Raw genomic sequence first — 72089 nt, forward strand, 5'->3', positions numbered from 1 at the left:
TAGACAACTGACTAAGTGAAACTATTAGGTGGCCTATTCTCCTTTCCCTGGATCATCAGGCATATTATAAATTACTAGCAGACAAGATGGACTAGTGGAATGATCTGGTGAGGCCAGAAGTGAGGTATTGTACACTGGTATGTTCCCATATGGTAGCTCCTATGATCCATACTGTTCAGATGTGAACTCCTGTGAACTCGCTATGCATATTCCTCCATGGTTCCCTCCTTTCTTCTCTCTCAAGTGGGTCACAGTCTCATACAATGGGGTGCCTGTCCTAATGTCCCTTTACTAAAAGAGCTATATTAGGTAACATAACCTATATAAGAATTAGGTATTATTATTAATTATTATTATTATAATAACTCAGTTTATCTCATCTTGCTTGCAATAACTGTGGCCCCCTAATAATGTATCTTGTTCACTACCAGCAATGACACCATGCATTTCTCTGTACAGATTTTGTGGGATGTTTATTATGAATGAGCTTTCAGGAGCTTATTTAATTTGTAACTACTATGGTTATTGATTATTAAAATCCTTTTGTTTTTGCAATGTTATTTGTTCATATAGTAAGTGAAATCACTTCCCATCCCATGTTAAACCATGATACACAATGTGATCCCAGGGAAACTGCTGAGAAAGACTTTGAACATGGTCACATATAGAGATAGATAGACACACACACATAGAAGAGAGAGAGAGAGAGAGAGAGAGAATACACACACACACACACACATACAGCTGCAAGAAGTATAACTAAAATTTATATAACTAAAATTTACAAACAAACAAACAAAAAAACCTGTTATACACTACAACTGCTTCATGAATTTATAACATATGGCGGCAAAGCACTATAAAAACTGTAAACTATAAAGAGGGTTACACAGTTCTGTTCATTTATCAAGTTACAATGAGTAATTTGTGCACCAGGCAGGAAAAAGAAAACCCACACAGTTGGAGAGTGCATATGTATTTCTGAGGTTCACAGTAGAGAGCCTTTTATAGAGCGTACACATGATTTGAATTCCAAATTGAAAGCACTGAGCGGCAATATGCAGGGTAATATTATTATAATGGTGCCTCCAGAGCTTTGAAAACAGTGATTGGAGCCTAGGTCAGTTCAGGATGAGAGGATTTCAAATGGGTCACAGGTTCAGTACAGTGATGCTTAAGTTTGGAAGCTGATGTGAACTAGCTTGAACCTTGAGTCTGCAAATAAAAAATCTCTCTCAACAGACTCTTCAGTACTGTGACTCACTGTGAAGGAAGGCTAGGGCCGTTGTTAAGGCACAGTCCTGAGAGATAGCAGACCTGGAATCTATTTCCAGCTCTGCAAGTGACTTGCTGCTTGACCTAGGGCAAGTCACTTCATCCCTCTGCGTCCCCAGTCTCCCCAGCTGTACAGTGAGGATAATAATGCTGAGTCACTGCACAGGTGGGTGAGGAGACTCCATTTATGAATGGTGCGATGGGGTATGCAAATTCCACACTGGACAACATGGGGTTGAAGAGCTCATGTGGGCTCAGCCGGCACCTATGAGGAAATGTCAGGATTGGAGGTAGGATTTTAGGAGGTAGACCCCAGCTCAGCTGATGGCAGACCAGGGAAGAGAGCAGACCTTCAGCACTCAGCTCCTGAAGAGAGGGTTGGCTGAAGGCAGGAGCTCGCCAGCCAACCCCTGTCTGACAGCCCCTCCCGGAGAAAAGAAAGTGCCAGATGCTGAGGCCATTCCCCACAATTACTGGTGAAATCAGTTTATTTGCACTCATCCCCCTTTTTTTGTTTGTTGACTACCCCAGAAGGGGAGAGACTCACAAGAAGAAGCAGACCCAGAGCAACCATCCACAGGAGGTACCCAAAAGGGAAAGAGCTGCTATGCCATGCCTGGCCACAAGGCTGTGATGGCAGTGAGTTAACCTCTTCACTATGGCTTGTGGTGAGTTTTATACTCTAACCCCTGTATTAAGTACAGATGATATAAGAATCAGTTGTGAATCAAAGGACTGTATTTTTGTTGAGGAATCCTGGCCAGTTTAGCATCTGTCATGGTTCATTTTGAAATCACCAGGAACCTTGGGATGGAAATACAGCCCCATAATTCACAACAGCCTGTTTCTGATTTGTCATTTTTTTTAAATTTATTTATTTATTGGAATGCACATTTCTGAAGCATATAACACAGGCCATGTGCTATATCTGGGAAACAGATTATTTTTCCCAGTGGGGAAAGCGAGTGCATAATCTTTATCCCCACCACCGTGTCCCAGTGCAGATGGTTCAGATCTTTAAGGTTTCAGCAAATGCCCTGTGGAACACTCTTGAGCTGGCATTCCTTTAGCACCAGCAGACGCAGCTTGAAACCTGTGTACAAGGCACTGCTTTACAGCATCCCTTATTCACCAGCACCTTGGAGACTCCAGTTCATTGAAAGTAATAAAACCAGATCATCAAAAAGAATTCTTTTGAACAGGCTTTGGGCTCTGCTGTGCTACTCGGTAACAGATATTCATCTTCCTAGAAGCTGCTGTTTGATACGGCACAGCAGCATGAAAGCACCAGTTGCCTCCCCGGTGCATTCACCTCTCAAGTGCTGAATCGCACTCCTTGAATAGCAAAATATCTACCATTTTATACTTGGTTTAGGGTGAAGCAGGCTTCATTTTTCAGGGCAGAAGCACATTGCACATGGGTCAGGGGAATCTCTACCCCCACCCCACTCCAGTGATGCAGCATTGCACGATTGTCCATGCGCAGAAATGGAGGAGGGATTCTGCTGAAACATCCAACCTTGGAAACAGCTAGAGCCAGGATCCCAAAGGTGATTGAACATTGGTCCTTTCCAGTAAGGTGACGCTCATGTTTGTTTTGGCTAAGGCTTTCTGGAATATGGGTGGAGAATTTTGTGACTAGGTGATCTAGTGTGGGGCTTGGGAAAAAGGATTTTGAAAATAAACTGGCTATGGAGCCCCACTGTGTTGCCATACATGTGCAGAACATAGAAGGCATGGGGATCCAAGAATCAGGCCTGCAGTTCCAATTTGGATCCATTTCTCTTTCTAATAGAGAGAGGGATTGTTTGAGTTGGAGGGGGGAGAACAAGAAGTCAGGGTTTAGTTCTGTTAATTTGTAAAATCCAAACCTGAACTGCTTTGGCTTGAGGCCCACTTTTATCTGAATCCCCAGCATCAGGGCCATCAGCATCAATAGTTTCAGTTTGGGACAGTTGCTATACACATGGCAACCTGAGAATTTTGCTCTCACTTACCTCCTACCTAAGTCATGCCACTTCCCTTGTGATCTGCAATAATATAACACATGGTGCCACTTTTTTCACTGTCTGAGAGACAAATTTCCAAAGGTGGCAGCTAAAGAACAAGTGGACAAAGGAGAATGCACGATCTTACAGAAGAGAGAAAGGAAGTGAGGAAAAAGTGCCCTGCCTTCAGGAAGCTAAGGAACTGGTTGCAGACTCACCTTTCACCAGTCAGGATACGAGCTAGATGAGGCAAGAGTTTATACGAGATCTGATGTTGAAGTGACCCTTCTAACACTATTTACCTGCTCACTGTCTGGTTTACTTACTGTTTCATGCCTGTTTACTCTGCAGAGCCCGTACAGTCACAGAGGAGGAAGCTGGATTCTTTTCCAGATCATGTAACAACAGCATCATCAGCTATGTTTTGATTCCACAATATTCACTAACAAGTGGTGCTATTAGAAACAAGACAGAACATGGCTGAAGTTTCAGATCAGTTGAGAGACAATCAATATGGACTCCCCTGAGGTCATTTTTACAGAGTCACTCGACTGGCTCTGACTAGAAAAGTAGATGGAGCAATAGGTACCTAAACACCACAGCTGTTCGTTGATCATATCTGTTAATATTGAAAGTTATCAGTAGGGACATTTGAGGAGGACTGTTTTTTGGAAGGACAGAGTGAAAAAATGGTTCAAAGTTGTCTAATAAATAGATCTGAAGATCATCAATGCCTAGAAGGCATCTCCTAGTGTATGTGTGTGTATGAGTATATAGGGGTGTGTATGTCTATGAACATGTATGTGTGCACACACATCTGTCCACATGTGTCTGTGGCATGAATTTTTCTGTGTATGTATGAGTATGTGTCTATGTCCATTTGTTTTGCATCTGCATATGAGTGTCTGTCTGTATTCATGTGTTTTGCATCTGAATATTCAAATGTATGTGTGCAGGTGTGAATGCATCATGTCCCTAGACCTGTGTGTCAGTACACAAGCATGTCTGTATTTGTGATTTTACACACCCCAAAAATTAAAAAGGGCATTGAGGAGGACTGGTATCTATGCAAAGAGCCAAAGGTAGAGGGGTACTCTGCAGAACAGCTCATAAGCTATGGCAGTGTTAGTTGAGAAAGCAACATCTCTTTATAAAGCCTCATATAAGCTCTACATCAAAAACAGTACAAAACAATTCAAAACCTCCAGGCTTCTGTGGGATTATACCGTGGGTGAAGTACTTTATCCAGCCTTAAAAGCTGTCTTTGACTATCTGCCTGGGGCCATTTAGACAGCCCAGACTACCAACTACATAACACAAAAGTTGAGCTTTCAGCCATTGCCAGGAAGGCAAAATGTGGAGGTCCAAGTTCTCCCCTAAGAGAGGGCACTACTGATGGGATTATATTAAACTTCTCATTTGCTATAAGAATGGTTCATCAGAGATTTAGCTCTAATACAGGCGGCTGTTAGGACAGATCTGCTATTTGGTAGCAGAAGAAGAAAGAAAACCAAGAATTTCAGGACTCTTGTGACCAAGTCAGTATAAGGGTATAGGGAGCTGACGTCACACATCAAATGCCTGGACACAGGAGGGACTATTCTTTAACAATAAAACCAGGAACTCTTAGCTTACTTCCAAAAAAGTATTTGAAGGGAAATGCAGGTAGATTTTTCTATTTTAGCCATTTCAGACATACCATTCTCAGCCTCTAGTTATTGTTTCTGGTTAGCCAGTCAAGCTTCTGATGGGATCTCCTGTTGGACATTATCTCTGAGACACAGTGGGGCTGAAAGAATATGGGTAGCGTGTTACCTAGCAATATAGCCAAAACATCAGTCATCTTCCTGAAGTGGAGAGCCAAGAAGTGAGACATCCATATGCAAAAACTCATCCAAAGCACTATGTAGTCATCAACTCACAATGATCTGTTTACGCCTTCCATCCCAGAACAGTGATAGACCCAGCCAGTCCTGCATGGCCTGTATGTTTGATCTTACACCTAGGCACTCTTGCCTGTCCATCCCCATCCCTGATCTCTTTCATTCTCCTTAGGGAACCTATATAGATAGATCAGGTCTCCCAGGAGGGGGAGGCAGTCCTCAGTTAGCCTATCAGCAGCTTAGCCAAGTAACATGACCCAGAGGTGAATCCAAAGCTTCCAGCACATCTCATTCAGTCTTTCCCTAGTCAAGCAGCTGGGTGCATGAGTGGTAGAACATGTCTTCCATGGACCTTTGCATCAGAAAGCCTTCAGTCAACATTAGATATGTTCAGAGGGGGAGCTGCTGAGGTTTTTTTAAGTGAGGCATGGTTTCAATCCAAGTCCTATTTTATGTAAATTCCTAAAGTTGGATGGGGGGAGTTGGGCTGCCTCTTGCTGGCATCCCGTGGGAAAGGTGCGGGGCTGCACAGCACAATATAGAGGAGGGGGCTTCACCACAACTTTTTGCTTCAGCTTTTTCTTTGTGGACTATAATGATAAGAGGTGGCTTATTTGCCATTAGCTTGGGGCAGCATGAAGGCGGATGGATTAGACAGCAACTTTCTGCAAATGGCTGCAGTGAAGGTAGTTCAGCAACATCTCCCTTTCCTTAAGTATTTATATGGGTCATTACTGAATTAGCTGGGCACCTCACCCTACAACACACCTGTGAGACAGGGCAGTGCTATGGTCCCCCATGGTACAGATGGGGAACTCAGGCACAGAGAAACTAGGGGACTTCCCAAGTTCACACAGGGAGGCTCAGGCAGAGCAGGGAATTGAAGGCACATCTTAGTACCAGGCTAGCATCCTAACCATTCCACCACTGCAGTCATATAAAGGTTTCCCTCTGCATCTACATCTGTGGCCTTCACACCACCATTCCTTGAAGTCCAACTATTTTTATCATTATGGGAGATGCACAAAAACTGGAGTCCAGCTACTGCCTTCTACTGGGTGGCAGATTAACTGTCACCGTGTAATGTACTAGCTGGTGTGTATGTGTCATCGTTGTCTTGACTGGGTGCAGTCGAAACTTGTCAAAGTGTTTGTGACCACGTTGCCCCCTAGTGACTGGGGACTTGCAAAGATATGATAAGCCTTAACACTGCTACTGACAGGCAATGGAGATTCTCCAGTAGCCTATGTGTTGTTATTGCTGGAGCTGAGCTTCCTGTGTTTGCTTCACCATGCATATATATATGTGCAATTGGCCACTAGAAAAAACAATGTGAGTTCTGTAGCACTTTAAAGACTAACAAATTTAATATCAGTAGGCATAAGCTTTTGTGAGCCTCAGCTCACTTCCTCAGATGCAGAACTCACGTTGTTTTTGCTGTATACAGACTAACACGGCTACCCCGCTGGAACTCTTCTACATGGCCACTAAAGTGTCTCTGTGCTTGTGACCTGGGATTCATTGTAACTACTAAGACAGCTAATACATTTGTGTTAACAGAAGCAGGGGCAGCTTTACTGTCAGTCAAAGCAAAAGACATCAGTTTGGAGCTCAAACCTGGGGGGAAGAATTGGGGAAAAAAAATTCATTAATTTCCTCTGTGCAACACTTAGGCACTTAGAAGAGAGGAAGATGATCAGGAACAGTCAACATGGATTCACCAAGGGAAAGTTATGCCTGACCAATCTGATTGCTTTCTATGAAGAAGTGACTGGCTTTCTGTATGTGGGGAAAGTGGTGGATGTGATATACCTTGACTTTAGCAAAGCTTTTGATACAGTCTCTCACATTATTCTTATCAGCAAGTTAAAGAAGTATGGGTTGGATGAATGGACTATAAAATGGATAGAGAACTGGCTAGAGCATAGGGCTCAACAAGTAGTGATCAATGGCTCCATGTCTAGCTGGCAGCCGGTCACAAGCAGAGTGCCCCAGGGGTCGGTCCTGGGGCCGGTTTTGTTCAACATCTTCATTAATGATCTGGAGGATGGCGTAGCTTGCACCCTCAGCAAGTTTGCAGATCACACTAAGCTAGGGTGAGTGGTAGATACCCTGGAAGGTAGGGATAGGATACAGAAGGACCTTAACAAACTGGAGGATTGGGCCAAAAGAAATCTGATGAGGTTCAACAAGGACAAGTGTAGAGTCTTGCACTTAGGACGGAAGAATCGCATGCACAGTTACAGACTGAGGACCGATGAGCTAGGCAGCAGTTCTGCAGAAAAGGACCTGGGGGTAACAGTGGATAAGAAGCTGGATATGAGTCAGCAGTGTGCCCTGGTTGCTAAGAAGGCTAATAGCATATTGGGCTGCATTAATAGGAGCATTGCCAGCAGATCGCGGGAAGTGATTATTCCCCTCTATTCAGCATTGGTGAGGCCGCATTTGGAGTATTGTGTCCAGTTTTGGGCCCCCTACTACAAAAAGGATGTGGAGAAGTTGGAGAGAGTCCAGCGGAGGGCAACAAAAATGATTAGGGACCTGGAGCACAAGACTTATGAGGAGAGGCTGAAGGAACTAGGCTTGTTTAGTCTGCAGAAGAGGAGAATGAGGGGGGATTTGATAGCAGCCTTTAACTACCTGAAAGGAGGTTCCAGGGAGGATGGAGCTAGGCTGTTCTCAGTGGTGGCAGATGACAGAACAAGGAGCAACGGTCTCAAGTTGCAGTGGGGGAGGTCTAGGTTGGACATTAGGAAAAAGTTTTTCATTAGGAGGGTGGTGAAGCACTGTAATGGGTCACCTAGGGAGGTGGTGGAATCTCCATCTTTGGAGGTTTTAAAGCTGCGGCTTGACAAAGCCCTTGCTGGGATTATTTAGCTGAGGTTAGTCCTGCTGTGAGCAGGGGATTGGACTAGATGACCTGAGGTCCCTTCCAACTCTATGATTCTATGATTCTAACAAGCCCATGCATTCCACTCAAATTTTTTCAAATGACTTTTTACCTGCTATTAGTTTACCGTGAACATATTCAGCACCATTCTCCCTCCCCTGAAACCAGTTCCCTCAAGAGCAAAATTACATTTAAGCGACTAAAGTCGGACCTCTCTGAATCAAAGAGAATCTTTAGAAATGGATTTTTGTAAAGGTCATTTTGAACTATATGTGAGCACACACAGAGACCTAGGTCACTCAGCTAAATAATGCCACCAATGAGCTCTGTGACTGTTACTAGGATAAACTCATCATTTACTTGGAAAAGGATTTTTGTGTGTGTGTGTGTGTGGCGGGGGGAGAAGGGAGTGAATCGCTCTTTATCTTTCCTTCTTTTTGGTGGCTTCAGTGTTGTTTGTTTTTGTGGCTGCCTCTGCATGTCCTGCTTCCAGCTGGGACCAGAAGAAGACGTGCTGAAATTATGTTGAACATGGCATGGGACGCAGTCCTTCTAGGACATTCAACTCTCGACCAAAGCTCAAAAGATCTAGAATTCTCTGTTCTTGTCCGATCAAGCTCAGTTTAACAGACTCTACAAGTTAATACAAGGCCTAATCCAGCAGAGCACTTAAACACATGCTCAGCTTTAAGCCACAGAGCAGGCCCCCTGACTTCAATGAGACTAGGCATGGGATTAAAGTTAAACACATGCTTAAGTGCTTTGTTGCACTTGCAGCTACGGTTCAGAGAAGGTTTGCAGATGCATGGTGCTTATCTCACCAGACCTCCTAACCATTTGAAATTCTCCCATTGCTGCTCTGAGGCCTTCAATAACTATTTTAATGGAGTTCTCCTATTGGCAAAGGATAGCAAGGGGAGATGGCTTTGTGATCTAAGCCTCAGGTCTAAATTAATAGACTTTCTGAAACCACAGGTCTGTCTCCCAGCAGCAGCAAATCCATTCTTCTAAGGAAAGTAAACTGGGGTAGCTTACTGTCAGGTGATAGATACTAGAGTGACTGCTGCATTATAAATACCTTAGATAGGTTATTTGCGTGGAGGGCTTCTGATGCGACCTTAAAGCACAGCCATGCTTGTTGAACAAAGACATTAAAAAAAGCACATAACACATTTTGCATGAGTAGGGATTTGCTACCGTGTCCTCAACCATCATTTTACTTCCTACCCTATTACTGGCACAGTGTGCCAATAGGTTGCTTTCCCACCACAGAGCCAGCTGCATTTCAGTGGTATACATATCCAATATGGGATCCTTCAGGTTTAAAAATGCTATATACAGTAGTTGATAAAACATTACATTATTATAGGTAGCCAGCCTGCTTTAAACCATCTGTGTTCCACGATCCCCCTTTAATGAGGCTGCTTTTGAGAACCATACAAAACAGAAAAAGATACTGATGCTAGCACTTTCCTATTACTATAAAAATTAAAGCAGTCAGATCATTACAGCATAAAGAAGACGGCTTTTTAAACTCTGAAACCCTTATGTTTCGTGGAAGTGCTTTTAATTTTCCGTTATTTTGTTCTCCGGGCACTGGAATGAGCACAGCTTCCGTCCATGCAGCATAATTCAGTCAACGTTCCCCTGAAACGTAACAACACACTGCCCCCTACTGCATTTTTCTCTGACACATTAAAAAGGAAAAGGGAAAAAAAAAATAGTCCCCGGCTTTGCAGCCCATCCTTTGGCTCAACTGAGATAAGCAGATGGTTTGTTAGCTCTCATCTATGACTCAGTAACATCCAAGGTAAAACACTTTTGCAGGAGAGGAGACAAAATAACAAAACGGATTCCGTATACGGGAGAGTAAAAGCAATTGCAAAAACAAGTAGTGAGTGCCCAAATGCCAAGAGTTCCCGTGCCTCCACGCTGCTGTCTCTCAGCTCCTATCACAGTTTCAAAACCAATTATGTAACTTAAAAAGCTAGTTACTATAGTGCCTCTTTGTGTTTTTTTCTCCCCAGTTTAAGGCTACGAAACATTGCATGGGAGCCATCTGCACAAAAACCAGCATGAGACAAAACTTGCAGTGTGTCCTAAACTTTGCCTGCCTGAGGGCCACACTGGCTACCCAGCGGGCCCCCAAGCCATGCCTAATCTGCATAAAAAGGAGTAGATGGCAACCATCCTCACTTTATGATAGAGTATGGCCTGGAGAGAATTCAAGTCACAACATTCAGTGCTTCCTCTTGATTGAGGTGCTAGAGCATGGCATGCTGGGACTAGTAGTCCCTTTGGACCATTGTTAAAGAGAAGGGTGGAAAAAAGGTCCCATTGGAGAATGCTGTGGGCTCCATTAGATGCATAAACAGCACTTTGGCTATCCGTGCCCTGGGCTGCTTGCATTTGATTCTGCTTGATTAAAATCAATAAGTGCATTTGCTTAGATTTAGATGTTTAGATTTAGTCTCACTGAAGAGCACTTAGATTCATCTTGACAGATGAATAAAATAACCCAGAGAGGTTATGAGAAACGTTCATGGAGATGGGAGGTGCTTCTGAACATGCAGGCCCCAAGAAGTACAGCTGGCATCCAGGAGGCAGCACCCCCTTTGCTTTGTAGCTACATCAGGATACTTAATTCAAGTCACACCCAAGCAAAATAAGGCTCAGATCATGAGGTGGATTGGAAACACCTCAACATGAAGAGATGTTTGGATTTGGATTTTTTGTTTTAGCCCATTGAGGAGTGGGGGACCAGGAGCAAACTTCTGATCAGAGCCAGAGTCAGATCCCAAACTCTAAAATTTGGAGGGTTCCGTATTGCCAACCGCAAACATTAAAAAATCATGAGTAACCCCCCCCCCCCCCACACACACAATCATGAGATGGGCCTGAAAATCATGAGATTTAAAATAATAAAAACTGTTGGGTTCTCTTTATTTGCCATCTGGGTGTTGACCCCTTAGGATCCAGGTGCTCAAGTTTTACTCTGCAACCAGGATGGCTTGAAACTTCCTTTTCTAAAAAATGAAATTGAGATTCTCAAATAATCTCCTTATTCCAGAAGCTGAGGCTTGAAGAAAAAAAATATCATGCGCATCATGATAAAACTGCAAGAGCTCGCAACACTGTGACAGTATCTGGGGTTTGTTGATAATTAACAGGGCAGTCAAACCAGTTCAGATTAAATGAGATTCTACCTGAACCTTCACTCAAATTTGAACTGTGAAACCTTTCACACACACACTATTTCCTTTTTTGTGCTGCCTCTGCATTCCTCAGTTCTGGCCGGGCGTGGAAGTGCCAAATAACAACATGAAACGGCTGTTCTTGTGAATTGCCACCCTTTGAAGCAGGAGGTACTGGTAACCTCATGAGCAGGCTTGTTCTGATTGGAGATCCAACCCCACTTGGCAGACTTGAGAGATTTTGGGTGGATTCAGAAAAGCATCCAGAATTTGGGGTGCTTATCCAAACCTCTGATCCTTTGAGTTCTATCCATTGCTACTGATCAGTTCATTTAACTCAGCTGAGGAAAGCCACCAAACGGATGCCTGTGAGTCACACTGCTGGATCTTTGACCTATTTAGCAGCCAACATTGTGTGTCTGAGTAGGGTGCAGCAGGGGAAGGATGCATCTCACTCTCTTTACCAAGGGTTCTGCAAGTCCACCTCTTGGTCCACAGAACTCCAAAAGAACCACGCTGCAGGGGGTAGAGAAGCTGGGTAGGAATTTAAATCCACGAGACAATCTCTCTTTGTTACAGTTGTCCACAGGATGAAAAGTTGGGAGAACCCCTGCTCTGTACAGAATAGCATTTAATTGCCTAAAGGAAAAGCCATGTAAATACACTTTAAGAGACAAGCTGCTAATAAATCTGTGACAAATGACAATGTATAAATCTGTGCTTTTGAATTTATTATCCAGCCCTCCCCGCTGTGTATTCTTATGCTGCTGCAGGATAAAATAAATTGGTCTAGTGAAAGGAACGGCAGGAAACATGTGAATATTTCTACCCTGAAATATTGACCTTCGGTGCTCCTGACCTTCTATCCCTCAACTTGAGTGACACATTCACTGAGGACAGATGAAGGAAGTTACCAAAAGTAAGGAATGCAACTGGGACTAGAACCCAGGGCCATGACTGCTGCAATGCTAGTGTGTCTGAGCTATCTCACCATGACTGACTGGAATAAAAAAAAACTCTCCTGGGAAATGTGCAGAAGCTGACTTCTTAAAGGAACTGGGATTGCTTAGAACGATAGCCAAATTCCCGTATTTCTAAAAGATGAAAGCCCTTTCTATTCTTTCTCTTTTCTTTTCTTTTTTAAGAAGTTCTTGTAAGAAACTTAGCATAGGAAGGTGACTTTGAGGTGTGGGAGATGGACACAGTGTCGGTTTTTTTATAACACAGATAAGTTAGCAACCTATCCTGAGAAGTGCTGAGTGCCTACCGCTTCTGTTGACTTCAGCCAAGTTGTAGGTTTACATCATCTATCAAGATTATGCCTTAAGGGCCAGATCCTCAAAGTTATTTAGGCACCTAACTCCCAGGCACCTAAATACCTTTGAAGATCTGGGCCCCAAACCCTTATTCTGCAAAAGAATCCATGCGGGTGGGTTCCTAGACTCAGGTGGAATGCCCTTGACTTCAGTGGAAATTCCTATGGGCATAAGAGCCCATACATTTTGCATTATGCCTTGATTTCTGTCCATGCCTTTGCTTTGCAGGACTGGGTGCTTAGACTGTAACAATCTGAGGGAGGAGTCCTGCCAAGGTGTAAATTATTATGCTAAAATTATAAAATATATACAGAGCTGTAAATGTACATGCTGCTGTAATGGGGTACACAAACCCCACACTGGCACGAAAGGGGTTGGTTTAGGCGCTGCTTTGGGCGAGGGTGGTCCCACCCTTCCGCATCTGTATCTCATGTCAGGACTGGAGGAAGAATTAAAAGGAGGGAAAATCCACTCAGAAGTGGGGCAAGGGCAAGGTCCTGGAGCGAGGGCTGGCAGAGAAGCAAGCCCCTGCCCTTGCAGGAAGGTGAACACAAATCCCTTGTGGCTCAGGGGGAAAAAGAAGATTGAGACTTATCTGGAGACCCAGTGAACTCTGGGGTGGACTGTGATACTGCCAAGGCCCCTCTAGAGTAAGAGGAACCAATATCCGCATGAAAGCCACCCACAGGTTTTCTTTCTTTTCCTTTATGCTTTTATGTCACCCCATTTGGGGACTGGGGTCTGTTTTGTTTCTTTCACTTGGGGCCCTGGGAGGGGAAGAAACTGCCAGAAGGCCTTGGACAGAGGGTTGAGCACTCGTGGGAGTGGGGCAAGCAGATGTGCATGCTTGTGATCCCCACGTGGCTCCTGAAGGGGGCGCTCTGCCAAGCACAGATTCATGACAGTTGTCCTACACACATAGAAAAAGATGCATTCTCTGAGCCAAAGAGCTAACAATAAAAACATGGAGCATCTGTAAAGCACCATGCACATCTCTGGCAGTGTATGATTTCATTATTAAAGGGACACTAGTCGTATAATTTAGACCTACAATGTGAACTGCCTTCAGACTGTAATATTTGGGGAGGCATTCCACTTTAAGTGCCAAATTTCGAAACAGGCAGCGACACTGTGTCTGCAGAAAACTGCAGGCACCTCTACCCCTCATTTGCATGCACAGGATCCATTCTGGATGTACTAAACAAATGTAAGTTTTGTGTGTGTGATGCATGTACTTGTATGGCTAACAGATGCAGCTGAGTAGCCTCCATTTGAAAATGATCCCTAAATCTTTTTATCTCTTTTGTCACATAACTTAAAAAAAAACCCAAACCCAGTTTCTCACTATTCATCTGTGACCTTGCAAAAATAATGCTTGGTAGCTCTTGACCTTCCCCTACTGGTTGTTCAGCAACAGTTAACTCACAAGCCCTCTCTCCACACGTGTGATGCTGTTCATGTTCTAGTGGATGAAAAGTTGAACTCTTTCAATTGTATATATGATTATGCTGTCCTCTATCTGGCAAAGGCTCACAGAGTTTATAAACCCTACTACTACCACAGCTAGAAAGATTATTGTTAATATCTATTATTTATAGAGCACCACAGATGTGTGTGGAGGAGAAAGTGAATGCTGATTAGCTCCTGCCTTAGCGTAAATCATCTTCTAAGTTTAAATAAACTCTACAAGGCACTCAGATACCATGGGGGAACCTACGCAGAACAGAACAGAATTTAAATTAAATATAATCCAGAGCAAGAGATGGCAATGAACAATGGGTGAGAGAGAGAGTAGAAAGAACAGTGACTGCACAGGAAAAACTCAGGAGAGATGCTTAGTTAAATCCATCTCTCGTAATTTCTCCTTTTAAAATAAATATATATTAATAGTGAAGATGGATGCAGATCCTCCTTTAGTTTCAGTGGGAAGGGCCTATAATTTTGGAGCACAAACTCCTGAATTCTATCTCGGCTTATGACCCTAAAGTCTACGCATTACATTGTGATGCTGCCAGTGGAACAAGGAAGCATCTTTAAAAAATAAAGCCATGGTTATTTTCAAATAACCCTGTTCCAGTTTTGGGGAATTCGAGAAATAACGTCAGGTTGCTGGTTGTGGTTTGGCTGCTGGGTGTGGTTTAACTACACGCTATGCTCTTGTATTTCCAAGAAGCTCCCAAAGTGGAGCTTCAGAGATTGGGACCCACTCAGATACCCGCCCAGTCAGCATATGTGTGTTGTTCAGGTCATCCACCTGCAACACAGTGCAGAACCTAACACTGAGCTGCCTGTCTGGCCCTTCACTCACACAGGCAAGTCCTGCTCATCTTATCCATGCAAGTAGTTCCACTGTTGTCACATGACTTAGAGACCAAGATATGGCTGAGAGTTGACAATTCTTTTACCAGCAGAATGTTTTGAATTGACTTTTTAGTGCAAAGAGCTGTTTAATTTTGGTGGAAGGACAACCTATGGAGTCCCATTTGCAAAATCTAACCCTGACTTGAAGGTTATTATTTATTATTATTTGTACGATGGTAGTGCTTTGGAGGACCTGATCAGGATCAAGGCTTAGCATGGTAGGATCTGCACAATGTGTATGCCATAGCCCCCTCTAGTGATTGAAGTTTATGCATTTGCTACTATGTCTATCTGAAGGAATTAGTCCTTTTGCTCAAGTGCTAGAGACTCATGCTTTTAGTGCTGAAGGTTCTGGGCTCAAAACCCTGGTGTTGGCCCAGGTGGGACCAGCTACACAAACACAGAGTAAAAGATGATGGCTATATTTCCCCAAAAACCTTTTTGGTCTGCAAATATTTTCCCCTCATACCTCTGAACTAATGCACTGCCTCTCCCCACTCCCATTCAACTTTTCCTCTTTCCCTTGACTGGTAGATTGAGCCACTACCTTCTGGTAAATCTAACGCCGATGTATTGTTCAGTAAATCCATCAAAAGATAATGCTCTTCCCCCAGAGCTTTCCATAATGCTCCTCATATTCCTTGGGCTGTTGAGTAAGTGTCATGTGTCTGGGTTTCCTGGGTGGGGCATAGATGCAAGATTGAACCCAGCCCTCATGATGCATGTATTCACAGCAAGTGCTGGCAGTTTTAGGCAACAAATCAATATTATGCCTTGATGTTTAAGTTACTGCCCTTCTGGCAATCCCACCCAGTTCATTAGTGGAGCTAAGGTGCAAAGTATTGCACTTTGCTTCATGTACATTGAACCACAACATGGAGCCAAAGATTGTCAGCTGATAGTGCAATTCAAGGCATGCAACTCTGAAGTATAAGTCAGAGTTCATGTCATGGACCAAATCATATAGCTGTGCATATGTTATGCTGGGTAATATAGTGCATAGCATGTATGCATCATGTACAATGCACATACAGTAAGCATTTATTTCTTAGCTCATCATACCATGGCTGTCTCTATGCTGTACTTCTGTAATACGAATCACTAATAAAGCCCTGTACAAAAAAATTAACTAATTTATCACAACACTCCAAGTAAATATTATCCCCATTTCACTGATAGCAAAACAGAAATAGAGTTAAAGAAATGTTCACAAGACCACATGAGAAGTCGGTGGCAGTCAGGATCAGAACTTGAGAGCTCTTGGCTCCCAACTCCAAGATGAAGTCCACGAGACAGAGCTCTCTATGCACAATACCTATGTGTGTCCATCTTGGAAATACAAAATAGCCATTATAAAAAATACTGGTTAAGTAGTCAGTTTCCCATCCCAATCACCATCAATAAGCTTCAGTTAAATTGAGCATAATAAATATATTTTATACTGCATCTGAAAGATGGTCAAATTTCAATTTTAGGAAACAGAAGATGGGGACAAGTTCCAGAGATCAGGATACTTGAGCCAAGTATGCCTTGTCCAATTCTGCAGACAGACAGCTGATCATAACAGCCACTCTAGGACATGGGAGAGAGATGGTCTATGAGACTTCTGGGTTGCAGGCCATTTCAGGCTATAAAGATAACTAATGTTGCTTGACTTGGGACACCATCAACCTCTTGAATTAGCTTTAAGAGCAGCCCCAAGTAAAGAATATTATATCTAATCCAATCTATCTAGTATCAATAGCATGCTCACCATGTTATTAAATCAGTCTACCCTTTAGGTAGCAGTTACAGATGACTGTGATAAGCATATATTATTCTGTCTGTAAATTATGTGTTTTTATTACAGTTGGGCTTGAGCTGCAACGTTCAGGTCCAGCTTCAAACTTCCCAAAATTCAGGGGTGTTTGGATCCAGCCTTGTCTCAAATTTTCATGTAGAACTTGACATGCTTTACTGGGAAGCACATACATCACATTTATACGTTGTTGTAATGGTGATAGAGTGAAAAATTATAGGTTCCAACACTGGGGCCAGTTGGCAATTACTTCCTGCTAATTAACTGCCTTTAAAACATTAGTGGCCATATTCAGTCCTGGCTGCATATAACTTCCCATGCTTCCATCCCTAGGTAACGGTGCAAATAGAGTATACTACACTGGCATATACTCATATTATCGGGGCTCAAAACATTCCGCGAGGTGGACAAGAAGCTCAAAGAAGTGAATGTACCCATGTTTGCCTCCACATAGGACCCTAGAAGCTTTTAAAGCCAGCCCTGAATACAATCTGCACTTGGACTCCTGCAAACATATTCAGTAAGTGGTTTTAGTGCTGTTGATGGGAGTTGGATTGACAGCCTGGGAGACTCAAGTCTACTTATCCATAGAACAGGTACAGAGCTGGAAGCAGTAGGGAAATTTCTTCCACGTTGCTCTGCTGATGTGCCTCCACACCATTCAAGGGTCCCTCTCTAGTGGTAAGAGTGGGGAGTTCAGACTCTCCGACCTATTCAGTCTCTGAAGTATCTGGTAATCACCATTAATTTCCAGAGGAGGCCAACATGCATTCCCTCCGATCCCTGCCACCTCCTGTCCTCAGCCTAACTCTATCCTACACACAGATCCCTGGGCCTGCAGAGAGAAAGGGATGGGGAGAGTGTCTGTGGAGAGGGCAGACCCTTTGCCTCTCCAGAGTGAAATCTAGGTCCCATCCGGCATATATCCTTTTAAAGTACCTGTATACCAAAGCCAGCTAAGCCTGTCCCTGTTGGGGAGTTCTGCTTCTTACCTGAAGAGCTTTTTCCCCCATCTCATCAGTGTCTGGAGGTTCAGCCCTATGCCAAAGCCTCTCACTGTATGAAAGCCTCTCAAATCCCATCCCAGTCCCTGGCTTGCAGTACACAGTTATTATACGAATCACACGCTGTCGCAGCCAATGATAATTTACTGAATGGTGCCAAAATCTGTGAACTTGCCTAAAGGCTTTTGACATCATTTGCCATGAACATTAGTCAATAAATTCTGGGAGGGAGGCAATTTGCATGTCACCCGAATGACTGGATATCAAATTAGGCTTCTGACAGGCTCCAGAATGGTGCTCTCCTTTCATCATTAATCTTGACAAAGGGGGGGCCAGACCCTGGCCAGGGACCTGGGCTGTCTAGTGGCATATGATTGATTGATGTGGTAATCTAAGGTTGGCCAGTTATCATCCATTTTGAAAAAGGCGCCAACTTTTCATTTCCTCCTTAAACTCCAAAGCGGCAATGTGATTTGGGGGCTGATTGCACATGACAGCAAATGTAGTTAGTTTTCCTGTGAAATTTTAATGCTAAAAATCCTATGTGCCCTATTCCCCTCCTACAGGACCAGCAACTTCCACAGGAGTCAGGGTTATTGGCACACTTGTGTGGCAGGAGAATAGGGCCCCAGTTTAGCACTTTGCTGTTGCTCTGTCTTACTCTCTTTCATATTAGAGAGATAAGGTGGGTGAGTAATATCTTTTATTGAACCAATTTCTGTCAGTGAGAGACAAGTTTTCAAGTTTACACAGAGCACTTCTTCAGGTCTGGGAAACTTAGAGTGCCAATAGAAGATATTACCTCATCCACCTTGTCTCTCTAATATCCTAATATTCAGCCTTTGGGGAAATTCTGTGTTCTGTCCCAGCCCTGCTACACCACTCTGCTGGCATGAAGGTAGTAGCAATTATTATTTGTGTTACCGTAGTGCCTGGGATCGCTACTCATGGAGCAGGACTCCATTGTGCTAAGTGCTGTACAAACCCAGAACAAAATATCTCCTCCAGGAATACCCTTGGCAGTCAGGAGCTATGAGCCCTGAGTTGCCTCAGTTGAACCTTAAGCCAATTAATGAGCCCAGCTGGGCTGCGGTAGAATCACCTGATTGGCCAGCCTGCCTGACTGGCAGCAAGGTGCCTACGTGTCTGCATTTAAACTCAGCAGCAGGAGGTTGCTGGCTACTCAGCCCTTATACCTGCAGCCTGTGATTACTCCGTACCAGCCTTGTTCCAGTCTGCTCTAGCCCTGTGCCCTTGTTTGGTTCCTGACTCTAGCTCTAATCCTTTGCTTGTCTTCTCACTCAGACTGACTTGCTGTTCCTGGCTCCATCTGCTAGGCCAGGTAATCTGGTAACAATCTCTCCCAGTAAAATCTGGTTACATTAGTGTCGGGGGAGGGAAGAGCACTTATTCACAGAAAGGAACTAAACATGCAATTCTGGATAGTGGTGAACAAAGGTATGGTGGATAGTTTTAGCTACTGAAACTTGTATCAAAAACCCCACAGGTTGCAGGGATTGTGTCTGTTTGTGTTCATGGCTAACTTGAAATGGTGGCTCTGTGAGAGTCAGAAAAACCTAAACCAAGGGATATGTGTTTCTCTGTAGTGTGGCTAGAAACATTCTTAACCTAGGATTCTTCTATTATGAAAACTAAAATAAAAGCAAATCCCATTTTGCCATTCCAGGAGCCTTGAAATCATACATATGGTCAAAGAGGGATAAAGTCACTCTTGTCAGATGTCTCCCATTAGGTCCATTTCCAACACTGGTAGGGTTACTGCTCTTGTGATGATTTTTTTTAACATTCTTAAATAAGTGTTAAGGATGGTATTGTGCTTAAAGCATGGGACTGACAACTGAGCTGTATTATCAGCTATGCTACAACTTTCCTGGGAGGCCTTGGGCAAGTCTCTTCACCCCTCTCTGTGCCTCAGTTTCCCCATCTGAAAAATGGGGTAATATCTATCGCACAGGGATGTTGCAAGGCTTGATACATTAATAGCTGTGAAGTGTTATCAATATTTATATAAAGCTGTCAACATTCACAATGGTGGGCAGTTGGTGATTGCGCTGAGCAAATAAAAGTCACTGCCCCAAAGAGCTTATAGCTTAAAAGCACACATGGGTGCAATAAAGAAAAATGCAGAAGGCCCAATTCTGCTTCCAGTTAAGACAGCAGCTAACCTACTCATGGGAGCAGAATCAGACTGACAGTGGAATTTCTATGATACCTGAGCTTTATACCTTTGGTGCTTCAAGGAACAGGAGCAATTCTGAAGGCGATTGCTTGGCAGACACTGCGTGGGGACTGTTCTAAGTGTAAGGGATAGAATGAAGGATGCTCAGAGGCACATGTGGGCAAAGAGAAGAGTCAGGAGACAATCGTGCATAGAAAATAAGGATCAGAACAGATACTGGAAATAGGAGCCCTCTAGGGCTTAGCGGAGCCTTCTTTCTAGGATCCAAGAAAAATAACTGAGTATTGGAAACCTCTCCAGATATAAACAAGATTCAAGTGAGATGCCAATGCAGTTTTGGACTGAGCATGCAGAGGCATCAGATCAGGCTGGAGGGAGGAAACAGCTGTTCCCTTTTCATCTTCGCCAAATGATGAGTAATGAAGGACACAAGAAAAGACTGCAGATAGGGGTGTAAGCAGCTGGGAAGTGCTATTTAAGGAGTGCTGTTTAAGGTGGAGGAATGAAGACAGTGGTGAAGCTTGCTCCTTCCCATCTTCCAACTTTGACTTCAAGTTAAATTGTCATTCTCTTTAAACATGAAGGGGAACCAAGAGAGACACCACTAAAGAAATCCCAATCATAGGGATCTTCCCACCAAAACACACATACAGGTCAACTGCCCACTTTCTGAGCTCTTTGCCTGGGAAGGGAAGATGTGCCATTGTGGCTTATCAGAAAACTATCCACCAAAGGGAAGGAAATAGCCAAACCCTGCATTGGGTCAGGGTGCTTCCTGCTGTTCTAGGGTCATCAGCTTTTATTCATAGCAACACAGGAATTGTTATGGTTCTTGAACAGACCCATAGTCAAGCTAGTTGAGTCTGAGATCCTGTACCCAACCATGGCCAAAACTAGACACTTCAGGGTAAGATGTAACCACCCTGCCTCTTTGTGCACCTAATTATGCAATACCCTCCATGGAAGGGGAGGGGAATTTCTTTCTGAGCCCTCCTGGAAATCAACTCATGCCATCAAAAATGAATATTGATAGCACTTGTAATTACATCCTAGCTCATGTTTGCGCAAATTGCTATTTTTATTCAGAGCAATGTCTAATCCTTGTTTGAAACTTAGTGGAACCTCCCTGCTCTGGTTACAAAGCAATACTGATAAAATAAAGAATGTTAGGTAAAAAAAAGCAACATGGTCCACCACAGAACTATCACTGTCAAAATTAGGCAAAGAATCCAACTTCCTGAAGCTGTAGCTATGAAGAATGAAAAGGTCTTTTAATCAGCCATCATCTTAATGTATCAATAACATAGGATAAAGTATATAATATTTGTGACAGTGATTCTCAAACTTTTCCATACCGGAAGTCCATGCTACAACTGAAACGAGTTTCAGAACACTCCCCCCATAAATTTTAGGATCTTTCCCCATCAAGTCATAACACATAGAAGGGTGTTTGCAACACCCTTCGGGGAGAGCGGGGAGGACAATCATTTGCAGGTTGAGACCCCATAATTAACAACAGAGAAGTCTATCTCCATTCACTAATTAATCTTCATCATAACCTGAAAGTTATGTCTGCAAGTCTTTTACTCCCATTTTCCAGATGATAGATTAAAGGCAATGGTGATATGCAAAATATTTTTTTCAAGTTAGGTTTATGCACTATTTTGCGTTGTTATGATGTATAAAGAAAACCTGAAGGGGGTGGGGGAATATATTCTATATATTATGGGTGGCGGGGGAATATATTTTCCTGTCTGTTTTTTACTTTAGAGAGAGACAAGTTGGGTGAGGTAATCTCTGTTATTGGACCAACTTCTGTTGGTGAGAGAGACAAGATTTCTCTCTCTCACCAACAGAAGTTGGTCCAATAAAAGAGATTACCTCATCCAATTTATCTTTCTAATATCCTAGGCCCAACAAGGCTACAACAGTTCTTTATTTTATTAAGAATATTAAGTCTGATCTCTCCTGCATTTGCTGGAGAACTTCTTGGGAGTCTCAGACGTGTATTGAAAGCTTTCACACCTTAATTGCAGAGACATGTGGGGGCATATAATCTTTAACAAGGATGTCTTTTTTCCCTAAGTGTTCATGAGGCATTAGAGTCAAATGAGTGCTAACAAATACTACAAACGTTTAGCCAGTCGTAGCAAATATATCCCTCTCTCAATTGTTCAGTTTTCACTTGCTTGATTCTTGTCAGTAGTTTTCATTAGTTTTCCAGTTTACCACAAAGTCTTCCAGGGTAGGTAAGATCTGAATTCCTTATACAGTAAACAAGCAGGAAAAAACAAAAACAAAAAACCTTTCCCAATAACCTTGCTGGCCTTTTTTACACATCTTAAGTAAGCCCATTTTTTCCTTTCTTAGGTCATGTTTAAGCAACTTGACCAGTACAGAGAGTAACAGAGTCCCTGGCTCCAAGCCCCCTGCTCATTTTATTAGACCATGATGATTCCCCTATCTATTATATAACAATTTTTAAAAAATGATTTCACAAGTTTTGCTTGACCACAGGGGGTGTTTTACAGGAACTGACTGCTCTAAAATGGGTTGTTTATATAAAAACTTTTGGCTGTAAAGAGGTCAAAGAGACATCTTGTACACAAGCCGCTTTTTTCAATCCATGTGCAGGATTCGTCCATCTACCCTGACTTCACTCTCCCTCAGCCCCAATCTTTTTCATGAATCACAGCAATCCCAAAGACCTGGCTGTTAGAATCTGTCCTATAGATGGCAGCTTCTCCCAATTTTTCTCACGCTATTGGATTCATCAGTGAGACATCTTTACAGCCTTGTTTATAGGATCTGCTAGACATCATCTGCAGCTAAATCGCTAGGGGGGACGTTGCAGTTTGACCACCTGTAGCAGCAATTAGACAATTTTGCAGTTTATTGTTAAAAGAAAAGGAAAAAGGTGCAAATAGTGCGAGTGGTAATTGGGCAGACACTTCCTTGAGTGGGGAGTAGGCAGCTACCAACGGTGCCTAAAAAGCATAGGCTCAGCCACCTGAACATAACCCCCTTATTGGTCTCTTTTTTATTTATTCCCTTTTCTTAGTCAAAACCCCGTTATCCCTATTTTACAGATGGGAAGCTGGAGGAGCAGAGGGCTGAAGTGATGAGGTTGCAGAAGGGGAGGTAGTGTCGCAGCCAGGAACCCTCCCAGCCAGAGCTGGGACTAGAACTCGCAACCACAAGCGCTAAGGAAGATACAATAGGTCCAGAGGACTGCACTACCCAAACACTACAGAGCCTGCTTCTGCGTGCGCATGCTCTCCCTTCTTGGGCTGTCCCAAGCTTTCCTAGCGGGGGCGGGGGCTGGCCTTAGGCAGTGTGAAGAACCGGTTCCCCCTTCCGTTTGTTCCCTGATATTGGACTCTCCCTCCTAGGCTCAGTCTATTGGCCAGTCTATGGAACGCATAGGCTAACGCACGCCCCCACCTCACCCCGAATAGACTCTTCCAGCCTCCTTCTTCCTGCCCCCCGCCCTTTCTAAAAGGAAAGGGGTGGGGCTAGAAAGGGGGCAAACTCCCCACCTGGCTGAGCAGCGCAGCGACCGAACGCGAGGAACCGGCGGTTACGCGCGCGTGGCTGCTGGTGTCCGTAGAGCTCGTGGCGCTGCCTGCCTCGTCTCGCCCCGCGTGTTCCGGCCATGCCGCCCCCGGGCCAGGTCCGGCAACCAGACTGGGACGGGCTGCGGCTCCGCGCCCGGACTCTGATTGGCTCCCATCGGGTCGCGATCTTCAGCAAGAGCTACTGTCCCTACTGCACCAAGGTGAGAGCGGCCGCGGGAAGGGGGCGGCCGGGCGGATGCCCCGGGTGGGCCTTGCCGCCCTGCCCTTCCCGTTCCCGCGCACACGCGCCGCCTGAGGGGGGGAGGCCTCCCGCCGGCTGCGCTCGGGCGCTCCCGCTGAAGACACTCGCCATTTGCCGGCTCAGCCTCAGGCCTGGCCGCCCCTTCGTCACCAGTTCCGGCTGTCAGAGGACGAGCGGGTTTCCCTGCAAGCCCCAGCGCGATCTGAGCCTGGCTCTAGCCCCCCCGTAGCAGGCTGGTGTGTGAGGACTTGCCCTGAGATCCCCGCGCCTTCCCTGAGGGGTGCCGGGCGGGAGCCTGGCTCGGGGCGCGTGGAGGCCAACGTTAGTTCTCTCTCGGGGCAGGGATTCGCCAGAGGCTGCCTTTAAAACAGATCTCGCCCTCTCCGCCAGAGCCCTACCTTGGCTCGGACTAGCTCCAGGAGCCTGGGCCCGGCCCCGCCTACTGGTGGCAACACCGCACTGGCAAGAGTTTGCCGTCTTGCCTTCACAGAAATGCTGCCCGATGCTCTAGTTCTTGAATTCGAATTAAGCCAGCCTTAGAGCCCCTGGTTTTTATTGCGTTACTCACGTTTTCTAGCAGAGGGCATCGCTCTCTAGCAGCCGCTCTGGATGAAGCGAAACTGCCTCCTCTGGACCAAACTTGATCGTCCTGGGACTTTTGGGTTGTTGGAAAGCTTGATTTATCATTGACTTGCCTTTATGGTATTGAATGGGAATTCTGTGTTACCTCAATACCTTAATCAGTGTTGTAATAATGTCAAAATGGCTCCTCAAGGCCTTCCTGATTCAAATGGTCCCCCTTTGTGCCCCTCTAATAGCCCTGACATCTGGTGGTTCATAGTCAGCCACAAGACAGTCCGCCTCTGTGCTCCATTCAGGGGGAAACTTTTACCCTTAGTTCATAAATATAATGGAGCACACAGTAGGCAGCTATAACCATGGGAACATTTTCCTCCTTTAGGTCTAACCTCCCATAAAGGCATCGCCAGCTATCTTTTAATCTGCCAAACGTGCATTCAGCGGTCATTTGGCACCTGCTCACACTGTTATTGAAGTGCTCCTTGCTGCTATCCAGGTTGCCTGTGTAAGGCTTCATGAGCCATGGCAATAAGGGATAAGCTGGGTCTCCCAGGATCATTGTAGGCATTTCACCATCCCCTATTGGAATCTTTTGGTCTGGAAAGAAAGTCCCTGTTTGTAGCTTTCTGTACAGGCCAAGGTTCCTGAAGAGGCGTGCATCATGCACCTTCCCTGACCAACCCACGTTAATGTCAGTGAAATGCCCATGGTGATCCACAAGCATCTGTAGTGCCATAGAGAAGTACCTCTTTCTATTGATGTATTCAGTCGCAAGATGGTCCAGGGCCAAAATTGGGATATGTCTGCCATCTATCACCCTGTCACACTTAAGGAAACCCAGCGCTGCAAAGCCATCCGCTGTTTTGTGCACATTTCCAAGAGTCTCAGTCCTTCGTAGCAGAATGCAATTAATGGCCCTGCACGCTTGTGATAACGCAGCTCCAATGGTGGACTTCCTGACTACAAACTGATTAGCGACTGACTGGTAGCAGTCTGGAGTTGCCACTTCCACACAGCAATCGCCACACGCTTCTCCACCAAGGGGGAAGCTCTGTCTGGTGTCCTTGTGCTGCAAGGCAGGGACGAGTGCTTCACAGAATTCCATGAAGGTGGCTTTGTGCATTTGAAAGTTCTGCAGCCACTGCTTGTCATCCCAGACCTGCATAACTGTCATCCCACCACTCAGTGCTTGTTTCACATGCCCAAAAGCGACGATGCACTGTGTGCAGATGCTCCATAAATGCAAACAGTAATCCAGCATTGTTTGTTTGCATGGTACACGAAATGCCATGAAATGCAGTCGGAAACCAATACAATGATTGGGATGGAAATCACTGCATCATGGGATGTTGAGCCCGAACCCATGATGCACTGCGATCCTCTCCACCTTTCCACAACTCCTAGCAGCGCAAGGTGGTGAGTTGCATAATGGGGTTAGCTGCCCACAATGCACTGCTTTTTCTGTGAATGCTAGAGCACCAACTGTGGATGCACTTTGGCACCACAATAAGTGCTCTGTGGATAGGCACAAATGTTGTAATTTCAGTGCTTTTTGATCATCGCTGTAACTTGCATTGACAACACATTCTAGTGTAGACAAAACCTTAGGCTACACGTATACATGGTCTAGATGAAAATTCTTGACGTTTGGGTGGCTTTGTGTACAGGCCAAAGAAGAAATTTGCTGAATACACAGTAGTAGTTTATACCAAAGATGATACTCCTTCAACTTCTTAGGCACATTTTCCATAAACTGGACTTTCTGTGAATTAGTGGTACATAGTCATGTTAAATAGTGTCTAGTTCAAGTACTGTGCATTTCAGTAGTGCTATTCATCTGAGGAACTTTGTTTTATAAAGCATTAATCCTCATTTCTGTGAGGAATGCAACTATTGTCTGTCTCCTACAAAAATAGTAAACAGAGGCACTGAACAGAACCAAGAGCCTTAAATCCTAGTCCTGTGCTGTAACTACTTGACAAACTGCTCCCTGAAAGACAGAGTGCTAATGGAAATGCCTAGAAGCATGATAAAAAAGCACAACTCCTGTACAATAAGTTAGAGAGGCATCTTACAACTATTTTTGTTGTATTTAATTTTATTCATATGCTTGGGAATTTACTACTGAATTTGACTGTCAGACAAATTGATCTGTATACGTAAAAGGCTTTGAATTGACTTCCTCAGTTGTTTTAAGAGAACCAAAGACAATGCCGCTTAAATAGAACAGATGACTTTGTTTTCTAAAGTCAGCCACTGGCATGACTAACAAGTTATGTAGACTTTTAGTTTACATCACAGCTTCCCTGAATGCATTCTGCTTTAAGCAAAGCTGTAGATAGTGCATGAGTTGTCAAAATTTGACTTTCTTGTAGTTACTGACAGATGAGAATAACTTGCATGTATTTTAAATTCTTGCCACCGTGGAGAATTTGATGCTAGATCAGATGGAAACACACAAATACTAGCAGTATGAAGACTGACACGTAGAAGCAACTTGATGCACAGAATAACCACAACTTCACATGACTGCTGATTATACTAGTCTTATGATATGCCCTCAGCTAGTATATTATGCATCCATACAAATGCATAATGACCTGTCAGGTCAGCTCAATTTAGATTGTTACAGAATGCTAATTGACTTATGAAACAGCAGACACAAGACACGGCTTATTAACTTCACTTTGTGGGGTTTAAAGTAGCTAAACAGGTTGGAATAATGAGAGCAAGTGCTGCCAAGAAGAGTTCTAGAAAGTGCATCGTCACACCAGAGTGCCTTTGTTCCAAGTTACTTTCTTTATGAAACTTAGTGTTAGGTAACTCACTGGTAGTGTTTGTCCCTTAGCTGTTGGTTCCTTTTGTAAGAAGTTTAAGGAATTTCTTGTCTGTGTACAAATGCACCAATTGAATTAAAATGTGAGGCATATTCATATGCTACATATCAATATATAGACTGCAGATGCCTTCTTTCCGTACAGTTAGGATGTCTAAATCTTTCCATGTTTAGTTAGCACTTCTAGGAAAAGTATCCTGTGGCTGGAAATAAAGATGGCAAGGTTAGGAAGTCTTAAAAATAAAATCTAAAATGTTAAAGGACAAATTTATCTTCTCCAGTGTAACTATTCTAAAACTCTTCATTTGTTCTTGCCTTTGTCCTTGCTATACTTTAGCAGTAGAATACTTGTTTCCTTGTGCTGCTGCCGCACTTGAACTGTTTGTTTTATTTATTTAATGAAAAAGGTGTCTGTCTACAGTAAGCTGCTTTAATACAAATTAAAGAACTGCTTAGCTCCTGTTTCTTAACTCACAGGCATCCCTCAGAAGAGTAACATCTTCTATCCCGGTGGTTCTCTCAACAATTTTTTTGGTGGCCTCAGAGTGCGGCCACCAACTCTTGCTGGTGGCCGCATTGACAATTTTTTCCTAATATATTCAGTTAACATTAGGAAAATCAAATAAACATGCACATATACATGTCTAAATAATAAGTTCTGGGTTTTGGTGCATCAATTGTGTGGATCAGAATATTAGGAAAAGTTGAGGAGCTCTTTGAATGGAAAGACTGCCTTGCGTGCCCCACTCACCTTTCAGGGGTGCAGGAAGAACTGCAGCTCCTGCCAGGTGGCTCCAGGGAATTACTTGTTCTTCCCTGCAGAGCAGTCAGTCTGGCTACATGTGCAGCAACTGCCCTGAGCCACCTGACAGGAGGCAGGGAGGAGGCTGCTTTGAGCGGGGGTGGGGGAAGAACTGCAGCTTAGGGAGGGGGCTGCTGCGGACGTTGGGGGTCACTTGCACGGTTGCAGGGATGGGGGGATGAGTGGGTGAATGCAAGGACCCTGGAGGCTATCAAGCGGCTGGCAGGGAGAGAGGGAGGAAACAGAAAGGTAGGGAGGGAAGAGGGTGGAAATCAGGACCCAGAGGCATTGGCATGGCCAGCAGGTGGTGGGGTGGGTGAGTGGATGAATTCAAGGAAGCAGGTGGTCAGGCGGACCCGGGAGGCAAGCAGGGAGGAAAGGGTGGGTGGGTGCCGGAAAGGCAGGGAGGGAAGGAGATGGGAGTCGGGACCCCAGGCACTGGCACGGACCCTGAGGCAGACACGGGGGCAGAGGGGGTCACTTACCCCTCCCTCCCCAGCTGCTTGTGGCTGCACAGAAACCGCCTGGTGACCGCATTTGAGAACAGTTGCTCTATCCCATAAATTAGTCCCATCAATCTCTACTTTTCCAAAAGTACACATAAAGCAGTCTGTTGGGGTGCCCAAAAACTCATGTTCCTTTGGAACCAAGGTAACAAAATTGAGATTCCCTCATAGAAAAATTTGCCATCACCACTCTTCCTTAAATCAAGGGGAACTGCTCCTTGATTGCCTCTCCTTTCTTCCATACTGTCACTTTTTTTTTTGCAGTCTCTCAAGTAGGCAGTTCCCTAGCTGTGTAGGTTTTTATAGGTCAAAAACAGGAACCTTCAGTTCTTTGTGCCCCCCTTCTCCCCCCCATTTAGAATTCTATTTTTTTCATCCAGGTGGAACCTGTATCGTATTCACACCTAGGTTATCATCCGTGGGACAAGTCCCAACGGGTTATCAGCTCAGTTACCTGACTACTCTAATGCAATGTTGAGGCGACGGAGCTGGAGAGAGGTGAGACGGCTGATCAGACCCTCTTGCAGGCATGATTCTGGTGTACCCCTTGGGGAGACTCGGTGGTCTTCACAACAAGGCTCTCTAATTTTTGCTTTGTCTGACAACCCTTTTATCTCCACTCCAGCCTATACGTCCGCCAAACCAGTTATGGGCATTTTCGATGTCACTTTATCGGTCCCTTCTTGGGGAGTCCCCAGACCAGAAAGTCATCCTTGACCGGGTGTAACTTGCCAAATAAAAGTTGCAACGACTGCAAACTTCCAAATTTGTGCCAGGAAACTGCTGTGCTCGCAAGTTCCCCTTATTCCAAATTCAACTGGTCACTTTTCAGTCAGGGTTTTTTGCTGCCCCTGAGTTTCTCTCCCCAGGTGGCTTACAACTCCTACCTCCTTATCTATTACACAAGATTAACAACTTCCCCTTATCTATTACAAAAATAACTAGGAACAATTACAAAAACAGATGGTTACAAAACCTTGAAGCACAATTAACAATCAATTAATTTTTCCATTCATCACATAATAAAATTTTCCATTGCAGAATAAGTCCAACAGATACTTTTTTACCTATAAATTAATTACTTGTTTCTTTCTCAACATGGACTTGGGGCACACACACGATACAATGATTTTAACCTGTTACAACAATCATATCTGGAGATGATAAAGGTATGGATCATAGTAGCAAGATCCTCATCTAAAAACTGGTTGCTGCCTCATCTAAAAGACAGGGTTGCTGCCCTCCTAACCAGATGCAAAAAGTGTCCCTCATCACTGAGTCTCTGTTGTTGTCATCCCGTAATAGCTGGACATCCAACAGTACACCCCAGATTGCAAATTCTAGTATAAATGACTCAATGAGTCCCTCAAGGGATGCAGGAATAATCTTTGCAATCCCCAACCCATCAGCATCACATGAATTTTATCTGGATTTGAGCTTCAGTCAGATAACTGTCAACCGTGTTCCAGTCTGTCCCAAAAACTGGATCAAGCATTCATTAGCACAGGTGGGATTAGGTGAGAGCAGGTTGTCGTCAGCCTACTGAAAGAACTGTAGTCCATGCCTCCTCACAAACCGTCCTAACAATCCCATGTGCAAGTTGGAACTCTATAAAACCCTGACAACAATGCCTTCAGGAAAGAAGAGTAACCGCTCCGTAACACCTTCTAGGAATGCACAGTAATGCAAAGAAAGGACTGAGCCACCCAAGAACAGCATTATCCAGTCCTGCTGCTGGCAAGGCAATGGTATCTAAAACAACCGATTATATCTTATAGTATTGATATGGGCCCCTTAGCTTCATCTCTGAACGATTATCAGCCAGTGACATTGAGTGCAATTTGAACCATTGTTGTAGTCCTGTTGGTCCCAGGATATTAAAGAGACAAGGTAGGTGAGGTAATATCTTTTATTGGATAAACTTCTGTGGGTGGAAGGGACAAGTTTTTGAGCTTCACAGCTTGTCCCTTCCACCCACAGAAGTGTATCCAATAAAAGATTACTCTCACCTACCTTGTGTGTATCTCATTAAGAATGCTGGAAGTTCTTGCAAAAGATGCATGACTCCCTCTGAATTTCCTCATAAGATTTCAGGAGCTGTTTTGTGTAACTGTATTGCAATTGTTAATAGCTTTGTTCTATAAAAATCTCTGGTGGTGACCAAGTTTGATCTTCGGTCTTTTATTTTTGTAGAATCCTGTTGATTGCTTTATTGAGATTAATGTAGACAGAATTCTCTAAAAGGCAAACTTTTTAGGATGAGTAAGTAACACGCATCAGGTTTTAACTTGTCTAAATTATATTTTAAATGACTCAGTAGGTGCTACTCTGTTTCCATACTTGATATAGCAACTTTATGAACTTAAGTATCTAATTTCTTGGTTGCACTAGTGGTCCCTTCAGAGACTAACATGTTATTTGTATTAACTTTATGTAAGTACCTCACATTCGTAACACAACTTTAACCTTGTAAACTGCCACTATTCCTTTTTATAAAACGAAAGGAACATTCTAAGTTCTCTTAACTGATCATTAGGAATGCTTGTTGTTTTCTAGGTCCCCATGTTATTCTCAGATACGCTATCACTAAGTAGCTTAAAAGACAGCAACTGCATGCATTACTGCTGATCTTTGGGTTTTTTAAAGATTGTATCTGAGATCAGAATTCACCTCTTCTTAAAAAGTAAAATTGCAAGATTGAATCAAGATATTTAATCCACTTAAGCACAGTAATAGCACCTGCATTTCATCTAAATGGTTAGGCTGTATAATTTTCAGAGTCAACTAACTCAATCTTTTGTTGCATTTAGAATCTTTTGTAATGTCTGTTGCAAGTGGCTTTGCTAATCATGCTGCCAATATGAGATTAAAATATTAATATCCTGCATTACAGTTTCATCGCACTGAGCCTTTATCCTGTTTCTTTTGATAAATAGCCCATCTGACTTGTGGTTGTTAAATCTTGGTTGAAAATTAAACCAAAATAATGCAGTTTCAATTTGATGTTAGTTGGAGGAATTATCTGAAACATTTTAACCCAAAGAGCTGCACATTAGAATTCCAGTTTAACATGTGTAGTCTGATATTCATAGTTAATTACATTCTAGAATAATGCTTCGTTCAGTATCACCACTGATTTTAAAACATTTACATTCTGCATTCTTACTGAGCACTCCCAGAGGGTGGTATGGGGTTTGGGTGGCTGAAGGGGTTTAAGCAGCTGGGTTGTTGTGGTATCAGTTGTTCAGTGCCAGTCCTAAGGCATTCTACCTGTAAAACTGGCGATAGCATTGAACTGAAATTGTGTGCACTTGGGCTCTTTGACATGCCACTGACTAATATTCTTACTTTTAAAATGTTGGCACTAATTTAGACAGTTGAATTCTTTTGTGGGGAGAGGAGAATGAGGGGTTAACTCTAAGACCAGAACCCTTACTTGACAGGAAGCAAAAGCCCTCTAGCAGGAAGCAATATAAATACATGTCTTCTCCACCTACAGGCAAATTCTACCATGTTAAATGTATGTATGACTGACCCCTTTGCCAGCAAATTGGCTCAGCCTATAACATATTGCAAGCTTTCTGAATTAGCAGCTGCTTAATCTTTTATAGTGAACCTTACAAATTGACTTCTCAGCTTGCTCTTAGCTAATTGCCATGAATAAATTTAAGACCTATTGTATAAGACTTTTAAAATCTGTCAGTGACAAACCTGGCACAAATCCATTGTTACAAAGTGATGTTTATAAAAGTTCAGCCATATAAACAGCTCAAACTAAGTTTTATTGATAAATTAAAATAGTGTTAATTTTTGGTGTCGAGTTGGAGTCAGCAACTATTCTTGGACCAGAGGAGTAGGGAGACTAGTAGGATACGTCCCTTTCAAGTGTCCTGCATTGTGCAGGACATACCTCATCTGGTTCTGATTTTTAAAGTTGTCCTGCTTTGCTGTTGTAAAGTCCCTGTTAGTGCGCTGCAAGCTTTCTTAGTTTTCGTGCTTGACATAATCATGTCTCAGGGTTGCAAGCAAGTGGAGCACTGCCAGCCACCTTATGAAAGTAAAGAGCTACAGCTTTCTACATAAAGTATGCTTTTAGTACACAATCACTGTTTCATTTCATGATTATAAGTTCCAGGCTATTTGCATGCTTGTACATATATGTATTTTAAATAAAACTGTTCAGTAAAGAAAATTGATGTTACTCATTTTCAGGGTCAATGTCTTTCATTTCAAAGTCAGAGGATTGAGAAAGATGGTAACCTTAATGATGTGTTCCTCATCCTGGTGTGGGTAATCAGTTAACCATGGATCTAGTAATTTTCTGTGTAGTTAAATGATGGAAGTACAACTAGATTTCAACCAACTTTTGCTACTTAATAACTTCCTAACAAAACAACCCCTGTTCCATCCCCAAAGACTTTCTGACCATATGTGTATATCTGCTTTACTAAATAAATAAATAAAACCCTGGGGTTTTCTATCCTGTACATCTACTTCTGTTAGCTGCTCTGATGTCTTGGTCTGGTTATTTCTGACACAATATAAAGGAATAAAAAGACAGTCTGCTGTTAAGCTTCCTGTAGACAAAGTTCTCCCATCCCCTTCAGGAGAAGTATGGGGTTGGATACCAAAGTCTGAATCCTGTTGAGCTGAGAGTGATTAGCTAAACATACCTCTACACTGCAAATGAAGATATGATTGTAGCACAGGCATTGCTTTAATTTAGCTAGAGCAGGGAAAATGTGCAGCCATGACTTCAGTGCACTCCAGCCACCTCGGATACATGGTTGCCAGGGTCATTGGATATGTGCTTGGATTGCTACCTTGTGGTGAAATGCAGGCTGCCATGGCTTTGCTGCTATTGTTAACCACACTAGCTAGATTAAAGCTAGGACAGATACGCTTATTCACATTAGTCACACCATTTGTAATGTAAATGTACCCCCCCCCCCATGGTGAAGCACATGAGACAGCAAAGGGACGTCTTCTGAAAATTAACTTGGAAGTAATGACTTAGTATGTACATAACTCAGGTACAACTGTTTAAAGACACTATGTAAGTATGTCCAGTAGCAGATCTTGTCCCTAAACTACATCTAAATATCAAACCTTTGACTTGTGAAAATGCAGTCCCCTTGTGTTCACAATAGCATATCTCAAATGAAACTCCTTTTGTTTGTTACAGGTGAAAGAACTTTTTCATTCTATGGAAGTAGACTACTATGCTTTGGAACTTGATTTAACTGGTAAGTAAAAAGGATAGCTCATATGCTGAGATGCATACATATATATTCATTCAACTTTAGCTACTACTTCCCTGTGAACTGTCTTGTACTGATCCGTCAGGTTAATTCTGTCTTCAGTGATGCCTCTATTGGTGCAGAGGTACAACAGCATTTAAAATGCATGCTGAAACCTTGTATCACAAGGCACATTTTAAATAAAAACTTGTTTAATCAAATAGAATTTTAAGTGGTGGAGGTGTGAGGGAAATTACCCACTGCTCTGTCTTGCAGGAAAAGTCCATCTTTCCCCTAACAGTTGCTCTTTTTTTTGTGTGTTCCCAGATGAATTGTTAATGTTTGACTAGATACAGAAGTGACCTTTGTGAAGAAATTTGCTGAGTCACTGGGGGGGAAAAAAGACTCCATTCTAGTGCTCGGCCTGTAGCCAGTGCCAGCTTTTATTAAAGCCAGGAGTTCAGAGGTTCCAGTACATTCTTATGTTAAAATTACTTCATTCCTGAGAGAACATAACAGGTTTATTGGGCATTAATTAGTTGTAAAGGTTGCTGACTCATCCTGAATATATTTCAAAACTTCAGTGGTCATATATTTTTATCTTAAAACTTTGCTACTTATACAGTTTACCAACTTAATACTTCATAAACTTCCAAAAATAACGTGTTGAATAGCTTGAAAGAATGTACTAATTGACTTTCACTAAAGTTTCCCTTTTATGGTTCAGCATTCTCTCCATATTAAAAAGGTTCCTGCACACTAAATGGATCATAGTCTGACAAAGGGAATTGTAATATACAAATGAATTTGCTGAGTCCATCTTACATTTTGGGATGATGACTGTGTGTTAAGGCATCTTAATAATTAAGGTTGTGCTTAATTTGCACCTCCTGCAATTATTGGCACTATCTGAGTGGGGTTAAATAAAACGAACAAATAAAAAAGTGGTGCATTGAATATTCCCACAGTTAATCCCCCATTCGTAAAGGCTCCAAGAAGAAGCCTATCCCAAGTATGCTCCATGTTTACAGTTGTTTAAAAGGAGAACCATAGTCAAAACCAGCAGTAATTGAACCTTGGAGAAAGAAGAAAGAGAGAAAAAAGTATAGCTCACCTTCCCTAAAAACTGTATCTGAAATAACACCTCCATTCTCCAAAACACCTTATGAAACGAATATAGTAGCAGGCCCAGAAGGTCCATGAATTCAGGGTATTTCCAACAAGGGGGTGAGCAAGTTCCAAAGTCCAGGGGTCCTAATGAAGGACACCCCGATGGCAGTTTCATTTTTTTGTATTGTTAGCTCAAATGTCTTCACCGATAACGACTGTGGTGATATACATAGGCAGGGAGGTAGTGTCCCTCAAATAGGCAGGTCTCAAGCAATATAAGCTTCACCTTCTAAACTCGGTGACTTAAACACTAGATGGAAACCCTCTCGCATTTAGTTTGTGAAGCTCCAATATATTCCTTCTATCTAGAAGCATACTCTTGTAGGAGGAAAACTTTCAAAAAAATCTACTTTTACTAGACCTGTTTCAAAGCTTGTGCTTTGAAGAACGTCTACAAACTTGCCACATCTAAAACAAATAAGTGGGTTTTATGGAGGGCCTGTGATGTCATGCAGTTTGTTTTAAAATTTACTTCAGTTAAAATAATTTTTTAAGAACCCATGCATTTAAGTTCACTTTCAGTGAGAATTGTTTAGAACTCTCTCATTCTGTTTTTTTAAATCTTTAGATGATGGACCTAATATTCAGGAAGTGTTAGTAGAACTGACTGGCCAGAGGACTGTGCCCAATGTGTTTGTGAATGGAACACATGTAGGTGGATATGATAAAACTTTTCAGGTAATCTTGGTTTTTTTTTTTGTTGAGTTTGAAATGAGCTGTAACAAGAATTGAACTGATTAGGTAGGTAACTTCTGTTTTTAAAAAGTCTAGTCACTTGATACCTCTTTGGCAATCTCTGGTTGCAGAACATGCTTGTGAAGTAACTTAACTTATTGCAGTCCCAAATGTCTAGTTTTCCATAAAGTCAAGAAGGAAAATGAAAATTAAATACTGAATTTTATATTTAAGTTGAAAGGCGAGACAGTTGCTCCATCTTTCTACAACCTTCTTTAATTCCTGCGTTCTTGATGTTATGTACAATGGGTAGAATTACAAATGGAGTGAGCAATGGATCGTCAGTGATTTCTTTACTTGTTTTTTTAGTAGGTAGTTTATGCTGTGTGACTTAAACATACCTTTAGAAGTGGAAAATGATAATATAGTCCTATGAAAGATACTTAAAGTTCACAGTTACAGAATCATGTGAGGGCTCCTTCCTAGCCCCCAGACTTGAGAAACTGTCTGCAAGTGATCTTCTTTAATCAGGAATCCAAAATTAGGGTAGGAGCATCAGAAAGGATGACCTAGGTCCTGAAAAGCAGTGCAATTCACACTTCAACATAGAGCTCTATGAGTAACCCATATGTTTGTTACAGGCTTACCAGAGTGGCTCACTGCAGAATCTGCTAAAGGATCACATAGATGATGCAGAAGTTTATGATTATGATCTTATTGTTATTGGTGGTGGCTCTGGCGGACTTGCATGTTCCAAGGTATGCACTCGAGTTTGCACTTGTACACTGAATTTTGCCTGTATATTAACCATACATATAAGATTTCTCCTGAAACTCTCATGCTCTGTGCAGCTGTCATTCTAATACAATATATTCTACGTTTCAGTGAGTCTTCCTATTCAGTTTGAAATTGAATGGGCTGAACACTGATGTAACTGCAGTGTAACATGCACTTCTTCATGAGCTCATAGTTCAGAACTTTGGGTCAGATTCTTTCCCATAGTATAGTCACTTTGCTTCAGTCTTTCAACTTTTGTCTTCTTGCTCCTGGACCAACAAGAGTAAGGAACTCCAGGAAATCGCAGCCTTTATTTCTGAGTGGTAGGAGTACTAGTGGCTTGTTCAGGAGGGTTGAAAGTTCAAAATATTGATACTACTTTTGGCCAGTGGAGGAAAGTGGAATGACAAAACACATGCATAGCATATCATTCCCTTCAGATAATTGCTATTGACAGTGCAGGCTGTTGCATAGGGATGCTTCTAAATATTTTTTTCTCCACATGTGTGGAGGTGATGCATGTCTTCAGGTGGTTGGAAGTGAATATCAGGCTGCTCTGCAGCTTCTGATGGAGTTAAGTGCTGTCTTAGATTTTTAGGGTCTGGTCTGTGTCCCAGCTTGTAGCCAGTCTCCTGGAAGTAGCCCTTTAGTTTGCCAGACCCCAAGGATCTGCTGGGAAAGGCTCACAGCATCCATGACTCTGAAGCTGGTGCCCAAAGGTCCAGTTATCTGTGGCTCCCTGCAGCAAGTCCAGCCAAACCAGTCTCCTATGGGAGACTTGTTCCTTCCCCTTCAGAGCACAGGACTCTGAGTTAGTATCTGCAGCAATATCAAGCAAACTTTTTAAAACAAGGTAACAATTTTAATCACCTGGAATATGGAATCTGAAAGTCTTTAGGTTAGCATGAGAGACAGGCTTAAGATATGGTTCCAGTTGGTTGGCGCTAGGGCCTTGTTCCCCTGATCTTCTCTTGGCCTTTGTCCCCTTTTGTTCTTAGGGCCATGTCTACGTGTACAGTGCTGCAGCAGTGTAGTTTGTTCCAATATAGCTGCACCGCTGCAGTGCATCAGATGAAGAAGCTCTATGCCGATGGGAGAGAGCTCTTCCATTGGCATAAAAAAACCCCTCACGAGCGGCATAAGCTATGTCTGTGGGAGACGCTCTCAGGTCTGTGTAACTTATGTCACTCAAGGGGGTGGAATAGTCACACCCCTCAGTGACATAAGTTATACCAACATAAGTGGTAGTGTAGACATACCCTCCAGAGTTCCTCCTGTGTTTATGTATCTTGCTCTAGCACCTTCACACTTTATTCAGGAAAGCACAGCAAAGGCCCTGAGCTGAAGAATAAAGTGTGGAGGGAATCTCCTCTTGGCTATGGGTTGTTAGGTGTGAATGCCTCAGCCATTGGGGTTTTCACTGATTCTTCCAGATCCTCCATTCACATGCATAGGCTCTATTCAGTTTATTAATGATTCTGGTCTCCTATCAGGCGGCTACATGAATCTAACACAGAGCCCCTTTCCTTTGCCTAGTAGTACAAAGCACAGAGAGAAACTGAGGTGTGCATGAACATCATAAAAATATTTCCAAAATTCCCCCACTTATCACAAGCACTGATGGCATCATTGAATGCCTTCTGTCTGACACACATTGGATGACATGCATAAATGAGCAGGGAAAGCTTTTAGCATAAAAAAAAATAGAGATGTTCAACAGTTCATATTTGACTTCCTTTTTTTTTTAAACACAGGAAGCTGCTTCCTTAGGAAAAAAGGTCATGGTGCTAGATTATGTTGTACCAACACCTTCGGGTACTTCATGGGGTAAGGTTCTTTTAATGGTCCTAGTCTCAAATCACAATGTATATGACTAGATTAAAATGCTAATGTCAGGCATTGCCTGAATTATTTAGTTTCAAGGTTTTGCATTCCTATAGTATGCAAGGTGTATGGACATGAGGCTGTGATTCTACAACATAAATGATGAAGAAAATAAAACCCATTCAAACTGCCTATTCTTCTAGATGGATTTTTCTACCCAGCCTGCATTTCTTTATTTATTTACTTCAGTTTCTTATTAACAACTATTGGGTTGCACATTCACGCTAAATTCTTTACTACGTAACCTTCCCAGTTTAAATCTTCAATATTTTAATCCTTTATAGGGAAGCTAATATTTGTAAAGCACATTTGAGCCCATTAGATGAAAGTGTCAGTTTGAATTGGCTTTGCACATGGGAGTGGCTAGATTACAGTATCATCTCTTATTATTTTAATGGGTGTGCTTAGCACTGTGATACATTGAGTATTGCATAGGTCCAGTCGAACCATACATCTACAGTAGGTACTACAAGCACCTCAGACGTTGATGCTTTTCCTGTGGTCTCAGGAATTATTCACTTTCCCATGACCCTGCTTTTTGCTGCTGTGACACTTTTGTTCCTGACTCCTATAGACTAGATGAATGCTCATCCTTTCCATAAGTAAACCATGCTGTGTAGAGAACCTTTGTTCAGATAGCTGGGACAAAACCAGCCAACATCACCCCTGGTTTTTGCCCTTCAAAAGCTTCAGTACTATTAGTCAGAAGTGTTATTCTCTTGCTCTGGAGACAGCACATATTGAATTTCTTATGATTGCTCATAATAGGAATGTTTCCCTTAATTTCTTTTTCCAAACGTAGCTGTCTCTCTGACTCTATGGAACAGGCATGACTAATAACACTGCAGACTCTGGTCTCTTGCACTTCTTAGATTTCATGAAAGTGTCATTCTGTTCTGTCTGACTACAGAATATGTGACGGTGAATTAGTCCAAAACTGCTTTTTATATATGAATGTGTTGGGCCTATGCTTGAAGCTTTACTAATGTAACCTGCTTGGTATTGGAGTTGGAGTTAAAATGTTAGCATTTAAGTAAAAAATAGTTACTTTGTCAACCTTGTCCAATTACATACTGCATCTTAAGGTATATAGTTTGATGGAGAACTTCTTTTACACTGCTTGTAAATGTACAGAAAGTAATAGATAGCAGTGGAATACACAACCCACATCATAAAAGGCAGAAGTACACATCTTTAGTTAATGCTGGTAATAACATGAAATAAACTCTCTTTCCATTATAGGACTTGGTGGCACTTGTGTAAATGTAGGTTGTATTCCTAAGAAACTGATGCATCAAGCAGCTCTTCTGGGACAGGCACTTCAGGATTCAAGGAAATTTGGCTGGGAGTATGATGAGCAAGGTCAATAATATTGAACACTGATGGGGGAGGATGGAGATCAAAACTTTGAGCTTAAATAAGAATGTGTTTCCTGTTCTTTTAGTATAGAAGTGACTAACCTGATAGAATTCAGTTTGCCCTTGAACAACTTTTCCCTCCTGCCACTCCCCAAATATCTCTTTATGAAAGCATTTAAACAAATCTATTTAACACTTCATTCCACTGTAACTTGCATAATCTAGTTTGTTGGGTTACTTGCAGGTTAGCTTTTGGCATGGACTTCTTTAAACCCAGATAACTTTGCAAATGGTGCTAAGGGAGGCAAGCCATTTTTATGTCTGATAGATAATTTGATATATGAAGTATCCCTGGAAAAACTTTAATCTGATACAAATACACATTTCACATAAGTATTTTACTTGGGCTTATTGATTTAGTGAGCATTGCTTAATTTATAGTACGCCATAGTTTGAGTTATGGCTAATTAGCAACTATTTACAATTAACTATAAGTTTTTATTGACTTTCATGTAGTCTATATGTTTATACTTGTTTCTTTTTAATGGTAAAACTTCTTGTTTCTCTTTTAGTTAAACACAACTGGGAGACCATGGTAGAAGCTATTCAGAACTACATAGGCTCTTTAAATTGGGGTTACAGGGTGTCCTTGAGAGAGAAAACTGTGATATACCTCAATGCCTATGCAGAATTTATTGACCCACACAAAATAAAGGTACTTTCTGTGTGTTTAGCTTTGGATTATTTTCTCTGACCTGTTAAGATTCACCCACTCTGTCCTAAAACTGCTCTTTAGCTGAAACCTAGATTTCAGCTCAATATGATTCTGAACTTTTCTCAGTAACAACTTTCTGGTTTAAGTAGATTTATATTCCTGTGACTGATGTCATAGTACTTGCATGCTAATACCAATTATGTAGAAGTAATGTGAGGATCTTGCATAAGTGGAGGAGTAGAGTCTTCACTGTGTAACAAACTGCATGACTTTATTCCAAAATTTTAAATGAGAAGCTATGAAACATAACTATTAAATTGCTTTAATGTTTATATATAATTGTTGTTAACTTAAATCTATAGCACTCTAAGCATCAGGAGATGACTGTGTCTTTCAGTTTAAATCTTTGGATAGTGTTTAATCAAGTTGAATCTTTTTATTCAACTTTGTACTTGTATAACATGCCTCTTGACTCATAATGTCACAGAAAATATGATCTTAATTTCAGTGAGTAACTATGAATAATGTTGCATACTGAGCCAAGAAAGCATTAAAATTAGTTTGGAAGAGGAATGTTAATTTTAAAAAGACACCTAAATGGCCTACCACTCAAAAGATTTTTGGTAAAGCATGGAGGAGGAGAAGGGAATTCTCTACATGAAGAGGCATATCCAAAATCTTTCTTGTTCCTTAAGTTCAGATCCCAGTGCTTGTATGATATGATGGAGTTGGAAGAGTATTCTATATATTGACATAGCAATGAAGCCACCAGACACCAAGCATACACTTAATTAGTACTGCACAACACCTTTTATAGCTGTTCATCAGATTTGGAGCAGGTTTTACCCAGGTTAGAGTTGCAGCAATGAACAAAGTTTTACATCTTGTAGGCTCACTTGGTACAGCAACTGACCCTGATGTAAGTAGTTTGATTTAGTCCACCCGACACAAAATTTAAATCGAGAAGGTTACAGTGAAGGAGGAGTAAATTCTACTTGGCTCATTTTTTATCAATGTTATAAAAGAAATTCAATGTCTAGCTGTACTTTAACATAAGTTTGGTACTTAGCTCGGCCATAAATACAGTAAGATAGAGCAGACAATTTTTTAAGCTGCAATATGCAAGAGAGCAAGTTTGACATTGCTTCTCCCACAGTTTTGACTCCTAGTTTCTCAAACCCTTTTCAAAAAGAGGCGTTTTGCAATATAAAGTCGCAAGGACTGCCTTTTGAAGTTGAGGGAAACTTAAAATAAACCATCCTTTATTTTCTTTCCACCTGAGGTATCAGCCTGTCTTAAAGCATTTTTCTAGCCGACTCCTCCTACACAAGCCTCAAAATTACTTGGATAACAAGTTTTGTTTTGCCACTAGCATTACCATTGAACTTTTACTTCAGGTTCTTTAAGAAACTTTGTCTTTCTCCTTATTAAATAACTAATGTAAAACTTAATTGTAAAATCGAAGTGATTAGCTTAAACCTTCTGAGCCCTGTCCAAGTCAGCTAATCACTTTGTTACTCAGTGCAACTAGGATGTGTGTGGAGGGAGGGGGTTGTCTAATGTATTTCCCCATATAAACCTATTAATGATGGGTGTTACTCTTAAGAAATCCTTTTACTGAACTGCAAGGTACGTCAATGTCTTTTCACTTGGGTCTATCTGTTATCAAAACTTATTTCTAAATCCTATTGCATTATCAGCTGTTTGATAAAGTTGAAGTGTTTATTGTTGGCGACGGGCTTTAACAGGAAAGTTATTCCTGGCATCTAAGAATACAATAGTTCTGTAACTGTTTTTTCTGTATCCCAGGCAACCAACAGGAAAGGACAGGAAACTTTTCACACAGCACAGAGATTTGTCATAGCAACAGGGGAAAGGCCCCGATATTTGGGGATCCCTGGAGATAAAGAATGCTGCATTACTAGGTGAGATGATGCTAAGTCTTATTAACTAAGCCTATCTCTTATCTTATTTTGTACATGCACATTAAAATAAAGTTGAATTGTAAAACAGTTACAGTATTTATTGTGATTCATTTCAGCGATGACCTCTTCTCCCTGCCTTACTGTCCTGGAAGAACTCTAATCGTGGGCGCCTCCTATGTGGCTCTGGAGTGTGCAGGATTTCTTGCTGGCATTGGTTTGGATGTCACAGTTATGGTGCGCTCTATCCTTCTTCGAGGCTTTGACCAAGAAATGGCAGAGAGAGCAGGTGCCTACATGGAAACTCATGGTGTTAAATTCATCAGGAAATTTGTACCTACTCAGGCAAGTACTTTCACTGGTTTTTCTTCTTTCTTGCTAAATAATTAGCCAGCCTGAAAGGAAAGGATTACAAGAAATGCAAGTGTCTGCTAATAAAATGTCTTCCAGGAAAAGAGTTCAGCTCTATAGCAGATAAGCTGAAAATTCTGTATGGCTAAGCTTTTACATTAAAAGCATTTTGTTGCTGAACATTCAACAAGGGGCATAATGTAACCATGCAATAACGCTCTGCTGGTTAAGGTAACTCAACTAAGATTATGAATTCTTTCCTACAGATCGAAAGGTTGGAGGAAGGCATGCCTGGAAGACTGAAAGTGGTAGCCCAGTCTACTGAGGGACCAGAAATTGTTGAAGGAGAATATAATACTGTAAGCAATTTTGTACTACAAATATCCTTGTCATCAGGCACTAAATGATGCCCCAAAACATGTATCTGTGTCAAAGTACAATGTGCATTTGTTAATTATCATTAAAGCTCTTAAACCATTAATATTTTGAAACAAATGATATGAAGTAAAATAAGAAATTTAATAACTTTGGCAACCTGCCAAAGTTGTCATAGTGCCATGGTTGTCAGCATACCGTAGCAGAAAAATAGCAAGACTCCAACATTCCATCTTGTTGCAGCCCTGTCCACAGAATAGCTGAAACATTAACTGCTACTAGGGGTTTGACTGTTTTTGTAGATGGTGCCATATGTCATCAATCATGTCTATGTTCTATCTCTTATTCTAGAGTCAAAGTAATCCTTTTGCTTTATCACCTTTTTTGAACTAATTGGGCTTACTACTGACCCCTTCGCATTTAAGTAATTTAAGGAAATGTGGCTTCAGTTCTCCACTTTCAATTTTTCAGTGAAAACTAAGCAACAGAATACTCAGAATAACATTGATAGACAGTAGTTCTTGATAGCTTTTTTGTTACTTTTTGTAGGTTTTGATAGCTATTGGTCGTGATGCTTGTACCAGAAACATTGGTTTAGATAAGATTGGTGTCAAAATCAATGAAAAGTGAGTATTTTAACTTATCTGGCATGTTCGCTTCGGGTTAAGAAGATGAAAGCAAATCCTGATCAGTAACTGTTGATACTGATTTTGAAATGCCTGCTTATGACACTTGTCAGTTAAGCTATTGAAAGTCTCTATGCTCTTGTCCCAAGAAAGTGAGCATGAGTATGTTACATTTAATGTGATATCCTTTTATACAAACCACTATTTTAAGTATATATAGGCATCTGTAAAACTGGACTTTGAAGCATATATTATACATTTGGTTTTTTAAATGGTAGAACTACAAGCAACTACTTTTAGTTCAGTTACTCTGAAGTAGTCTCCAATGCATCTGCTTCACTGACCTATGAGTAGGCTTGGCAGAACTTGATTTTTATTTTTATAATTTTGATAGATAATATCAATGTTTTGTGTTTGAGCATTTTTTTCAATGTTTGATTTTAAATTTTTAATTGTGGGAAATTGCAGGGGCTCAGATAATGGGGAAATTAGACACCTATTTGATATAGGTTGAGATTCAGAAAGTTAGATTTATAACAGTTAAAACACATTGTCAAAATCGTGTCAAAATATACAGAGTAAATATCTATAAATCAAACTAAGTTCTCAAGCAGCTTTTCTTACATTCCCTGTTTGTAAACTTCGATTATTTATCAGTAGAAATATTTTTTCATCCATGTTTGTACACGTGAAATTGCTGTTTACTGATATTTACTGATTAAAATAAACCAACTAACCCTACCTATGAGAGATTTAGTAGGAATACCCATAAAACTGAGACTTTACACTTGCATTTCTTAGAGAGGGCCCGTACAATGCTAAAATTGGTTTAATAATTTGCTAGTATAAGGCTGATTCATGTTTCATTTTTCAGATTGATGAACCTCACTGAGTTCAGTCTTCTGGTTTAACCAGATTATGTTAGCATTATGAACAAAGAAACAGTGCCCATTGACTAAATAGCTCTTAATACTTTGCTTGTCATCTGTGCTAATAGATTAGATTTGCTTAGGGGGGAGATGTAAATTATTTCAGCAAACCATATATATTCAAATACAAGGACAGATCTTGATCTCACACAAACGTCAGTGATGTCATTCAGATTTACACTTGTGTGCTGAGATGAAAATCTGGCCCATTAAGTACTGACTGTCATTGTATGGGAGGAAAAGAACTCTTATACTCTAGTTAGAGCTGGCATAAATACTTCCAGGAATTGTTCATAAAGAAGAAAAGAAAGTATTCTAGTGTTTTCCATGTAAGTACAATAGGTCTCTAACTGTATTGAGCAAGTAAGCTCAGATTACTGATCTACAGTCTGGTTTTGGTTTTTTTCCCCCTTCTGTTATCCCAAAAGGAATGGAAAGATACCTGTAAATGATGAGGAACAAACCAATGTGCCTCATGTCTATGCTATTGGAGATATCTTGGATGGGAAACTTGAACTTACCCCAGTTGCAATTCAGGCAGGCAAGCTACTAGCTCGCAGGCTTTTTGGTGGTAGCTTTATAAAGGTAAGATCATATTCTATGAAAATAGGAATTTTAGTTTCACCATGGTATTGACCTCAACAGATTTGCAAGTTTTGGCTGGCAGTGTTTTGCTATTATGATGAGGGCCTGTAAGCAAACAAGATTTGGCAATGCAACTTGTTTCCAGCCGGCCGGTCGGTTGGTCGGTCTTAAAGGGGTGTTTTTGTGTCTGTGTAGGTCATATGAATATGTAAATAATATAGAGAAAATTGCATTCTTTTAATTTTAGTGTGACTATATCAATGTACCAACTACAGTGTTTACTCCTTTGGAGTATGGCTGTTGTGGATTACCTGAAGAGAAAGCCATTGGAGAATATGGAAAGGAAAACATAGAGGTGAGAATCTGAAGTCTTCATTTTCAAAGCTACCTGTTACAATAGCATGTTTAATCTTCTCATGAGGCATACTGGTTTAAATGAACATTGCAAGTTTTGAGGAGATCCCTATGTAAACACTTCTGTGTAATCTTACAGTATTATTCAAATATTTTCTCAGTCAACTAATGTGCAGTTTTCCAAAGCTTGTCTCTCATCAACAGACGCTGGTCTACTAAAAGATATTTCCTCTCACACCTTGTCTCTCTCAAATCCAGGAACATTTGGCTTGATACGTATATAGCTCCATGTGGCTCTTGAAGTTCTGGGAAATTTGAATTGAATGAGGGAGGTTAATTTCACTTCACTAGAATAGTGGCTGTAAAGTTATTTGATCCAATGCTCCAAAAAGTTATTCATCCCCTTGTGCAGATTCATCTTAGGTGGTTATGTCCTGAGACTTTCCCTGTTTTTTGTTTTTGTTCACTTTTTTCTTTGCCCCTTTCCTTTTTGAGCTGTTTTTACTTCTCCTCCCTGACCAATTCTTGTGCTGCTAGCATGGGCTGACACCTGCTTTAGACTCTGATTAAATCTTCATTCCAGTTCTTTGCTTCTGCATCCTTCTAGCAAGGTTTTCACAAATGTATTTGAAACAGAATTGCTCTTTCAGACTCAACTCTGGAGTTTATGCTTGTAATGCCAAATATTTCCCTCTGATGTATGTGGCACTCTTTCTGTCTTCACTAGTTTCTGTTTAGAATTCAGCACTAAACTGGAAGTTACTATAATTTAGTGCCGGCTGCTTAAGATGCTCTGGTTGCTTCATACGCAATTAAATACTAATACTATATTTTTTATTTCACAATTTTAATTGCATATGCAGCAATCAGAGCATCTTAGGCAATCGGCACTAAAGTATACTAACCTGGAAATTACTGCTGACTTCTAAATAGAAACTAGTGGACATAAAGTTATACATTTACTTTATGGTGTTGTAACTGTTTAATAGGAATACTAAGCAAAGCACTATAGTGATGGCAAGCTTATATAACTCATAAACTATATTAAGGTTTCACAGTCAAGTGTTCAAAAGTTAGGAAATGACAGAATTAGTTACTTGTTCAACCGTAATTCAGACCCATTGTCATGTATATGCACAATCTTGAAATATTATCACATAGCTTTTTCCACACAATCCCAGTCTTATTTAGTGCATAGGATGGACCTCGTGTGGGGCTGAATAAGGATTATGTATTGAAAGACTTGTCTGTAGGATCCTTGCCTCATTGGTGGCAGCAGTTGGAAAGTGTATAGAGAGCGAGGAAGGGGACTGCTGGAAGAGAGAGAATCATTCCTTTTTCATACCTGATCTCACAGGGATGTTGTGAAAATAAACTAATGTGTGTGAAGCACTCACTGTAGTGATGAGCACCATAGAAAAACCTATTAGGAAATAAACAGTTCTGCCTTCAGAATAAGGTTTGAATAGTATGCAGTAAATGCAACATGGGAATACGCAGATAAACAATGAAGATCAAATATTGAATTGCTGCTCATTAAGTGAGCAATATCCATTAGTGCACAGAAGAAGCAGGAGTTCTGTGGAAAACTAGTCTTGAATTACATGGTCACTGGCTATCATAATGCATATATAAGGGTAGTGCATTAAGGTTATACAGGCAGCCTTATTCTGGCATTTCCTAACTTCTGAGTGCTTGACTTTGCAACTTTAATGTTCTTTTAATGTAGTTCTATTGTATAATTTCCTAGCCTTTTTAAAAAGAGAAATGAAAAAACAATCCCATCACATGGCACCAAACCCACATGGTTCAGCAGTAGGGTTGGAACCTACAGACCTCTGCCACTTGAGCTAACTGAGTAACTGATAGCAGTAGTAGGTAGTAATCCCCTGTGGACCCAGCACTAGAGAGAGATGGGATACTTTGCCAGTGGGTTTCACAGATATATGCTGGTAGCAGAGAAATGATGTGACTCTGGGATATTGGGACCATTTTGAGGCTTGGGAGGGCAGTGTGTGCTAGCAGGCGCAGGGTCTTTTGCTCTGTCCTTTCCAACCTGTCCCAGTCTTCTCCCTACCACTGCCTTCTGGTCCAAGTCTCCTTGCCCAGAAAGTCCTAGTCAAGTTGCTCCAGATTCCCTGTCTCAGTTCTCCCACATTCCCTGATCTGTCATTGTTTGTCTTGCCACCTAGAGCCTCTGTTTGCCCACCCATGTTTTCAGTCTCCACCTCTCCCAATCTTTGTTTCCCCACCCACACATTGGCTTCTTGTTCTGCCCATCTTCCCTCCCTGGCTTCTAGACCTTGCTTCCTTGCCCAGCCAGTCCTAATCTCTGCCTCAGCCCTTCGCTCAGAAAGTGCCATCTGACTCAAATGCAGAGGAGACTTCCACGCTGCTTGGGTGCCATCCAGAAAGGGTCATTGAGAGCACAGGAGAGACAGGCTCCCGGTTCCAGTGCCCAGCCCCATCCTGGCCTGGAGCAGTCTACAGGGAAAGTCCAGTTTTTGCCTCTGCAGCCCTCGCCTGGAGGAAGTATGCTCCATTCTATATGGATGGCCCATGTGCAGTCTGATTGGCTGTAAGGCTTATAAGCAGGTTCAGTGAGGACAATCTACAGTGACTGGAGCTGTTAAGCATGTGCAAACTGCAGTTTTTCAAAGGCATACAAATTGGCCAAATTCTGGGTGGATTTTCATACGTATGGCAAAAAACACATCCCAAACACATAAGCCATCTCCCTTTCAAATTTCAAATACATGTGCTAAATCATGGGGAGCTTTCCAAAGATACCCTTGTTCTCAGAAATGGCTGAACTGGTTTGACTGAAATTTCCCCCAAAAAATTAGCCTGAAAAAGATATCCAGCATGGAAAACTCCAACCCAAATGGTTGGTTATAAGTATGGCTAACAAGTCTGTCATGGAGGTTGTGGAAGTAACGATTTCTGTAACTTCCACAGCTTCAGTGGCTGGTGCGGCTGGTCCCCTGGGAGCAGCTAAAACTTAATCTGAGGTATTTATAGTAAAAGTCATAGACTGGTCACAGGTGTGAATTTTTGTTTGTTGTCTGTGACCTATCCATGACTTTTACTAAAAATATCCGTAACTAAATCTTATCCTTAGTTAGAAGCAATGGAAAACAGGATATTTCGGAACGTATCAGGCAAACTTAACGTGATGCTACAGGCCCTGCATATAAACTCTTCGATTATTAGTAAAAACTACTTGTTTTGGAAGATGGGGAGTGGCTGAAGAAGATCGTGAAATCCAGTAAAAGATTGGAGAGTAATGTCATCAGATATTGAGGAGAAATGGGTATTTAGTGGGTTAGAGGTTTGGTTACAAACTAGGAAGCTCATAAATAGACCAAATAAAAATACTTTAATTGTGCTTAACACTACTTTCTCTCACTCCATGTAGGTATATCACACTTTGTTTTGGCCTCTTGAGTGGACGGTACCCAACAGAGACAACAATACTTGCTATGCAAAGATAATCTGCAATAAACATGACAATGTATGTATTATAAATTGGAATTTGTGTCCACTATGAGCATGTGTTAACCTCAGAAGTAAAATTTCTAGGTCATATCTCCTTGGCCTACAGAGTCAAGAACATATTTAGTGATTGACTTGAGGCCAGGATCTGAGTTTGTGGCCAATTCCAGACACTCGTTCCGTACCTGCAGTATCCACGTACGTTTTAATAAGAACTTAACATGTTTTAATCAACCAGTTAACAGTTGGCTGTATCCAGCAGATTGAGCAATTGATAGTTGGTACCAGATTAATGCCTTATGAAACTTGTATCTGGATTTGATATCCTTTGTTTGGGAGTGGATTGGTATAGTTGTGTTAAGATTTTTGTTCTGAGTGAATTTTGGGAGGTGGTTATGCCATATTTTTCGTACTTTAGACATTCAAATGTTTCATAGGGTTTCAGTTAAGTGACCTTATTTTGCACAGTGTTTAAAACTTGCATTTTCTTAAATTTCTACCTTTCTATCTGCTCAGTTTCTATCTCTTTTTGAGGATAGAAAACTCTGTGCTGCACATTTTTAATAGGAAAAACAGGATTTTGTCATCTGCCCAATTATGCTTTTAGCAGCAACAGTGTGTGTTTGGTAGTCTAATACACAACTGACCCAACTCTGAAGAAGATCTTTACTGGAGGAATATAGAACACCCAAAAGGGGGAAATAATTTGGCATAAAAATGACTGGTGGTTGGGAGCAGAAATGCTGTTTCTAGATACTATATTGTATCTCGCTATTTGATTGAGAGGAAGTGAGGTTTTATTCATTTTTTTCTCCTCCTCCTCCTGGATTCTTCAGTGGAGATCTAGTCTGTTTATAAGTTTTAGAACTTCCTATCAGTGAAGTTCTAATGCTCAATGGAGGAACTATATAAAAAAACACCTGAGGGAGGGAGTAGCTAATGTGAATTTCAGATACCTCTTTTGAACAAGAAAACATGAAACAAATGCAACGTAAATGGATGTTTGTGAGGTATTAGTATCTTGCCTTAAGTATTGTAGCCAGGCTCAGTGTGGAGGTTACTGCTAACACTGACACTTCATGGGAAATTTACAAACATTCTAATTTGAAACAATTCTCTCCTTGCATCATTTATATTCAATGAAACTTCAATTTCAAGAGAAATTCATAAATAGAATTTTTGTTGTTTAAAGATGACCACCAGTTGTTTACTCCATTGCCTACAAGTTATTCTTGTCTGCAGCTTCATTTGGCACTGCAACCAGTTGTGACTTCAGAAACCAATTAAGTTGATAAACTCAACCCTACAGTAGAAACATCGCTAGTATCAGTAACGAGAGGGAAAGAGAAATAGCCAACTAGGTAAATTCTCTAAATAGAACTTTTTGCAGGCATCATGAGTAGGTCTTTAAATTCTGCCTTTATACAAAGAAACACAGTAATTACTACTTCACAGATCAGCAACAGTCTGAATGTACTGTGTCTCTAGAATAATGAAAGCCAGCTGGCATAGAATTAGTATGTTTAATCTTGAGCTGTATTTTCTGAATTGTTGTTATACTTGATGTAATTCTAAAATGCATTCTTTGTATTACTAATGAACTTTTTTTCCCCACTGTGGTTAATTTGACTAGAAATGAACTTGAAACTTCCATTTGCTGATTTAACTGATGCTTACACGCCTCAGAGCAGGTTGACATCTGTGCCAAGTGTACTATTGACTATATTCATTTCAAGACAAATCTTAAATGAACTGGAAGTTGCTCTTCAAATACGATTATGAAACTTTACCAATACAAAACCTATTTTGCTCTGAACTAATTTTTTTCTTTAAAGAACCGTGTGGTAGGATTTCATGTTCTTGGACCCAATGCTGGGGAAATTACTCAAGGTTTTGGTGCAGCAATAAAATGTGGTCTCACCAAAGAACTACTTGATGAAACAATAGGTATACATCCAACATGTGCAGAGGTAAGGGGAAAACTTTAATTTTTTCAAACCAGGAATTAGTTAATACTTAATGTTGAGGGAAGTTACTTACACATGTGAAGGAAGAGAATAGACCCAAGGTGACAAATCTAAAATGTCATCAAAGAAACATTTTATTTTTTATTTTGATGAAAGTCCAGTGTTACTTTGGCTTTTAAATATACAAAGTGTGAAATTACTTGTAAATAACTAATTATGCAATCTGCCTGTTGTCTTCTTATTTAAACATGTGTAGAAGCTTAGTGTGCTGTATTTTACAAGAGGCAACCGACAGCATGTAGACTACTGCACAAGGCATTAATAACTCCAGAAATTCATTGTTTGTATTTGATTTTTTTTTTTTTTTACAGGTATTCACTACAATGGAAATCACAAAATCTTCAGGAAAAGATATCACTCAGGCAGGCTGCTGAGGTTAAATCCTGCTGTTTTTATCTTTCTTGTCTTGTACACTTATCTCTTTGGAAGGCTTAAGAAGTGTCCGAATACACTTGAGTAAAATAAATGAAAGCAGCAGTAGCACCAAATCTATTACAACTAGAACTGATGCATTTCTTAAGCTTCCTTAATAGATAGTGTTGGCAATAGAAAGAGTACAGCAGCAGGGAAAATGCTAACTAAATCCTTACTTGCTTGGAAATAGCACGTAAGTGCTTTTTTGAAGTTTTGGCTCAGAACCCCATTCTGAGGTGAGCTACGACTGATGACTTACCTTGCAAACTTGGGAAATCTCTTTGTCTGGTCAGAAGACTGAGCTTCCTTTTGAAGGAACTTTTTGAGTTGCATAATTAAAGTTAACTCATTAGGTTCCAGTGTTTTGTATGAATGCTTTAGACATATGGATGAATGTATAATTGGATTACTCTTGCCAGCAGATCAGTTTACAATTCATGTTGGGTCACTTATATGTTTGCTGTGACTAAAATGGATTTTAATGCTGGTCTTCACTTGACTTCATAAAATGGTCATAAAACAAATACAGATGCTAGTCAGTGCAGTTAATGCACTACCATTTAACCTGTAAAGGCCTGGTTGAAATACCAAATAAGTTATAAGTGAGAGAATTGAGTGATCTTGTCTTAGTTCATAGTTGCTTTCCCACTATAATTAGTAATATTTTCCTGAGTCACAGGATTTTAATAGTAGGAATCTTGTGAGTCAGAGTTGAAGTACATTGAAAAAGCTCTTAAAACTTGTCAATATTTGTCTTTGCAGTCCATGAGCCCAAACGATGCTGACAGTGTCAAGTTTAATTTCCACCCCAACATGTAAAATACTACATCATGTAAAAATATTCTAATCTACAGTTCTGGACTATCTGATAAAATTGGAGTCTGTATTATAGTCTTCTTTCCCCATATTTATCTGTTTCATGAATACAGTAGATAGAGAAATGGCTACACCTCTAGGTAGTAGAATCCACTTTATGGACTTTAATGAACAACTTACTACTTCCTTAAAGCATATGTTGCAGCAGAGAACAGTGACTCATGCTATCATGCCTTGTTTAGCTCCTGTTTTGTCAGCAACCTGAAGCTGTTCCCTGTTGTTCTCATGTTGTTTTGGGGAAGGTGTGCTTGAATTTGGTGCTTCAGTTTTGTCCAAAGAGATGTTTTGAAAGACCATTTTGAACACTGTATTATATTACATGAACAGTTTTTAACTATTTAATCTATGGTGTATCATGGAATTTAAAGTTCAATAAATGAAAAATTGCATATGATGTGTCAGATACTTTGATTAAGATACACAACCAATTCTACAAAGGAGAGGTGCTATATAAATATAATGTATTTTAGGCTTATTTAGAAGCCAATGAGCTGGATCTCGACACTTCTGGAAGACTTTTCTCAAGCAGTTACACAAATGCAATCATTTATTACTCAATCTCTATATATGGAGGGACCACTCTCTCTCATTAAAATTTAGTGGAGAAGAATGCAACAGCAGTTCTCTACCAGGAACTGTACACACCTCAGGAGGGAGAACTAAACATAACTGGTAATTGAAAACTGCAGAAATGTTAGGTATAAAAATATGCTTAAGGAATTTAACTGGATTGTTAGCATCAACATAGGCTGCAAAAGATGCTAGAACATTAACATATGGTTGGTTAGGGTTTCCTGGTTTTCATATCATTTGAGATTGGAGGGGTGGGAGTGGGAAGCACACTTCCAGCACTACAGTGCCCACAAATGCCATAAAGAACTAGCCATTATTAACTCAAACAACAGGATCGTCTGTTGAATTGACAGTTCCATCTTTCTGTAGAACTCTCTGGCCTTTCTTTTTCAATTCTCTCATATAAATGTTGCCCAAGCCCAACCCTACTTAAGAGTTCAGATCACTGCTGAAGTGATGATTGCAAGTTATGTACTAGAAACATATTGAGCATCAGCCTTGTGTGGGGTAGCTTTACATGGATACCACATGTGAAGGGGTTATCCATGCTTTGGATCACTCAGTTGTAACATCTTAAAAGGGGACCTATGAAACTATACAATTATACTTTGTGTGGAGCATGTGCTTGACGGAATAGAATGGCAATATACATTCAAATTCTAATTTACAACCATGTAGAAGATCTAAGAATAGAGGAGCAAGGGAAAGAAACATTCAAAAAGTTACTATTCTTGAATTTTGATAAGCAGTAAATGACAAAGCACAAATTTCTCAGGTTATATTTTACATTAAGATTTTATTTATCGTTTATAAAAGGTAATAAATTATTAATAGATGATGTATTGTCCTGGTAGACTCTAGTCATAAGCAATATAGTGTTAGATAAGAGAACACACAAGCATACTTTAAACTTACTCATGTCTGAAAATGCTTATATCAGTCCATTCGAAACTATTTAAATGAAACCTTAATATAATATAGCCAATACTTTTATAGTTAGACTCTATGTATTAATCAAAGAGCTTGAGAAGCGTACAATAAATGGTATGTACAAAGAGTAATGTTAAAAATGGTATCAGTTTGCCCACAAGGGACATACTGCTTGTAGCAATTCATCAGTGGCACTATCTTTAAAGCAGAGATCAGAATGGCATCAAGGTTTTATTGTAAGCAAAAGAGATCAGTCTTGCATCAGATGCGATTATGTAAAAGAATCAGGATTTGAGAAATAAATAGTCATTCAGCTGAGTGTGGTGTTAATGGGTTTGTTGGTCTGCAACCTCATTACCAGGACTGATGTGCCATTCTCAGCAGCAACATTTTCTTCTAACAAGCTTTTGAGTTTTACCTTCCTGGAGTTTGGATGTTGCATGGCAGCTCCTGAGCCTCACAGGAAAGAAGGTATCAGACTTGCAGCAGCATCATCAAAATCCTCATCACCAGGATTTCTCAGGCTTGCTGTACCTCAGGAAGCATCATGAAAGACATGGCAAGTGGGGATGGTGAGTCTGTGTGGTACTGTCACAAAATACTGTAGTGGCAGACCTGGGAGCCTCACTGCTGTTTTGCTAGATTAATTCATTCCTAGTGTGGTTCTATAAAGATTTTGAGGAAGCTTGATTCCATCAGGGAACTGAGTTGTGTACTGACTAAATCCTCACTTTCTGCTGACATGTCTGCAGCCCCTCTCCCTCACAAGTAATAGGTGTCCTGGAACAGAATGCACTTCACTGTGCTGGAACATATCACAGATGTGACCTCATTAATGTGATCAACCAAAGATTTCAGCATAGTCAGGGAATGTCAGTCAGATAGGCCTGTCCCTTCTCATGCCAAGTAAACAGAGGATTTTAAGTACTATGGTACTTTCTCTTCATGTTCTCTATAACCACAGGAGCTAAAAAGACTGTTTAAAGCCAGTGGCAAGTCTTTTTTTTGTTTTGATGGCAGAAAAAACTATCCAGATGAGTCTCTACTCAAGGTTGTCTTGAGTTTGCTTTGGTAATTTGATGGAGTCTGCTCTTTAAAAAAGCAATGTGATCTCAAATGAGTCTGAATGTAGTAACAAAGCACTGAAATATTTTAACTCAATGTACTAGGCACCTCAGCTTGAAACTTAGCAGAGGGAATGTACTTATGTTCAAGCTCACTTGCCGCATCAGCATTCATCCAACATACAAATGGCCATACTACATCAGACCAATGGTCCATGTAGCCCAGTATCTTGTCTTCTGACCAGGGACTATGCCAGGTGATTGACAGGGCATGAAACACTAGCTAGGGCAGTGGTTCCCAACCTTTTTGGCTTGAGGGCCACAGATATTATGTATACAACCCTGAAGGGCCACCAGTCTCTGCCAGCAGGTGCCCCTTCTCCCCCCTCACTGCAGCCAGACGGAAGGCTGCACTGGTCTTTTAGCCCTGCAGAAATGCGCTCTGCCTGGGTTCTTATTCAGTGGCTCCCTTCAGCAGCCAGCAGGAGGTGAGCCGCGGGCCACTTTTTGCCCCCGGGCCACAGGTTGGGAACCACTGAGCTAGGACATCAAATTCTGGTGCTAAGCCCTGCTCAACATACGCTGAAACATTTCAGTGACAAAAAATCTGAAAGCATAGTTCCTGTAATGTGGATTTAAACTTCCCTCTATGTGCTCATGATTGTCTCTACCACGGTCACTGCAAGTACCATCTGTATAAGGGAAAATACCTGCAATTCTAAGAATCTATAGCAAAATATTACAGTATCATTTTTAGATGGCTGAATGAACCTTGGTGAAATCACAATCTATAACATCAAAATAGAAATGACATTCCTAGGCCCATTCTGCAAAATGGATGGGGTGAGATGACTTCTTCCTATTTGTAAAGAAAATACTACTGTTTAAAGTCTTATGCCTCTTAGTTTCTAAAGTTAATGTCTACTGGGCCAAAACTCCAGCGGAACGGTCTAGTAATTGAGAGGTTAAAAAAGTTAACAGGTAAAGTGACATTTACTATCTTTACTTTTATCCCATTAGAAAATGTTCTGTAGTTGTGAAGTAGCATAAAATCCTACACCTATTTTGACAAAACTATAACCTAAGTAGTCATATATGACATTACTAGCATAAATTTTGACATGGCTTAAAGTATTGGTGTACTCTTATTCACGAAAGCACTCTTTGACTTTCATCAGTAGTTCATAGGAGGGAAATCCCCTATTCTGGCCTGTTGTATTTAAGTGCAGTTATCAAAACAAATCCATCTAAAATAAACCTGGGCTGTATCTATCTTAGGGGTTGGTTATGGATGCCAATCACTATTGTATCTTTTTAAATTCATACACTCTAGTATTGATAGTAATGGAGATGCATTTATTTCCTTATTAAATGCGTCTCAAAATATTCTGTTGTATTGCACTTTTATATTAGTAAATCTACAAAGGGTTATTTGGAAACAAATTCAACTACATCTTTTAGCTTGCTGTTAGCCAAAACAATATCTGGTCTGTATCACTGCTTTATAATTAAGGTTGTGTCTGTATGCACATCATCTCACTTGAAGCGGTGAATAAACACCAAAGCTGCACATTTTACTAATAACTGGAAAAAATGTTCTCTCCAAATGTAGGAGAGGTAGTAATTATAGCTATTGTAAATATGCAAATAATAATAAATTAGCTTGTGCCACATAGTCTTGACTTTGACTGATTACAGCTTGAGTACTGTAATTTGTCATTGGTAACATTTGAACAGGTAGTTGGCTTGTGAAACTATGACAGTGGTAAGTTGTGTTTGAGTCATGAGAAAAAGGCCAAGATTTTTCAAACAGATGAGGTTTGAAGTGGCTTACTGAGACTTTAGAAAGAACCATTTAAAAAATAGTCTGATACTTAAGTGGGGCTGGTTGAAAAATTTCAGTCAGCTTTTTAAATGGAAAACCTTTTGTTTTGGCAAATTGCCAATTCATGGAAAGTAGACTTTCTTTGAACACTTGAATTATTTTGTTTTTGTTTAAAAAAAAAAAAAAAAAATTCCTTTCCAGTTGCCAAACTTTTTTTTTTTTTTTTTTTTTTTTTTTAAGTCAAAACCTAATTTTTTTTCTTTTTCTGGAACATCCCCAAAAATTCCAGAAGATTTTGATAAAAACTGGAATTTTCATTGTCCGTTTTCTACTGGAGGGAAGGGACACACTTCTTGAGCAGATCTATTTTTTACCTAGTGTTACTAACTGTACAAGATACTCGATCTATGAGTAGAGAATAAAATTCTCAATATATCTTTGTCTGTAAATTGGATAACACTGTGGGTAGTTGGTTTTATGGTTGTGTGGATCTTTTACACAGCAAGAGAGGGAAGATAAATTAGGTGAATTTCCAGTCAGATTGTTCAAAACTGCAATGCCTAATAAACACTTAAGAGAAAATGATACCCTGCACTCCTTCAAATAAGTCATAAGCACTCAAACTACATATTTGAGACTATCAAGAACTCTTCCAGCTAAGCCATGGAGGCCAGATGGGGAAAAAAAACCACTCAGAAAAAGCAGAACCGAGTAAAAAATTTAAGGTCACTTTTATACATGACAAAGAAGAGCACAACTCTAGTTTCTAAAGAATTTTTATATTTTTTTTAAAAGTTATTTGTAAAAGATACTTAAACTCAGTTCCTCTCTGAAAATGTTGTCTATTGTTTATCACACCTATGATTACTCAGAGTTTAGATGGGGAAAATATTGTTTGGGTATTTGATAGTGCCTTTGGTGGTGCAAAATACTGTTGCTGATCAGTTGTACTTCCTGTTTCGGGAACTAGCATAATATCACATGTAAATTCTTCAAGAACCTTTCTGCCAGATATTATTTTCCAACAGTACTAAAGCTGAAACTGCACAGGCATGAAGCAGACTTTGTAGAGAGGGAGGAAAGGAAGTTGAGCGGTGGGCCTGAGCCTTTTTCTTATTGGCCTGCTCAAAAGGCACTTAAATTTTAATGAAAGAAGAAAGTCTTTTGAATCTTCTTTCATAGGCTGTAGGAAAATTAACAATCCAACAAAACCAAGGCATATTATTTAAAAGGAATTCATTAGAAAAAACATTCTTAGATTAGTCAATTTAATGCTTCTATCTAAAGGAAGACTTAAATAGAAGTAAATAAATCTGGCCCTAAATTTAGATTTTGTAAGAAGACTTGTAAAAACTAGGTCTAGTACAAATGTTTCACAGAAAAAAAAAATCACTTAAAGTTTCCAGTTGAAACAGATTTTTAAACACTCCTCTGCAGTGTTTGAAATCCAAACCTCATTGCCACGTGACCCTGGAAAATGACTTCATGGATGCCGAATGTCCAAATGGAAAAAGTACACAAAGAGCCTAGAAAAGCAGAATTAATTTTTAAAGTTTACAATTTTAATAAACTGCCAGTAAATCAGCTTGGCAATCTGATTCGGTTTTGTCTATTTAACTAGGAAGAATGACTTTTTTTCAAAAGCACCTAAATAATTTAGTTGCTTAACTCACACTGCTTTTCAGTAGGACTCAGCGCTTCTGAAAATTTTATTCCTACATTTGTTAATTTAAGAGGATAAAATATAAGTCATCTGTACATATTTGTGACCTGATCTTATTTGTGATGGCTTCAGTTTAGGAATACTTTGCATTTTGCCACAATTGTCCTATTTTTGCAGTATTTTTAGTCCTATAAAAATCATATCAGTATTTTCCTTACCTGGCATAATTTCCCTCATGTTAAAAATATTAGAAAAGATATTAAACACTTTGATCCATTAACTGGGTGTGAGAATTGAAAATCTGTCTTTATCTACATTGACCTGTTTTTCATAATTTGAGCACTTTAAGGGTGAAGTAATTAATATATTGGAAAGATGCTAAGCTCTCTCTAATGTTGGGATGGACTATGCTTCAGACCACATCTTGAAAGCCATTGCTCTATGGCAATGACAAACTTTTGCAACTCACTGGCTGGAGGGGGAGTCCTCACCAATGTAGAAACAGTCTCATCAGTCTGTTTGTTGTCTTGAAATAAGGCTCTTAAATTCACACCTAATGGTTTACATAAATCAGGTGTGTCAGTAGCATTCCCTGTGCTGGGCAAGGGGGTCTCTGAGGAGAAGAGGGATGAGGGTGTCCCTGCATGGTGTGGTGGGGGAAGTTCGGGGTATCTGTGCTAGAGGGGATGAAGTGTCTGTGCAGGAAGGGGTGGGAAGGTTTGGGGTGTTTGCTGCTATCTGTACTGGAGGGGGTGGGGGGAAGGTTTGGTGGAGGGGTCTGTGCTGGAGGAGATGGGGGAAGTTGAGGGGTCTGCTGATAGGTGTGCTGGAGGGGGTGTGGGGAAGGTTTGGGAGGATCTATGCTAGAGGGGGCGGGGGAAGGTTTGGGGGTGTCTGTGTTGGTGGGTGGGTGGTTGGGTGGGGGAGGTTGGAGGGTTGGTGTGTGGGAGGCAGGGGCATCCTGAGGGTCGGTAGGGGAATGTATCTCCCCTGCCCACAAGAAGCTTCCCATTTGCTCCAGTCCCGTTCCGCTCTGGGGCGGGCAGGCGCCGCACCAGGCCGGCTCCGGCTCGTTGCCAGGTAACGCAGCAGCCCCCTGCTCCTTCCGGGCCAGGCTGCGGCGGGGAGACCCCGTTCTTGGCAGGGACACGGAGCTCGGGGACGCCCCTAGCACCCGACCCAAGCGCAGCGGACGGGGCGCAACCGCTGGCTCCCTCCAGGAGCAGGAAACGCCCCCATCTAATTATCCCCCAATTAAATACACCGCGTCTCCCGCCGGCGGTCCCCCACCCCCCAGTAAGAGCGCCTCCCATCTCCTTGCCCCTCCAGCTTCCCTACCTATCCTCACGCCCCCCCAGAGCAAAACCCCCTGTCCTACCAGCCTCCCGACTACCGACCCCATCCCCCTCCAGATCAAAAACTTCCCAGACGTCCAGCCTCCTAGCTACCTGCCCCCATCCAGGGCAAGAGTCTCCAGCTTTTATTCTTCCCCTCCCCTGCTACTCCATATCCTGCCCATTTTAACAGATTCCCCCAGCAAGGACAGCCTTCCCATCTACCTATTTCCCTACTAGCCCTCCCCTGCAGCCTCCCATCTACCCAATTCTTATCATTCCCATCTACCTAATTCTCTGCCTCTACCAGAGTAAGCGCCTTCCCTCCTCTTCCAGCACAACTGTTTCCTTCCCACTTTTCCTACTGCCACTTCTAGGCCTTATTGCAGCCACCATTCGACTGTTATTTTTTTATTACTCTTTTTAATTTAATTGACTTTTGATGACCACCCGCCTCCCCCCTCCCAGCTGGCACTCCTTGGTTGGACAGAGTAGCAGCTTTATAGTATTCCAGGCTCCCTGCTGGCCTGGGGAGTAGGAGACTGGAAAATGAGAGCTGGATTGCAAAGTATTTACTAGCAAAGCTCTCCTTTTCCCTCATAGCTTTTGTTTTTTTCCTTATATTTAGCAGATGAGTAAAAGGGTCAAGGGAAATAAGCCTGGTATTTCTCTGTGCCTGAATTCGCCACTGGTTTGCTGGGTAACCTTAGGGAAGTCATTTCACCTCTACTGGGATAATGATACTTTCTTAACCTGTCACGAAAGTGTTGAGATGATTTTTAATGTTTGCACAGTACTTCTAAGATATAAACTGTTGCATAAGTGTTAAGAGCCCTATGTGATTGAAAACAACTGCTTGGGGATAGCCAGAAACTAATCTACATTAGCATTATGTGAGATCCTGTTTAAAAGCTTTGAGAAATTACCTTTTTCCTGGATTTTTTCTTTTAAGATGATGAAGAGAACTGAAAAGGAGTGAAAAAATCTTACAGGGATGACTAAACCCGTTATCTGATCCTTGCATGTGAACTCTAAAATGCACACCGTGTCCATTGAAGTCAAGAGGGTTCCGTCCAAGAGGTTGGCCCATGTGGTCGGATTGCAGAATGAGGTGTTCGAGTGAGAGGATGGTCTGATTAAAGCACAGGGCTCTGGTCAGAATACTTTGTTTTTGTGTGTAGCTCTGGCACAGACTTCTGTGATGTTGGTCAAGTCACTTGCAGCCTCAATTTTTAAACAGGCCTTTGATTTTGAGACTCAGACACTTTGGGCCTAATTTTTCAAAAGTGCTGAGCACCTCCAACTGCCAGGCACTTGATACTGCAATACAAATAGTAACAAATACATTCTGAAAATTGGACTCCAGTTGGACACCCAAACTATTTATTTTAGCAGAAAATCCTGTTTTCTCACAAACTCTATGTAAGCTAATATTTTTACTTTTAAATTTCAGGATTAACCTTTTGTGGGTTAATAACAGAGAGAAAACTACCAGAGATCAGACAGAAACTTCCCAATGATCTGATTAGTTCCACATTCACTGGCTAACAACTTTCCCAGATGGAACTAGACAAAACATTCAATAGTGCTTTTGCTAAAAAGCCCAATGAAGATGCTGCAGAGAGTTGCAGAAAAAGGTGAATTTGATCACTAGGATCAACATGTCAATTAAGAACATGCTAACACATTCTCATTGTCCTTTTGGATCGCTATGAACTTACCTTGAACAAGTATGATATATCAGTGAATCTAACATATTTCTGAGATCTATACAAAACTGCTAACTTTGTTGTCTAACAGTGAGTGAATATATTATATTCTGATGATGATCTTTTAAATATAGTATTTAAATACAGTAATATGCAAACAGTGGCTGAACCAGTAACCCAATGGTTTGCTGTCTGCATGCAGCCTCAGTTTGGTTCCTTTTTCTGGCCTGGGATTCTGCAGGGAAGCAATGATTGAAAGCACTGTAGAAGCCATTCAACCTCGGAGGGGAAGGGAGCATCTTATATTTTTCTGCAATGACCCTTTTGGCTGCTTAAGAGAAGCTTCAACACCTAATAATTTCCATTCAACCCTCCTGGGTCAGAAGTGTTAGAGGACTGGGGGGAGATATAATAAATGTGGACTTCTTATGGGAATCATTAACAATTAATAGAACTGAAAAACTAATGACAAAAACCTAAGGCAAAGAATCCATTCACCAGGTGATTATTTGCTTCTGGAGGTTCTCCAAGTGACTCCGCATGTCAATAAATTGAATTATATTATTTAAGTTACCCATTGTTATAACCTAATTCTAATTTGTTGTTGTGAAGATTATCTTTTCTAGATGATATATATGTATCAGAAGATGACCAGAAATTAAAAGAAACAGTGGAAGTGTACGTATGTATTGTGTATAGAGATGAGGGATGGGTTAGTCCAGTGCCCTAATGTGATATATAAGACCTTTATAGAGGACCTGAACATCCACTCTCTTCTGATGGAGCTTCTTAAATGCCTATAAAAGTCTATAATGCTTTACTAGAACCAGAGTGGAGTCTTCAGTGCAGTGTTTGGTTTCTCCACAAGCCTGAATACTTCAAAGACTCCACTGTGTCGTTGTGGCTAAGACAAATGAATTATGAGCTACAAAGACCAGTCTTATCCTACTCTGCTTAGAAGGATGGTGGGTTCCAGGATAGGAAGATTAAAAGTAAAGGGAGGGAAACAGGGCTTTTCAGAGCTAAAGACCATCTCCACCTAAGGAGAAATGAGAATGGATATTTGTAGATTATAAGGCCAGAAGGGATCACTGATCCTCTAACATGACATCCTGCATAGACAGGCCGTAGAACTTCCCTAAATTAATTAGCCTTTGAACTAGAGCAGATCTTTTAGAAAAAGATCCAATCTTGATTTTAAAATTGCCAGTGATAGAGAATCTACCACAATGCTTGTTTAAAATGTGCTCCATTATTGACTGCCAGGTTTTGTTATCATCTTTCTGTTATCCTTTGATCCTGTACAATTCTAAATACAGAAATAATTGATCATTCTTCCTATTGCAGAAATGCAGTAAAAGAAGTAACTGCAAAAGCTGTTTGCTTTCTTACCTTTGGCCTCTACTTGGTTAAAAGCTTTACCCAGCAACATTTAGATATAGTAGGAGGTAAGAGGCAGCAAATTCTAGTCAAATAAAAGGGGATGAAGGAACATGTAAATAAAAAGAAAACCACAGTCTGACAGATATGATGATGGAATTCAATACTGAAGCTTTTGGTGTGGGAGGGGAAGGGGGAAGAGGGAAGCCACAGCAGTATGGAAAGAGAGAACTTTACCCCTCTATTAACAAAGTGTTTTGCAAGTGTTTAGCCACGCAGCTCCCTTTAAACATAACATTGCTAGCACCTAGTATAACCTGTTGAACATGGACTCATAGATGTAAACTAAGTTTAAATTAAATCTCTATAAGGCACCTGTGCAAGATGGAAGAAAGCCATACACTGGTGTCTAGTTTGAGTTCTTGGTTAAATACATGCTGATGAGAGCACTTCTCTTTGTAAGCATTATATATAATAGTAATGACAAAAATGCCACATATTCCAAAGACTTTTTGGTTTTACTTACCTTTAATTGCTGGTTTAAAGTAAATGCCAAGTTCAGTGAAACATTTTAAGGTATCAAATTGAGGGGTATTAGTCCAACAGTTCTGAACATGCTGAAGATAAATTTGCTCCTCTGCCTTATCTAAAATGCTGCAGCTGTTCATGAACAATGTTAGGACAAACTTGTTAGTTTGCTAACACAATAGGTATGTCCTGCCCCCAACATTCCTAGAACATTTAGCCACAGTCAAACAGTAAAACTATCCTCTTCACAATTCTGTTTAGTGACCTACAACAGCAAGACTAGAAGACTGATTTTTGTAGATGGCAAAGGGTTGTTCAGCTTGGATTTACTTACTTCTAAAACTGTAGGTGAGAGAGATCTTTATCTGTCAGGCACAAGAGGTCAGTCTACCTTGAACTCCATGAAAGATTAAAGATATAGCAAATGTCCAAACTCTGTTTTGTAGTTAGGACATTTTCCTGGTGTGATCATGTTCCTGTTCAACTCATTTTGACTTACACTCACTTGCCTCCATGAAAAACCCTTGGGCTTCAGCATCCTATTGTACATTCGTTACCTACAAGCAGCATAAATGAGCAGGCTTTGGTTACTCTTGGTTTTGTTTGCACATCAGAATATCATAACTTTTTTGTTTGTTTTAAACATTTATCGAAGGGACTGGATGGAGCAGGAAATTAGAAATAGAATAACAGAACATTTTACTTATTAAGTTAACAGTTCAGCCCAGGTTGACAGAAAATGACCTAAAATTGTTACTATCTGATGACTCTTCATTGGCCCATGTGAAATGAATTGGGAGGCTCAGTTCAGTTTGCAGTGGACAGGTGTCCATTTCTCACCAGTTACTACAATTGGCATTAATTGGCCCTTTTGACAGGAATTTCAATAACGGAACCACAGAATGAATGGACCACAGACACTGAATTCTTCTGTCATCAGCAGATATTGTCCCTTTGTTGTTGAGGTGCATTATTGGGGCAGTGTAAGGAAAGCTTCCATTGCTGCTGTTCATGTTGCACCTATTTTGTAGAAAGAAGACTTCAGTGTCCAGGTTTTTTAATCCATCACCTTCCATCAGCACTAAAACAAATTACAATTTTTAAAAAGCGTTTTCAAAATAAATGTCATTCAAATTTCAATATAATTTCCAATGAAAAACAATTTAGTGTCCCTTTGGCACTTACAGTTACTCATCCTTTATTATGGTGATAGTAATAACTCTTTATTTGTATTAATATTACAACAAAGCACTGAATTTAAAGAGTTTCTTGCCTATTGGGGGAAAACGTTCAGTCATAGTCTACTACTTATTATTATTTTATTTATTTATATTGCAGTGGTGTGTAGAGGGCTCCAGGTAGGATCAGGGTGATATTATGCTTGGTACTTTACAAACGCAGAGTAATTTATGGTTTCTGCCCCAAACCTAAGTCATGCTTTTCATTTTCTGTTATTTTTTTGGGTGTGACTGAAGATCAAGTAAGAGCTTCTTTCCTCCCAAACCATCTCCTCTTCCCCATGGATCCAACAGTAAATTCCCAGGGCTGAATTCTTCTATGCAGTTTACAACTCAGACCTCTGAATTGCAATGTGAATCTTGACTGCATATTCTTCACTCATTCAGTGTATGGAAATGTCATTGGTGTTTATGGGAGCTTTGCCAATGTAATTAGTGCAGAATAAGCAATCAAAACAAAGAGAACCGGAGCATGGCTCAGAAAGAATTCAAGTCTTCATATGAATTTGTGCAGCAACAGTCTTTCTGGTTATCAAACTGTCCTGGTATCAGAGATTCTTACTCACTGCTAGAACTTGACACAGGAAACCATTTGGGAGGAATAGTCTTATTCAAATCAAAAGATCCTTTTTTTTAAATGCTCATGCTAAATGTGCCTGCATAATATATTTGTTTTTTTCAGGAACACACATTTGCATGCACAGAAATGGGGATTGTATGTGGAAAGACTGAAATGCATGAGCAAACCTGCATTTTTCATGTCTTTTTTTCAGTGATCACCTTTAAACATTCTCAGTTTCAAGTTACCACACAGTGGCATTGAGACATTGTAGTTCCATACAGACAGGGAGAAAGTAGGGAGGAGGGGTTTTTTTAAGTGTAGCCAGTATCTGAAAAACAGTAGGAGAAGTCTTGAAAAAAGCTGATGAAATGTAAATTATTTTTTTTGCTATACACTTTTTTCCAATGAGTTATAGTGAAAATTCTTCTTTAATCCTTTAGAGACAATATATCCATAATCCCCCTAACAATCTAGTTTTTTTAGCAGTCTGGAAAATCTCAGCCACCAAATGGCTAAACTGTGGCAATAACTCCTGCTCGGATATTTTATTGTGCCATGTATTTTTTCCATACAAAAAGAAAAAGAGAAAATTTACTTAAAATGTAAGATAAGTAGGATATTATATGTATAAATAAAGAAATAGTAGGTAATATTCACATTCACCAAAACTTTATAAGACATTTAGTGCTGAAAAAAGTAAATGATTTATTAGAAATTGTTTTAATTTGTGTTTTCATTTTGTATGTGCATATTTGGCGGTTTGTTTGTTTTTTAGTTAAAAGGGAAATGGATTTTCACAAGTACCAATTCAACATAGTAAGAAGCATCACTTACTGTGAAAAATTCAACGTTTACTTTGTACTGAGAAGAGACTATGCACTTAAGGTAAAAGAAACTATCATCTGCTGTGTTTATTTTTTGTTTTCAGCTGTTTTGATTTGGAGTTTATTTGTGTGCTGTGTTGAAAGCTTAAACTAATTCATACATGGAGGAGGTGGATTTGAGACCATAGTATCCAGTACTTAGGTAGCAAGGGGGTAATGCAGAGTAATCACAGATCATTCTGGATGTCCTCCTCTGAGTGTGTAATAGTCCAATAGAAGTTGCTGTTGGAATAATACAAATCTATCCTGCCCCCACTTTCTCCATCTCTTGAGCTGTTTATTTCTGCACTGCAGTGCTCGTATCTCTGCCATTTTAAGGATCATGAGACTGTATTCAAGATCCAAATTCAATTCATCTGTGCAGCAAAGCTCAGCATTATCACCATGCCAAAAGATTGACCCGATTGTTTCTCTCATCATAGTTTTACTAAACTACTGATGTTTCGTATGACATGTTAAACATTGCAAGAAAACAGCAGACTTTTAAGTGTGTATTGAGTTCAGCTCATGAAGGAGATAGTTGCTGACTTTTGCATCCACTATTGCCAAGGCATGGACAGCAGTGCAAGTTTAGTAGAACTACAGTGAGAAATATGGCTTTTATCACTTTGTGTGATAAATCAATTTAGATTAGATTAATCAGTCTATCTAATCTATTTTAGGTATTTGTTAGGATTCGTGTCATCATAGTAGCTGAACACCAGTAGAGGAGCCATATATTGATAGAAATACAATCCTACTTACTCCATAAGTTCCTAACTCCATTAATTTTATGTCTCAAATTGTCTCCACCACTACAGTTTACAAACAGGAAAAAATATATAATTCCTGCCAACTGTGAATTCACCATTGTGCATTTAACTGCTGATTGTTTATCATTTAATTTTAAAAATTCAAATAAATAGTCTGTCAATGAGCACAAAGTTTCTGAAAAATTTTGACCAAAACTTTTGGCGAATCATATCCTTGCTCTCAAAGGCCTAAGTCTGGAAAGAGACAAATTCCATGCTTCATTGCTTTGCTGGCTCAGGGCCTTAATCACCCACAGCCTTTTTGGCATGATTTGTGAACATCACTTTTGTTTTCATAAGGTGTATAATAAGGATTACGAAGAGATCTGCTCAGTAGAGAACATGGAGTCATGTTTGTTGACACTTATGGTATTCAATCCTGTGAGTGATGAACTCATTACAGGAGGAATCAAAGGAGTAAAGGTAAGGGAATACCTCCAATGGGGTTTGAGTTGTCTCATGCAACATTTTGGAAGCACAAGAATGAATTTAATGTAGGGCAAAGTGAGACTGTATGCCTCAGCGAACTGATCAAGGGAATTTTCACACTTAATTCACTGGTTTGAGCCCAGCATTGGTCAATAGTGACTGAAAGATGTTACCATCTGATGACGTCTTGGTTGTGCCAATTAATTTGCTAATCAGATATCCAGATCACAAAAACACTATCATAACTTCTTGGCTCTGTTAATAATTTAAACTAATTCATACATGGAGGAGAAAGTCTCAGATCCCTCATTTGGGACCATAGTATCCAGGATGTAGGCAGCAAGGGGTTAGTGCAGAGTAATCACAGACCACTTTGGATGCCCTCCTCTGACTGTGCAATAGCTAACAGAAGTTGCTGTAGGAGTAATACAAACCTATTCTGCCCCCACTTTTTCCATCTCTTAAACTGTTTATTTCTGCTCTGCAGTACTTGTATCTCTGCCATTTTAAAGAGAGACATCAAGAGCTGAATGCACCATGGTAACTGAACTCACTCCACTGGAAGTGTTTTTTCTAGGATAGAGACTCAATTAGATTGTGGAGTCTGAAACTTGCATTGCCACTGTCGTACGTGTATGTGTGTGTGTGAGAGAGAGAGAGAGAGAGAGAGAGAGAGTAAATAAATTAAAGTACAGGTCTGTAGAATTGTCAGTTCAGCACCTTTCACAAATACTTTATTTACTTTAAAAAGAAAATGAGAAAATATTGTAGATTGGCTGGTTTATTTACCTTCACTAATAGCTGGGTTGGCATGATGAACAAAGAGAAAACTTAGTTCAGTTGAGAAGCATTTCTTATGTGATGGAATTATCTCATGTGATCATTATTTTAATTTTTCTTTCTGTCAAAACAAATTAAAAGTTTCATAAATGTTTTCTCATTAAAGCTGCTCTTACTTTAGGCTTATGTCTTTTGAAATAGTTTGGTCTGTTGGTATGGAAATAGTGGGAGATCTTAATAGCTTCTTGAAAAGGTTTTGACACTTGACATTCAGATTTCCTGTTCTAGACTCAAGTAACAAATCAAGCTTGCAAAATTTTCTTTGTATTCTTTTTTTCTTTTAGTTTTGGAAGTTTAAAGACACAGAAAGTACAGATTACTCTGATGCAGTTCACATGTCCAATTACAAGCTTTTCCCCAGGTAAAGATATTAATTATTTGAGTTTATAAAGTGAATATGTATACACTGTATATCTTTATTGTGAAGGCTTTATAATGTTGATATACTATAACTTATTATGAATAATTATACATTGTGTGTCTATTCATAGACATGACACTGCATATTTGGAAGTAATAGCTATGTCTTTTCTACTCAGAACCATGTGCTAAGTGAGTTTATCATGCACTTTTGAATATCTCGTCTGCTCTCTGCCCACTAATCCATCACCCCTGGATTTATTCCAACATTCTAAAACCCTGAGTAGCTTCAACCAGCAATCTTTTTTTCAAATCACCCTGCCAAAAAAATTTCCCCGTCTCCCCACAAGTGTGAAATCTCCCCTTTCTCTTCCCCAATTCCAAAAATTATACTGCTGAGAGGCCCAGCGCAAGTAAAATTCAGTCCTGGGCCAGTGTCAGCTTTTCTATATAAATAAACATCTAATTTTATGATGCATTAACATATGGCACTGAGAAATAGAAACATATATCTTCCGAAAGCCGATATTCCCAGGTTCTCAATGAGATCAAGGACTTGCTTCTAGTCCTGGGAAATTGAGAAAGTGCGCTTTCAATTTGTGTAGTTTTTATATAAAGAGAAGGTATTTTGGATGGTTTAATGGCTGTTTCTGAATCTAGTAGACTTGGATTTATCATTAGTAAGGCACTTGGCTTTATAGGCAGAGTAATACAAAAATAACCCCTGTGACATTTTTAAAATCTCCAAACATTCTTAAAATAGTTTTTATGTAAACATATTTAGCATGTGATGATATACTATAAAAGTTTTATTGGCATTTGTTTGGGATGATCAGCGTTACTTACCAGTAGTAAATTCATGAGTGAGTTATGTGGCCATCTCAAACATGTGTCAATAAAAACTTAAAAACACACTATTATATATTCCCAACAATGTGTGATGATTAGACAATTGTTTGAACACTATAATCAACTGAATCATGCTCATTTACCAGCTTCTAGGAAAACATGCTTTTTAAAAAAATAAAATATGTCCAGCAGCTTTCACAAAATGAACTGTATAGCTTTGTAATATACAAAAAGCTTCACGAACCAAATGTCTCTATTAGTTTACTTAAATGTGTACAGTAGTGTTACTGTGGTCTTAATCATGGGGTTTTTTTCTTTTTAAATACAGTGCAGAATTCCCACACATGAGGCAAATCTGGTGTACAAATATGGAGCTTGATGTCAATATGCAAAGACTTTACTGCTTTTCTAATTGCCACCTCTTCTGTTATGACACCAAAGGGAATATACTGTTTCAGTTAACCAACGCCCACCAAAGTACCATTCTCTCCTGTGTCTATTCATCATACTCTAATGCTTTGCTTACCTCCTCCAGAGACTCTGAAAGTAAGGGGGCACACAGACACAAAACAGCCTATGGTCACATTTATTTGTTTCTTCTTACTTTACCATACGTTTTTAATGAGATAGCAATGCAAGTACTTTAAAACAGTAGTGCCTCAGTGTATAAATGAAATTCTAATTCTAAGCTTAACTACAGCAATTCTTGCTCTCACATTTGAAGTCATGAAGGAAATTTTCTATAGGCCATATTGCCAGGGAGTCTGGTATTTATTGCCTCCCTTGGGAACACAAAGTCCGGGTCATGTGTTATGTAACATAATCAACTTCTTGCAGTAACATGGGGGCCTAGAAATTAGTGGACCTCAGTCTTTCCCATCATCATCTTCTATGTTTCCCTGAATTTTTATAAATAGAAATGTTATCTATCTGTTAACATTTGAAACCCAAACATAAATCTTAAGATATAAAAGTGTGGCTTCCTTATGAATGTAAATCTGCTAGCACTTTTCAGAAAAGTTCAGCACATAAATAAGTGTTATCCATTATTTATTAATATTTAATCTCCCAAAATATCTTCCCATTAGCCTCCACTGAAGCAAAGTGCTGAGCACATCCTAAAAGATGCGAAATGACTTCAACTTTATGGTATAGAAGGACGTGGTCCTTTGAGGGATTGGGCCATACCGCACATCCTGTCAATCAAAATTTTGAAGTAGCAGTTCCTCCAAGCAGCAGTATTTTCATTCATCATCTCACTCATTTTACATGATATAGTTTTTGATTTGACTATTATCTATCAGGAATCATTCTTTTGTAAATATATGGACCTCCAGGGAATAAGCAGGCACATTCCAAATGGCTATTTAATAATGTTACTTTCCAGACTTCATAGTCTTTTCCAAGTAAAAAAGCATCTGTCTTCCTTTTCAGTACCTTGACTAAAGCATGAGAAAATGTCCAACCACTCTGTTATGATTTTCTCATGATAATTATTGGGAAAATCAGGGATGAAAAGGACTACAATCATGGATGTTTTTCAAAAAGACAGAAATGGTGTTCATGACTCCCATGAATAAAGTCCAGCCTTCATAGACTAAGTGCATTTCTTCACAGTACAGTATATTATTAGCTCTTGGGAGAGAAAATGCAGTATTAGAGCAAAAGCAAAATTACAGGGTGTTTTTAGTGTTTGGGTTTCTTTGAAGAATAATCTGGTTTTTAGTGTTGTCCTCAGTAAAATAATCAGAGACAAAGAAATGTAGTTTAGTGTAGCTTCTTCATAATTTAATTCTTGTTTATTTACTGACTGATGGTTATTGTTTTATTTTAACCAGTAAAATCCTGGAATGACCAGGGCTGTTTGCTGCATGTGTTTCATGGCCATACCAGGTCTGTCACACATGTCCTCCTCCACCCGAACACCTTGTCTCTATTTATCTCTGGATCTTTGGATGGCACAGTGAAACTCTGGTCCCTGGATACAATGGAACTGTTTTACAGGTACTTAGAAAGGCCACACCATTTATGTGAGTTTCACTAACAAATAATGAAATAGAATAAAAATAAAGTGCATTGCTAGTATTAGAATTTGCAGCATAGTATGATATGTTGGATGAATTTCAAAGGATAAATAGTGACTCTTTAAGGAGTAAGGTAAGTATCTTTGTAGATTATATGTCTCTAAGATTGAATATTGCCACAGTTGGGCTCTATTTTCCAATTCTTTTGGGGCTGAATCTGTGAGGAATTGAGAGTGCTCAACAACTTGCAGGAGATGCTCATCACCTCATAGCATCAGGGTCCAGATTCTCAAAGGTATTTAAGCACTTAACTGCAATGGATTTGATTTCAATGGGAGTTGGGCACATTAAATACCTTAGATCAAACTCCAGGTGCTATGACCATAAGGCAAGAAACCATGTTAAAATAGAAAGTTATGTATCTCAATTATTCTCAGCTCATTAGATGGTGAAGATCTCTTCAGCATAGCTTCTGTTTAGAACTGTCCAAATAATAGATTTTTCAATTCACTGGCAATTTGGGTCAAACCCAAACCAAAATGTTTTGTGTAAATTTTGAGCATTTTAATGCCTTTGAATTTTTTTTAAATAAAAGTGAAGGAAATTTCAAAACAAAAAGTCATTTTGCGAGTAAAGTTAAACACATGCATGAGTATTTGCAGGTCAGGGCCTTATTCAGTAAAGGTTCAGTTCACCTTTAATTGTGAATTCTACTATAATTCCATGAGTATTTATACAAGAGCTACAGAGTGTAAGAAGTGTTTAATTTATAAAGAAAAAAATAAGATGTGCAGTTCATGGGCTTTTATTTTGTTGTACAGTTATGAATAAATAAATCTTTACAACTTAAAAATATTAAAAGTGTGGTAGTTCCCAAAGCAT

At 40.4% G+C, this 72089-nt stretch overlaps 1 protein-coding gene across 2 annotated transcripts; it reads left to right on the forward strand.

Moving 5' to 3' along the window:
• Nucleotides 1–18918: 18918 nt before the first annotated feature.
• On the forward strand, nt 18919–52613 carry TXNRD3 (thioredoxin reductase 3). Of its 2 annotated transcripts, none has more exons than XM_067544305.1 (17): nt 18919–19051; nt 22971–23687; nt 33637–33697; nt 35430–35539; nt 36178–36294; nt 38068–38140; nt 39440–39559; nt 40128–40270; nt 42080–42195; nt 42312–42537; nt 42810–42902; nt 43468–43544; nt 44902–45058; nt 45306–45413; nt 48831–48926; nt 50743–50877; nt 51246–52613. In XM_067544305.1, the coding sequence occupies exons 2-17, from the start codon at nt 23565–23567 to the stop codon at nt 51306–51308; spliced, it is 1818 nt and encodes a 605-aa protein (XP_067400406.1). In that variant the 5' UTR covers nt 18919–19051; nt 22971–23564; the 3' UTR covers nt 51309–52613. The 2 variants fall into 2 exon arrangements, with proteins under 2 accessions (XP_067400406.1, XP_067400405.1); XM_067544304.1 differs by having other exon boundaries at nt 18945–19051; nt 22999–23687.
• Nucleotides 52614–72089: the final 19476 nt, after the last annotated feature.

Source organism: Emydura macquarii, unplaced genomic scaffold, assembly GCF_026122565.2.
Source record: "Emydura macquarii macquarii isolate MOO-44397 ecotype Brisbane River unplaced genomic scaffold, CSIRO-AGI_Emac_v2 contig_968, whole genome shotgun sequence".
NCBI classification, from domain to species: Eukaryota; Metazoa; Chordata; order Testudines; family Chelidae; genus Emydura; species Emydura macquarii.

What these genes read in the sequence shown, in the direction of transcription:
- TXNRD3 (XM_067544305.1), top strand. Translation starts at nt 23,565, where the DNA reads ATGCCGCCCCCGGGCCAGGTCCGGCAACCAGACTGGGACGGGCTGCGG. An exon ending in GCGGACTTGCATGTTCCAAG is followed by an intron (nt 36,295 to 38,067) that starts GTATGCACTCGA and finishes TTTTAAACACAG; the next exon opens with GAAGCTGCTTCCTTAGGAAA. An exon ending in TACATCCAACATGTGCAGAG is followed by an intron (nt 50,878 to 51,245) that starts GTAAGGGGAAAA and finishes TTTTTTTTACAG; the next exon opens with GTATTCACTACAATGGAAAT.